Below are 72089 nucleotides of genomic sequence, written 5' to 3' on the forward strand. Positions count from 1 at the left end.
TTCCACTATTATTTTGTTTTTGAAATTGACGGTTTTAATCGCTGTCATGGTAATTTGAAGAAATAGTGAATTTTGAATTTTTCACTATTATTTTGAAAAAATAACAGTTTTAATTGCCGTCGTTGAAATTTGAAGAAATAGTGAATTTTGAAATTTTCACTATTTTTTTTTTAAAATGGCGTTTTTAATTACCGTCGTTGAAATTTGAAGAAATAGTGAATTTTGAATTTTTCACTATTTTTTGTAAATTGAAGTGAAAATGGCGATTTTGATCGCTGTTTGTTTGAAATTTTTGAAGGAAAATAGTGAATTTTGATTTCACTATTTGTTTTTGTATTTGCAAAATGACGGTCCTTAATATCGTCATTGAAAACTTGAAGTTTATTAAGGGGAAATTGGGCTAAAGTCCAAAATTTCGCTGGAAGAGCAGGGAACACCTGATTGAGGCGCGAGCTACCTGGCGAACCGAGGGAGCTTCCTTATTTTTATGTAAAAGACGCGAGTTTGGTCCGCATACCATTCCCCCATTTCGTCTTCAACCTTCGACATAAACACACCAAAAAACCGCCATTAAAGGTCTCTAGCTTGCTTCCATTCGTGCTATCATCAACAATGTCATCTCAAGGTATGTATTCCCTCTTAAATCCATTTGAATTTGTTGGTCTTTTAGCTAAATTGAATTAGGGCGAAAATTTTACCCTAGAAAATCGATTTGGGCGTTTTTGATTGAGCCCATTTCGAGTGAAATTGATGATTGCATTAGGCTAGAAACCTGTTTAGGAGTATAGGGGTGCTTTTAGTTTGCATTTTGGTCCCCGTTCCCGCTCCTTATGTTCGAAAGACGTGAGTGAGGTGGAGAAACCGTCTCATCTCACAATGCCAAGTTTATTTGCTTGGGTAATGGGTCCCACTAGGTTGCATTGTAGTCGGAAAAGACCGTATTTGCCATTGTGGACCTTTGTTGGGTATTGTGGGCAAAGTTGGAATTTTTGCCTTTCGTGACGGTCTTATGTCTGACAAAATGAGCGCCTGTTTGGGCTTGAATTGAGTCAGTTTGCCTCGAAATGGACCTTATTGGTAGTTTAGATCACCTTGAGGCGTGATAAAATCACGTTTGCCTCTTTGCGGTCGTTTTTGAATTTTTGACTGGTTTGTGCTCAAATTGGCGTATAAATTGCCTTTTTGAGCCGTAGGAAAATTCCCCATTGTATTGGGAATGTACTTTGGTTTGTTGGCGGACCTTGTGTGGGTCTTGGGATGCCGTTTTTCGTTGTGGTTGTTTTGACTCATCTTTTGCTTGAAAAGAAGGGCGAGTCATTTTTTTGTGCGTCTTTTGTGAATTGTTTTTTTTGTTTGGTTGGGTTTGGGCGGGGTTGCCCTTGCTTTGCTTTGCAGGTTGTTTGTTTGGATTTGTCCAATTTACACTGTCATAATGCAGAAATTCCGACTGATTACGTTTGGTTGCATTTGGTCGCAGGGGAGCGTTCGGGGCCTACGGGATCTGTTGTTGAGGCATTGGAGGAGGAGGATGATCCAGGAGGAGGAGAGGCGACTGTTTCTTCTTACAGGCTTGGTTGTGTTTCTTCCTGGCGGCCTTTGCCCTGCCAATGATCGGGTATCGATCGTTGGTCGTTGTCTGCAGAGGTTCGGATCTCCGATGTGTGGGGTTCAATACGGGCGTGTTATCCCATGTTGCCACTTTTGATCGTTGTCAAGTTATGGTGATTGGGGGTCAACATCGGGGTAGTGTCCGTTGTCATGGTCCTCTTTCACTCTTGAATTCTGCTGATTGGAGGTCAACGTCGGGGTAACGTGCTGAGTTACGATCCTCGGTTGTCGTATCGTCCGAAGTCTGCCAGGCATCATTTTTCTTTTTGTTATGGAGGAGGAACGTGGTGTTACCGTTATGGTAACCACCTCTACTTCCGCTGGTTCTCCTATGTTCCCCGTGTTGCTCCCTTTCTTTTCCGAGCGAAAGGATGGGGAGTGCTTAGTTCGGTAAGTGGCGGATAGCCCCCAGTTCGTTGTCTTAGGCCAGTGTCTGTATGATAGACGGTTGTTTTAAGCCAGTATATGTATGATAGATGTCTGTATAGGATCTTGTTTGTACGGTCAGTTGTTCGTATCAAACGTGTGTCGATGTATTTTGCGTGAGGCGGTTTGTATATATGTGTTTTTGGATTGTAGCTTATTTTGGGATTTTTGGCTTTTTTATGTTGTGTTTCGGAGGAGCGCTGTCGGCTGTCAATTTCCTTTTGCTTTGCACCAGTTCATGCATCGTTAGTGTAGAAAACAGGCAACAGGTAGCACATATGCATAAACGTAAACACGTAAAAGCATTTGATTGAAAAATAAAATCAACCAAGATAACTTGAAGTTAAAATTGAATTTTTGAAAATTGAAATAAATTTTGAAAATTTTTGCGACAAGTCGTCACGTTTGGACTCCCCGAAAGGAATTAATTTGAACATTGAGCAATTAACTCGTGTCTTGAATTAAATTGCGTTGAAATTGATTTGTGACTCGAAAAATTTCAAACTCAATCCGTCAGGGAAGAATTTTAGAAAAGATTTTTACGAGTATATTTGATTCGATTTTTGTGAGGTCAAGACTCGAATTTGTGAGTGCTTGAATTTTGAGGAAAATTGATGTCGTGTTATCAATTTTTGATTTTTATTTTGATGGAAAATTGTGAAAAAGCGAAAAAAATTCGGAATTTCGAGTGACATGGAAATGATCCGTCGCGGATCCGGGCGACTAGCCCTTCCCCCCTTAAAAAAAAGGAAAGAAAAATCCGTATGTTTAAAGCTGCGTCATGGAAACCGTGTCGGATTTCGTAAAACGCGAAAACAAGGAAATGTGAGTGTGAGGAAACACAAAATGTCCTGGATCATCCCGAAGAGGCGCGAGCGTTCTGGCGGGAGGTTTGAGGTGTCAGGAGAAAACACAAGTTGAAAGAGACAAGTCAAAGCGGGAATCCTGGGGGAGGGCCTAAAGAGGCGCGAGCAGCCTGGCGATGGGAGCCACCTCTCCCCTTTTTCTGAAAAACGCGCTGATCATTTTGTATAAATAGTGATGTTTGCGCTTCATTGTTTCATCATCCGAAACACAAAAACATCTCTACAAAACCTCTTCTTCTTCTTCCACAAAAATATTTCATAGATGCTTTTGAGAATACGTTGCGACAATGGTGCCGGGATTTGTCGCCTCCCGAAAAGTATCAACTCATTTGCATGGGAGTTGGTCAATTGTTGGTGCTCCGTCAAGTCAAGGTTCAATCCTCATTCCTCGAAGCATGCTCTCGGTTTTGGGATTCGAAACACCATGTTTTCGTCTTCCCGAAAGGTGAAATTTGTCCTCTTGCCGAAGAAGTTGGAGCCATTGGTGGGTGGCGGGTTTGTGTTCCGGTGCTTCCTCCGACTCGGTTGTGCTACAAGGAGAAATTCCGTTCCATGTTGGGTTTGTCGACAAGTCAAGTCAACTTCCTTCTTGCTCCACATGGTGTGGACATGTTGGCTCTTATCAACATCTTTTCAAACCGATTAGACGGTAATGTTTCGGAGGTGGCTAGGAGAAGGGATCTTGCCTTTTGCCTTATCCATGTGTACCTCTTTGTTGATGCTTTAAAGAAGGAGGGGCCTAAATGCTATGGTAGCATGACCCTTTTTCATGTGGTTGAGCAAATGGAGCATGGTAGAGATCCATCATGATTGGTGCTTGGCGAGATCATCCAAGCTTTGGACAAGGAAGGCTCTTATGGAGAAGTTCCTTCATTTGGGTCCCCAAGGATCCTCCAAGTGTGGCTATTGAAGAGGCTAAGCTATGTAGAGCCTCCGGTTGATTCTTCTTCTTATTCCTTCCGTCACCTTACCATGAGGAAGAAGTTGTACTCGGATAGTCTTGCTTCCACCGAGGCTTATTGGGCCGCAAGATTGGCGGAGGAGGGTGGTCCTCACATCCGTTGAGTGGTGCCATGGTGGCACTTGAGGTCCTTCACGAGGTTGCCCGCTTCGGGTGCTAGTCCTCGTTCTTTGATGGTGGTGGGTTTGAAGGTTGCTTCCTTCATTTATCCCGAAAGGCTCATGAGGCAAATGGGGTATCAACAAAAGGTGCCCGCTCAAGATACCCTTGTCCAAGAGAATGTTTCCGGAACTCTGAGCTTGTAGAGGTCATCGAAACATGGTGGGCCACTCGGCCGCTTTGGAAGGTGTCGGACCCCGTTGCCACGACATGGGTGACTCCTGCTTATGTCAAGTGGTCACGCGCTCCGTCCTTGGAAGAGAAGTCCAAATTTCGTAAGGACGAGGTTGTCGACTTGAAGTATCGAGAGGTTGGCAAGGGCAACCGTGCCTTCTTTGAGGAGTATGTTGATGGAGCTAGTCTCGATGTGATGAGACAACCAAAGAGGAGAAGCTCGGGTCCCAAGAACATGGTGGGTCGTGCATGGCCTCGTTTTGGGCCGAACATGGGGTCTTGCACTAGACCAGAGGCCGTTGCCGTCTTAGATCCGTTGAGGATCCGTTCCGAGGAGGAAATCCATGCTAGGCGGGCCAACAAGAAGAACAAGGGGAAGATGTACCCCGAGGGAAAAGGCAAGGGTAGAATGGAACAGTGAAGACCTCCGTTACCCATTTTATTATTATGTTGTATTAGTGTTGTGAATTTTTATTATGTTGTACTAGCTAGTTATTGTGTGTTTTGTGCTAGTTTTATTATGTGAGGTGTTTTAGTTGACACCTTAGCTTTGACAAGTTGTAGACTCGTCGAGCTTTATTTGTTGTTGAAATTGTAATCCCTCCCATTATTAATTAAATAAGAGGATTGCTTGTGTCAAAAATTGTGAACGCTTGTTTCTTCCATCCATTTTGTAAAGGCAATTCGATTTGAATCGTCTTAAACGTTTGCACTTGGGAAAGTGGGATTTTTGTAGGAAGGGAGAAAGGCTACTTTTTGTATTTTTGTGGGAAAGGGAATGGTTTTCCCTTTTCTCCTTTTTTGATGGGGATGTTTTTTTTGTATGTGGGTGATGTTTTTTTATTATGGGGATGGTTGCATCCTTCTTGTGTAAGAAAGGACTGCCTACGTATCCACCTGGAGAGGTGAAATCAAATCAAGATCGTAGTTCGAAATGTTTTGTAAATTTGATTGGGTTTTGTGGTTGTATCCCTCATGCATAAGAGGGACTGCCTACGTATCCACCTGAAGAGGTGAAATTAAACCATGCTCGTAGTTCTGGGGTTTTTGTTTTGTTTTAGTGCAAATGGATGTTGCCTTTGACAGATTAAAGGACATTCGAAATGGGCAAGGTGCCGCAACTTAGACTCGATAAAACATGCAATTTCAAATCAAAACGTGATGAGGAACTTGACTTGAAAAGGGTTGATGTGGTTTCTAGTTGTAGAACTAGGCTTGGATCGTTGGTTGCTATGGTTCAAGAGTAGTATTTCTTGAGTTGGTCTAGGTTGGTTGGGTTTGTAAAATTCTCCCCATCTATGTCACTCAGTCTCACTGCGCCCCCCGAAAGTATTTTCTTGACCAGGTATGGCCCAGCCCAGTTGGGTTTGAATTTTCCCCTCGGATCGACGGGTAAAGGTGCTCGAACTGACTTGAGGACCAAATCACCCTCCTGGATGTTCCTGGGTTTAACTATCTTTTTGAATGCCCGTTGTATACGTCGTTGGTATAGCTGGACGTTGTGCAAGGCGTTGAGTCGCCATTCGTCTAGAAGAGTGCGTTGCTCGTACCTTCGATGGGTCCATTCCGCCTCAGGAACTTGACTCTCTAGTAGGATGCATAGAGATGGGACCTCTAACTCTACCGGTTGAACCGCCTCCATACCGTATGCTAGTTAGAAGGTTTCGGTATCGCCAGAGTGCGAATGGGAGTTTGCTCGGCCAATCGCGATAGTTGTCTTGCATTTTCTTGATAATGGTGACAAGAGTTTTGTTAGCTGCCTCCACCGCTCCGTTTGTTTGGGGACGGTAGGGGGATGATCGATGTCGTTTGATCTTGTATTTGTCCAGCAAGGCATGAGTTTCAGCCCGGAAGTGAGAGCCTTGATCGCTGATGATTTCATTGGGTACCCCATATCTGCAGATGATGTTGTTCTGGATAAACTTGGCCACTTGCTTGGCGGTCAAAACTGCATATGACTGCGCTTCCACCCATTTGGTGAAGTAGTCGATGGCGACGAGGACGAAGCAATGCCCCTTGGTGCCCACCGGGTTAACTTTCCCGATGATGTCGATGCCCCAGGTTGAGAAAGGCCAGGGTGACGTCATGGTGTATAAAAGGGATGGTGGTATATGTTGTATGTTGGCGAATATTTGGCAATTGTGGCAATGTTTGACGTAGTTACGGCAATCGGCTTCCATGGTGGTCCAGTAGTAACCTAGCCGAATGATTTTTCGGGTAAGCACCATTGCGCTCATGTAAGGGCCACATTCTCCGTCGTGGAGCTCTCCCATGACTTTTTTGGCTTTGTGATGGTCAATGCAAAGGAGGAGAATCCCTTGGGGTGTTCTTTTGTATAATTGGTCTTGGTTTATCACGAATTGTGATGCAAGTAAAGATGGCTCTTTGTCCTCTTTGGTGAGAGTTTGGAGGGAATTCGTTTTTGGTTTTGTAATTGAGGATGGCTTGGTACCAAGGTTCATCATGGCTTTCCTCGTCGTTGTTGATGGCACAAATGTGAGCTGGCTTGCTCCTTCTCTCGACACATAGGGGCATCGACATCATATCATCAGGTATGTTGACGAGCGCGGCAAGTTTTGCCAGGGGATCAGCAAATTTATTTTCCTCTCGTGGCAAGTGGAAGTAGTCGACTTGGTCGAAGAACTCTGCCTCTTGATTGATTCTTGCTCGGTAGGGAGCTAAGCCATCACTTCGTATTTTCCATGATCCGGACACCTGATTGATGATGAGCGAGGAATCGTCGTGGACCCTCAGTCTCTTGATGCCAAGTGTGATGGCTGCTTGTAGGCCGATGAGGCATGCTTCATATTCAGCGGCATTGTTGGTGACGGCGAAGTCTAGTTTGACTGAGATCGGAACATGTTCTCCCTCTGGTGATATTAGAAGGATTCCTACCCCGAAGCCTTTCAGATTAGATGCACCATCGAAGTATAGGTCCCATGCGTCGGAATCGGCACATAGGATGTCTTCGTCAAGAAGTGACCATGTGTCGGTCGTTGGATCCTCGTTGACGGGATTTTCTACCAGGAAATCGGCGACTGCTCTTCCCTTAATAACCTTGAGGGGTACAAACTTAAGATCGAACTCGGACAGCATAAGTGTCCACCTAGACAGCCTTCCGTTTAGTACGGGTTTTTCGAAGATATATTTGACCGGGTCCATCTTTGAGTAGATGTGGACCGTGTATCTGAGCATGTAATGCTGTAGCTTCTTTGTTGACCATACTAGGGCAAGGCATGTCTTTTCCAGCTGGGTGTACCTTTTCTCGTACTCAATGAACTTTTTGCTGATGTAGTAGATGGCCCGTTCTTCGCCGTCGACTGTTTGTGCTAGCATTGCTCCATGGCTATGTCTGTAACAGTTAGGTATAGGGATAAAGGAATCCCCGTTTGAGGTGGCATGAGGACAGGAGGTTTGGATTGGATTTCCTTTATCCTGTCGAAGGCCTTTTGACAGTCGTCATCCCAATCGGTGTGATCGGAGGCGCGAAGTTTCTTGAATATTGGTTCACAAATCATGGTGAGCTTGGCAATGAAGCGGCTGATGTATTGGACCTGATCGAGAAATCCCTGAATCTCCTTCTCGTTCCTAGGCCGAGGCATTTGCTGAAGGGCTTTAATTTTGGTTGGATCAATCTCAATGCCTCTTTTCCTAACGACATGTCCCAAGAGTTTTCCGAAGGTGACCCCGAATGCACACTTCTGAGGATTTAGTCTCATATTATATTTCCGCAGACGAGCGAAGAATTTTCGAAGGGCGTTGATGTGACCGTCCCGTTCTCTTGACTTGACAACCATGTCGTCAACATACACCTCTACCTCCTTGTGCATCATATCATGTAGGAGAGTGGTAGCGATTCTTTGATAGGTAGCCCCGGCGTTGATGAGACCGAAAGGCATGACTGTGTAGCAATATGTACCCCACTGCGTAGTGAATGCAGTTTTGTGCATGTCTTCCTCAGCCATTTTTATCTGATTGTACCCGACATACCCGTCCATGAATGATAGGAGAGCATGTTCGGCAGTGTTGTCTACCAGAATGTCAACATGTGGCAAAGGGAAGTCGTCCTTTGGACTCGCCTTGTTCAGATCCCTGAAGTCGACGCAAACCCGAATTCTCCCATCTTTCTTCGGTACAGGAACAATGTTGGCCATCCAGTCAGAGTATTTAGACACTTTGATGAAACCAGCCTTGAACTGTTTATCCACTTCTTCCTTGATTTTTAGGGCCCATTCAGCACGCATTCGACGCAGCTTCTGCTTCACAGCTTTAGCTCCGGGCTTAATGGTTATCCGGTGCTCTGCAATTTCCCTGTCAATCCCAGGCATGTCTCTGTAGGACCAGGCGAATACGTCCTTGTATTCGTGGAGGAGGTCAATGAACTGTTGTCTTTCCGAGGGGTCCAGGGTTGTCCCTATCCTAAGTTCTTGAGGTGTGTTATCGGTTTCTATGTTAATAGGTTCGGTCTCCTCAATAATGGGGGTTCTGGTTTCCCGTTTGTCAAGTTCTTTGGCTAGGTGAGGTGGGTATTCACTCAAGTCAAATTCCTCATAGTCATTCAGAATTGCATTGCAGTTAAAGTGAGACGAGTCATAAGCAAACTTAGCGTTCATTAAGTTGACACGAGCGAAAAGCTCGGAGAGGACAGACATCTCATGGTCAGCCAGAGGCGACACAGCAGAGGAGGTGGCCCCTGGAATAGGCTCCAGGTTGTCACCTTTCATGGGAGTGGGGGTGACCCTAGTAGACTCAGCCTCTGAATCAGCCACGACCTTGTGATAAAATAGTGGTAAGGGGACCTTGACTGGGACACTAGGAGTGTTAGGAGCTATGACAGACTCTGACTCCGACTCAGACTCAGATTCTTCTCTATTTCCCTCTTTGAACATAGGGCCTTCTCCAGTTGTGATCTTGAGAATGCGGCCTCGGCGATCGGTCCACTTGACGATTTTCCTCCAGCCTTGTGTAGCTTTTTCCAGGTCAGTGTCGGAGATCAAGGCAGTTGGGTCAAATCGGTTGTCCTTCCGGGCAATGTTGATAATGTCCTCATAGTCGAGGTGCTTGATGTTATCCTATCCAAAGAGGAGGGTGACAGCTTGTCCATCGAGGCATGACGACGGCTTAGACTCGGTTGATGCAGCTTCGTTGTTGTCGGGGATGAAGTAGCAGTCCTGGAAGACTTCCACACCCGGGTACCTAGTCTTGGCCACAGAGTCATAGATCGGCTCTGGAAAGCCATGGTAGAGCTCGGACTCTCCCTCGGGGACTAAGTATCCATTGAGGGTCAGATGATATGGACGGAGGATAACCCCGTGCTTCTTGCGCTTCCGAACTAGGAGGTTCATCTCCTGGATATCTTCATCGGTAGGTTAATATTCCAGTCCGAAGGGAATGTTGGGGACCTTAGCCTGTTTCAAGGGAGGTAAGGTGCTCTTCAGTGGATTGAGGGGCAAGCCCGGGAAGTAACCCTAGCACATCATGATGCGGTTGACCGTGGGGTTGGCAAACGGGTCACAATCAAAGGGTGTTGATTCATTAGTTATGGCATTCACAGCTTGGAACACCCACATTTCATTGTCATCTTCCTCAATGGTCTGGGAGGCTATTCCCTTCCTCATGACAGCTTTGATCGGGGAAGCAGAAATTATGATTGTTTTCCCGTTGAAGGGGACCCTGATCTTCTGGTGGAGAGTTGAGGTAACTACCTTGACGGCGTGAATCCAGGGACGTCCCAGGAGCATATTGAAGGAGGCGTCGATGTCGACCACCTGAAAACTGGTTTGCCTTTCCAGTGGTCCGGTTGCGACGGTTAGAGTGATGAGCCCCGCGGCCTTGCGACGAGTGCCATCGTAAGCGCGTACTCCTTGATTTGTTGGGACCAAATCAGCTTCCTTAATACCCAGCTTGTGAGCAGTCTTGAGGGGAATGACATTTACCGCGGATCCGTCATCTACAAGGACCATGGGTACATTCTTCTTGAGACATTGTACGGTAATGTACAGGGAAAGGTTATGATTGGCTCCGAAGGGAGGGATATCTTCGTCAGAGAAGACGACCGGGTTGTTCAAATTAGGGGCGTCCCTCGTCATATGTGCAACTATTTCTTCAGGGGAAGAGGTGGAGGACACAGTTAATTTTCCCAAGGCTTGTAGCAAAGCCTGTCGATGCTCAAAGGATGTCGCGATCAGTTGCCAAATTGAGATTTCGGCTTTTGCCTTCTGAAGCTGCTTGAGGATCGAATTCTCAGGAGCTCTTGGTTGAGTGTCCGCTTCCGGGACTACTTGGTCATTTGTTATCGGAGCGACCGTTGAACTGTTCGGGTTCTGATAGGGGCGTCCGGACCGGGGAAGGTGACCGATCTCTTTCGCCATTTTCTCTTTCCCTGGGACAATATAGACATCTTCAACATCGTCTCTCCAGATGCCATTGATTTCAGGATCTCGAAGGCACCTTGGATGGGCATTCCTTGGTGGGCAGTTTTTGTGAGGGATATTTCTGTGAGGGAAATGAGGGTGATTATTGTGAGGGTGATTATTGTGAGGTGCATGCTAGAATGGTCGCAGGAGCAATCCGTCCTGGTGAGGGTAGTTTTGGGCGCTCGGGGGACTCTCCCTCGGGCGTGGTGGTGGAGGATTGAAGATAAGCCGGCGGTAGGCATCGTCAAGTCGGGTAATCCTCTCGGAGAGGCTGGCCATGGCTTCTTCAACCTGCTGGAACACAGTGAGCATAGTTGCGGCACTGAACACAAATACCCCGTCCGAGGGATCTTTCTCCAAGGTGTTCACCTCGTCATCAATTGGCATGATGAGGTGAGAGCAGTCCAGAGTTGGTTCATCTTTGGAGATAACATGGATTCCGGGAGGGTTTGTTTTGTTGTTTGGCTTAGTCGGTGGGGGTAAAGGCAAATCCTATTTCTCAATCATGTCTTGGATGATGTGCTTGAGTTTGAAGCAGGTTTCTGTATCATGCCCTTTCCCTTGATGGTACTGACAGTAGGCATTGGGGTTCCAGAAGCGGGATTTCTTAGCATCGGTCGGATCCGGGGTGGGTTCGATTGGTTGTAACTTTCCCTGGTCCATGAGTCTTTTCAGGGCACTTGCAGAAGTTGACCCTATATTAGTGAACACTCTCTGGGGGCGCTCAGCTCTCTTGGCGGTTGGTTCAAGGAGGTTGACCTCATCAATCTTTTTCGTTTGACCATAAGGGCAAGACCCGGTTGATGTGGATCCCTGGTAGCCTCTGCCAGTGGTCTTGGCCAAGACACCCTTCTGGAGGTCATCTTCAATGCGTGTCCCCAGAATTTGCAGATCTTGGAAGGTCTTAATATTTTGATACTTCAGTAAGTTGGCATACACTAGGCGGAGATTGTTGACGAACTTTTCCACCAAAGTTGATTCACTCGGCTTGCTGACCAGCTGAGTACTTACCCTCCTCCAACGGGTTAAGAACTCGGTGAATCCCTCCTTGTCGTTCTGGGTTAGGACCTCAAGGGTACGGGTATTGGCTTGGATTTCAACATTGTTAACGTATTGCTTAGCAAATTCAACTGCGACCTCATCCCAGGTAGTAAGGTTCTTCGGGTCAAGGGAGTAGTATTATTGGCGAGGGATCGGTTCCAAGGATGATGGGAAAATCCGGGTGAAGAGCTCCTTTTTGACCCCTTTTATGGCCATGTAGTCTTTGAAGGCTCGAATATGATTGAGCGGGTCCTCTACTCCCTTGAATTTGGGCACATCAGTCAGGGTAAAGTTGTCAGGTAGTTGATCCCCAACAGGTTCAAACCTTCGGTTGTTCTCAAGATGGATATTGTTACCCCGGGCTAGGAGCTGTTCTTCCAAGAGCTTTAGCCTCTTCTCTGTTTCAGTCAGAGGTGGAGTATTATGTTCTCCAGCTTCCTTGTTTTCTGGGGCGTCGATACGGGTCTCGACGCGATCCAAAGTGACCTTAAGAGCGGTGAGCAGGCTGGCTAGCCGATCAGTCATGACATCTCTGTTGATATCATTGTTGTTGTTGGACGAAGTCGAAGACGGGGCCATGGTTCTGAGGCAGAAAAATGGCTCACATTACAACTCAATACAACACGGTTCAAAGACAGAACGCAGACAACACAAAGGACTAGACAAAGATTAGACTCAACCAGACGAGGGTGACCGTGTGTGGTACCTCGGTGCTGACTCGATTTATGACTTGACGGTGTTGACCGCACTTTTGACACGTGTCCAACGTAGCGGCGTGACGCCATTGGACGAGTCTCGTGGTGAGACGACTCATAAGTAAAGACCCATAAGTACGTTTGCTTCGACTCAGTAGACACGAGGCGGAATTGGAATGGTGGACTGAAGTTTTCGAAAATAGAAATTTTCAAAAAGATTAATTTATCGCTTTGTGGACGGCTTCCGAAGATAGAGATCCCCGCAAGTCGGTCAGTTGAAAGGGTTGTCTTAAGTTTATTTGAAAAAGACGGTTTTGAGTTTGAATCGGCTCAGAAGACAAGGTATTGCCTCCCAAGACGGTTTTTGAAATTTAAAATTGTATGTTTTTGAAAATCGAGTTTGAAATGTTTGAAGAGGTCTCGGGAACGGTGCATGGTCCTCGGGATCTCGAAAGTGTCTCGAGAAAAGGGTGTGTGCTTTTCTCGGGTTTTGAAAGAGCCATTGTCGGCGCGAAACGGGTTAAAGTCTGTGTCTAGACGCGGCGATTATAACGGCGTAAAAAAGGTGACTTGAAATGGTTGTAAAAAAAATCGGGTTTGAAAATCGTCATTACGACAGCCTACAAAGGCGTGTTGAAATGGTTATAAAAACCGGGTTTGAAAATCGTCATTACGACGGCCTTGAAAGGCGTGTTGAAATGGTTATAAAAACCGGGTTTGAAAATCATCATTACGACGGCCTAGAAAGGCGTGTTGAAATGGTTATAAAAAACCGGGTTTGAAAATCGTCATTACGACGGCCTAGAAAGGCGTGCAACGGTCGGCAAAAAACCGAGGTTTGAAATGGCCATTATAACGGCGCAAAAAGGTGATTTTGGAAGTTCGAAAATGACACGGAAGGACTTATGATCAAGTAGCACATAAGCACTCACAGTTCATTATATTATGCATTATGCTGACACGGGTTTTGGCTTAGAAGGGTGGGTTACACACCAAGCAATCAAACCCCAATTTGCGAGAGGGATAGCAATCCAAACAAAATGTGTAAGGAGGGTGCCCTAGCCTCGTGCTCGAAAGTGATGAAAGCCCTTTGACGAAACAGAAATGTGTAACGTCAATGGTATGTTTGACTCAATCGGGATTCGAAACGCGGGGATGAGAAAACTCACGCCGACGAGACGAGCAAATTAGTCAAAAAGGTTAGGTTGTGGGCCCGGACAAGGAACCCGACCGTGACCGTAATATCAATTAATGCATTCCAACCAAGACCTCGTTCGAGTCTCACCATCTAGGGATCACAAAGACGTAAGTGTCCTAGTTTTCCCCAGCGGAGTCGCCAATCTGTGGACATGGCCCACCTGCAAGCCCACCCGATCTGTGGACATACAACGGTCTTTTGAAAGCCACGCTCGGCGGCGTAAAAATGCTTTCGACCGGATCGTTTTAGATCGGTCGGTTTCGTCTCGGTAAGGGTCTCGAAACGATTAGAGAAGTTCGAAGTCGCCACCAAGCATTTCTGGGATGCTTGGAACCCGTTCGAATCCACTTTATACCTCGGTCAAACGAAGCACAAAGCGGTGTTTGACATAGGTACTAAAGATAAGGAATCGTCCCTCTTTAGCATCATATCTCTAGAATGACTCTCGTACGCCCAAGATAAGGTCGTCCACTATCCAAAGTTTCTGAGTAAGAGGTGAAGGTATGTATTGGGAAGCCCTTTAATCAGACACCCAATCCCGCCCGCGGTAGCGGCCTCTACTGATCGATCTTGGTTGGTTGAATGCAAAAGTTGATAAAACGGTTTAAATGCATGAATGCGCATCTAATAATTTAAACCTAACATGTGAGAGCTTTCTAAGTCGGTTGATTTAATCCAAATATCAAGTATAAGATGTCGAGTTGGATTAATGGTTGATTCGCATGCAAGACGGAAGTTAAACATCCATTTACCGTATTAGGTTTATGGTTCATAACGTGATCCATTTGTCTTCGTAAAGCATTTTGCAAGTATGATTTTCGAATGAGCAAATGGCCATCTGATCCGTCCTATATCCGGGCTAACCGGAGTTGGGATTGTCCTAGACTAATGCTGGAAAGGGAACAGGCCCTGTGCCAGGCGGCCATATGAGGCGCGAGCATGCCGGCGGTGTAAGGGGGCCTCCCCTGGTTTTGGAAATAAGAGAAAAGGGGCATGTTTAGGCGCGGGTCAACCAACGGTTATATGCCGTGTTCTGACCATTTGGAAAACGTTTATAAAACGTATTTTAAAATGGGTATTTGACCCGATTTGGTTTGAAAGGGTCGTTTAGACCGCATTTGTTGATTTGAGGAACGAGACTCGAATAATCATCATTATTTTGATGGTATTCGGTATCGGGTTCGACTTGGCAAGCTTGACATGAATAGTTTTGAAAATAATTATGAACTAATTGTTTAAGTTCATTTGAATATAACTAATCGTTACTCATCATCGTACCCGGGTTAAAATCCGGCATGGTATGTAAAACCAAGGATGACTTTGTGTTGGTGACTAATATGCTTGTTTTGAAAATGTAAAGAAATGATAAAAGGCTTTAAAATACCTCCCAAAATGTAAAGAAATGAAATAAAAGGCTTTACATACCTTTTAAATGTCATTAAAAAAATATTATCACCGAAACACGGATTTAACCGTCATGGTATGAGGAACCAAGGGTGAAAAATGTTTTATGGTTAAAAACAAATAAAATAAAATAAAAAAGGTTGGAAAATATTTGAAATGGTAAAAACCGATTACAAATATGAGAATGGATTAAAGGGGAAAGACGAGAACAAACACGGTTGAGTTCTGACCTGGGCACCCCATTGATGCGCGAGCCTATGTGCACAATAAGGGGCTTCTGCCTCAGGCCAAAACTCAGTTTTGGCTCGTTTATCCCATGTTTTGGATCATGTTATGCATGTTTTAACATGTTATAGTCATAAAACAAATGAAGACATGATAAAAGAAGGATTTTTACACCCTCATACTTACATGTTTGGTTATGGCGAGAAACCGACGTAAGTGTAACAACTCGTTTGGTTGGAAAAGACTCGGTTTAAAACCGTTTTGGTAAGTAAAAAGAGTGTTTTATTAAGATTAGCGACGTTGTAGTGGTCGAAGTGGTCGGTCAAGTGATTTAATGCACGATGACGGTACCAAACAATGTGTAAGGCTTGTATTTACGATTGGTAGGTCGTAAATACACGTCGGAATGTGACTTAAGAAGTCGAGTCGAGAATTTTAAGGGAGAAAAGAGGGGGCGGACACTCGCGTAAGTTCTAAAATGGGGGCATTTGAGGGGTACTTATAGGAAAATGAGTGGTTGTGTGAGTTTTGAGCGACGTGGCCACCTGGGCTGCTCAAAGAGGCGCGAGCCACGTCGCGGGTCTTCGAGTTGTCTTGTCGCTTTCACACAAGTGCAATCATGATTTTTTCTATCCTAGGATTTGTAGTCACATGTTTGGTACTTGACCATTCATGAATCCGGGAAATCTTAGCATAGAAGGCTTTAAATGTTTTGTTTTTGGTGGTTGACTCGGTTTGACTCGTTGTTGGAGTCGGGATTTGAATTTTTGAGTCGGTTTTTGATCCGGTGTCGGTTTTGACTCTAGTTAGTGTCATTGCGACCCCGTCGTCGTGCATTAAACACTCCATATACTTTTGAAAATTTTTGAAATGTTTTACTTTCGAAATCGTTTTAAGTTTTCCGACGTAAAGTTGTACACAAACTGTCGATCAAACGCCGCAATTCCAAAACATGTTATAGTCCGATAATCATCGGGTGTTTGTTGGAGTCTCAGCAGATACTGGGTATCTACAATATGAAATATGGAAATATCGCTACTACAGATACAGGCTATAACAACGGGTAAAAGCCGTTGTAAAAACAAAAGGCGGACGTTGTTAAAGCGGCCGTTGTAAAAGGTATTTACAACGGTTAGGTTATGTACTTAAACCGTTGTCGAAAGTATTCACCACGGTTAAAAGCCGTTGTTATTGCGTGTAAGCTGTTGTGGAAACTGTTTCAAAAATTTGGTGGGAATAATATAACAGCGGTTGTCATATGTATAACCGTTGTTGTAACTTTCCCTCCAAAATTGTGAAGACTTTTAACAACGACGGGTATATGCTAAATACCCGTTGTTGAAATTTGTAGTAACAACGGTTCTTCGTTTAAAACCTGTTGTTGTAACTTTTCCTCCAAAATTGTGAAGACTTTTAACAACGGTTCTTCGTTTAAAACCTGTTGTTGAATATTATGCGCGGGTATTTGTGAAAGATATTTACAACGGTTCCTATTTTAAAACCTGTAGTTGAATATTATGGCGGGTATTTGTGAAGGGTATTCACAACGGTTTTTTTTTAGTAACCGTTTCTATTACGAACTCCTAATTTTTTTAAAAATTAAATTTGTTTCATGCCATTCAAAAACCTGCATATATCAAAGAAGACACCATATATCAAAGACAAAGATAAATCACATTTGGGTTCATCGAACTCAATAGATTCAATTCAACACAACAACAAATGATATATATATATATATATATATATATATATATATATATATATATATATATATATATATATATATATATATATATATATATATATATATATATATATATACTTACAAGGAGTTAAATTTACATGAACTAATCATTCCCTAACTTCAACAAAAAATTTACTAATAAGCTGATCTAAGCTCTGGGTATCATGCATTTAGCCTTGAGCATTGCTATGTTCTAAGACGTATTTGCCCAACATGTCCCTTACCTCGTCTATATCTAAACTTTTGTACTGTTGAAGCTCTTGTGACGGGTTGATTACATACTGCGGAAAAAACAAAGACAAGACATTATTGTAACAACATCAAATACTGCATAGCAACATCATGGTATAGCAGCAAGCAAGACAACATCAGCTCTAATTTAAAAAAAAAGTAATAAACACATTATTAAATTACTAACCTTTTCTGGAATAAGGATATATCTTCGCGTAATAATCTCCAACATGAACCGACAAACGTAGTATCCACATTGTATGCTATCCGGCTGGCGAGGGACCTATTATTACATAAAAACAAACAGACGAGAGAAGGCTCACATCAGAATCTTGAACTTTAGGTATTGTATTAGTATTAAACACAGATTTTTGCACTTAAGGTATTGTATTTGAGCACGTACCCCTGTTATCGTAATAAAAGTAGGGCCATCATCAGAATCTTTCGTGGGTTGATCCTGCTCGTTAGCTCTTTTCTTCTCAAAGGCCCTTTTTTTTTTTTTAAAAAAAAAAGGCATAAACTCATTTTTTTAAGGGCAAAAATGAGGTTTTTGCTATAAATAAAAATTGAAAATGTTATTATAAATAAATCAGTATTATAAACTTACTTAATAATCAAGCGCTTAAAAGTCTCGCTTGGTGGATTATGTATAGAGTCCAACCAAAATACTTTCTTCTTCGTCGGCATGATGGCTGCTAGCACCCAATGAGTCCTACATCAAGAGACACATCATCATTATTAACAAGTACATATATTAGTTATGAAAATGCAATTGTAGGGGGAAACGTAATATTAATTTGTTTATTACCCTTTTTCATTATAAGGGGCAAAAACCATCTTCTTGTTTGTCACCAATTGCTGAGCAATATAATCTACCCGATCTTCGAACGAAAATATCGGGATAAACATAGATAAAGTATAGGGGCACAGGAATCCGTATTGATCAGATGGAATCTTCTTCTCGGGGATCACTCTCAATTTCAATATCCTACATTATTACGGTATTTAAAACACTATCTAGTAGTCAGAATATTAGAATATGAAATTATTTATTAAGAAACTTACTTCATCCAAACAAATAGGTGTTGGACATCAATCTCGTCTAGGCCAGCCCAAATGGCTAGCATATCCCATGACATAAGTGCTTCGCGCTCAACCCCTAGAATATGCTCCTCGAGCGGAATAATTATCAATTGCTCGTTGCCTATGCGATCGCAAGCCTCCTCATGCAGTTTCCTCATCGTCACCGTTCTTACTTTTTGCATGTAATCCTTCCCAGAATATTTTATGGAGTTTAAACTCCTAACATCTTTCGATTTGGGAAATAATGATTCTTTGATTTTTGCTACTACTACCACGGCCTACACATGTAGATAATTAAAATAATAAAAAATCCAAAGGTAACATATCCTAGCTAGCTAGTTGGAATAATAAAAATAAAAGCGTACTTAACTAAATACCTCATCAACCTGCTCTTTCAATGATGAGGTAGTAGTAGCAGGTATGACTGGGGACTTAGACTTATCCGTCTTTTTTGTCCCCTACACAAAATTTCCATGCTTTTTAGAAATATAGACAAAATATAAATAAAGGGAGGTTTTTAAAAAAATGGAGAAGTTAATTAAATACCTCATCAAGTTGTTGTCTGGACGAGGTAGTTAGCATGTCCGGGGACTTAGGCTTATCCGCCTTAGCTGGCTTTTTTGTTCCCTACAAAAAATTTCCATGCTTTTTAGAAATACAGAAACAAAAAAAAAATTAAAGGGAGGTTTTCATAAAAATGGAGAAGTTAATTAAATACCTCATCAAGTTGTTGTCTCGACGAGGTAGTTGGCATGTCTGTGGACTTAGACTTATCCGCCAAAGCCGGCGTTTTTGTTCCTTACAAAAAAAAATAACATATAAATTTAACGTATAAAAACATTCAACAATTAAAAATTTAACATATATATAAAGGTATTTCTTCTAACCCCAACTGCTTTCGGCTGAGGCGGAGACGACCGAGCCAAGAAGATGTGAGATTCAGGCCATTGGATGAAACTTCCAACTGCATCTCCCAGAATGGTAGTGTCGTCACGAACTGGGACAGGCAGTTGAAAGTTTTCATGGCCTGGAAAGACTACAGTTATCTCCACTTTTATATGATTCGGCAAAAGTTTTTCGCCATGAACAACCACTACAGTTTCCGCTGCTGATTTGGTGTGTATTTCTACGAGACCCCGGCCAACACGCACATATGGATTATCGAATTTAAGGTCGGCAAGAATAACTGGCCTTTTGTTTACGGCCTGAAGAATACACATACATTATTATATCCCAAAATTTAATAGAATTCATATAAATTTAACTAATTAAACACTTCATGCATGCCTTAATGAAAACAGTGAACTGACTTGAAGGGGATGTGTGCTGTTTTCCATCAGCCGTCTTCTCAAGTTGCATCTCCTTTTCAGACCCATTATTTACCTAATAAAATTAACCAATGGCACGATGTCAGAAGTTATAGCATTAGAGCTGGCAGGGAACACACCCCCTGATCTTACCCAAAAAAAAAAGAACAGAAAAATAAGGAAGTATTAGGTACCTAATCGGCTTTAGTTGTTACAATTTCAGAAGCATTAGGTACCTGATCTTTCTGAATCTCGTTGACCGATACTTCCTTCTCATGTATTGCCAGGGTAGTAGTGTTTTCGGCCTCTTGACCAATATGTTGTACCTTATTACCCCCTTTATAAATGGCATCCTCCATCATCTTCACTTCTTCTTCGGAAAGCTTGCCTCCAGCATTCAACTTTAGTAGTACGGATGCCATTAACTGAAGCTGCGTGCCAAGAATGTAATGTTTCAGCAATTTTTATCCCAACAATAACATCTGAATTGAACTTAAATGAAAATAATAGATTAAATGGTACCATGTCAGCCTTCTCAGGCTTAGTCTTCCTTTTCTTCTTTATCGGGGCAGTTGTCCCATAATATTTCGTTACTCCAACCTGTAACGGGACGCCCCTCAATCGACCTGGATGTTCGGGTCGGCCGATCGCTCTATCAAGAACGTCATCACGACCATTGGGAGTGAATTTCCCTTCTTCTACCTCCTTCAATACGTTGTCCTATAATATATTAAATAAACTTCAAATTATATTTGTGACTAAAACTATTACAAGGACTTGCTGGGGTCTAGTAAGAGAACTAAGGATGTCCACATCCCTACTGTTTAGACAGGGAGGGTGGTCTCTGGGGAACAAAGTATTGATCTGACCAGGGAGATTTCTGGTCAGGAGGTCCTTGCTGCTTCAAAAGCTATCCCTGCTAACAAGGCGCCTGGGCCTGATGGGTATACTTCCCAATTTTATAAAGATGCCATGGAAATTGTGGGTACTGATGTGGTAGATGCAGTATTGGAGTTCTCTAAATCTGGAAAAATGTTGAAGCAGATTAATGCAACCACTCTTACCCTTATACCTAAGAAAGTCAGGCCTGAGTCTGTTGCTGATTTTAGACCCATTGCCTGCTGCAATGTGGTCTATAAGGTTATCTCCAAGGTGATTTGTAATAGATTAGCTCTTGTCCTACCCACTATTATTTCTGAAACACAAAGTGCTTTCATCAAGGGGAGGGATATTGTGGATAATATCTTAATTTGCCATGATCTTGTGAGGCTCTATAAGAGGAAAACTTGTTCTCCTCGGTGTATCATGAAGGTAGATTTGAAGAAAGCTTATGATTCTGTGGAGTGGAGGTTTATTGAGCAAATGCTCCATGCTTTGAAGTTCCCTGATATGATGATAAAATGGATTATGGAATGTGTGACTACACCTTGGTTCACTATTTCTCTCAATGGGTCTAATTTTGGGTATTTCCAGGGGAAGAGGGGGCTAAGACAAGGAGATCCTTTGTCCCCTCTTCTCTTTACCATTGGAATGGAATATCTTAGTAGGGTGCTTAATGAGGTTACCAGCAAATTGGAGTTCAACTATCATCCTCTTTGTAGGGCTTTGAGACTGACCCATTTGTGTTTTGCTGATGATTTATTGATGTTCTGTAGAGGGGACAGAGGCTCTATCTCGATTATTCTTAGAGTCTTTGCCACGTTCTCTGCAGCATCTGGGCTTGTTATGAATACTGACAAGTCTGAGATATATTTTAATGGTATGGCTCAAGGGGAGGTGGATTACATTCTGCAGTTGTCTGGGTTTAGAGTTGGAGTGTTCCCATTTCGTTACTTGGGTATTCCTATCTCTTACAAGAGAATGGCAGTAGGTGACTGCACTAGGTTGGTGGAGAGAGTGGTCGGCAGAATCAGAGGTTGGGGGCAAAAAAGCTTAGTTATGCTGGTAGGCTTGTGCTCATTAGAGCTGTTCTGACTCAGCTGCATACTTTCTGGACTAGAGTTTTTATCATCCCTCTCACTGTTATCAATAGGATTGAAGGGGTCTGCAGAAATTACCTATGGTCAGGCTCTGGCCAGTACTTGAGAACCCCTGCTATCTCTTGGGAGAAGATATGTAATGAGAAGAGATATGGGGGTCTGGACATTGTAAATGCAAGACTTTGGAATCAGGCTATGATAGGTAAGTATACATGGTGGTTAGCAGCCAAAGCTGATCATATGTGGATCAAATGGGTTGATCATGTTTATATGAAAGGCAAGACTTGGCAAGAGTACACCCTTTCTGCAAACTCTAGCTGGACTTAGTGCAAGATCTGTCAGATACGAGATGTCATGAAACCTGGATACATCAATGGAAAATGGATTGACAACAATGGTACTTACTCTGTTTCTAGTGGGTATCAATGGCTTTGTGGTCAACAAAACAAGGTTCAATGGTGTCCACTGATATGGAATCAAACTAGCATTCCTAAACATTCGTTCATTGGTTGGCTGGTTGTGCAAGAAAGGCTCCTGACCAGGGATAGGCTGTTAAGGATTGGTTTTATCACTGATGGTGCTTGCCTATTCTGTCAGTCCCATTTAGAGACTCATCAGCACTTGATGTATGAATGTAAGTTCAGTCAACTTTGTTGGGACCTCATTCGTGGTTGGCTTGAGATTGATTTTCCTACACCTAGCCTCGTTGCTTGGTGTCTTAAATGGAGATGTAAATCTCTCATGAAGAAGCAGATTGTGTTCACGGCTATTGTGGCGGCCTGGTATCATCTCTGGCATACTAGAAATGTGTGCAGGTTAGAAGCGTTGCTGATATCACCCTCAGTCTTTCTTAAGCAAGTTAAGCAGGATGTTGGCAGAAGATGTAAAGATAGAGCTTGGCCATTGAAGGCTCACAAGTTACCATGGGAACCTACTTATGACTAGTTAATTTTGAATTAGTTGGAAGTCTTTGACTTGTAAAATCTAGTTTGGTGTGGCAATTTGTAACGAACTATCCTATTTAAGATTTATAATATATTCACATTCCACCAAAAAAAATAAAGTTAGTAATGAACTCGTCTTAATAAAATAATGCTTACTATGTTGGCCAACACTTCCTCATCATATTTGTCACGCGACCGGGATCCTTTAGGCGTGTGCCCTTCTTTATAAGTTACATGTCGATCCAAGTTGGTCACTCCCTTTGCCACCTACACATTAACATGGTAACAGTTATACATGTAAATGTGTATCAAGTCCAAGCGTGATTAAAAAAAACAAGTCTCACAGGGGAATGCATGCTACTTACGAGGTTCTCTTCTATCTTTCTGTAACCGCCTCGAGAATCATATCATTTCCCCTTCTTGCATGAAATGTTAGCACGATTTCTTCTGCTAACGGCCTTCAAATAATTATATAAAAGCGCAAGTAGATGAGATAATAAAAAGATTATATAAAGAACTCATTAATTAAAAAAATGATAGGTAAATCGTTAACAAAGCGAGGATATTTAACTGAAACTTCTCGGTAGTTCTCATCTCTTTGAAAAGATCTCATTGTTCCTGACTGATGGTGGGACACTTATTGTCTCCCGGTGGGTTCTTACGCATCTCCCCCGTTGCCTTGTCCACATACAACCAATCCCTAGCAACGTCACACTTCCACTGCCTTAGGGCATCCCCTGCCTTATGCATTAAATACTTATCATGGCATTCATCGGCAATATCAAAGGCTTCCTTTACACGAGCCAAGTATAACTTCCTCAATTTTGGATTCAAATTTCTAATGTCATCTAAATGGATAGGCACAAACTGTCTTGTGCAACATCCAATCCAACTGGATAAAAAACCCGCATTTGGACCAGTAGGGAAACCCTTCGAGCTCCATGTTATTTCAAGCGGCTCTTTAGCGGCTATAGCTGCAAGGGCTTGCGGGCACTTCGTAGCACCCCTCTCACCAGGCTTATTATCCCCAGGCTTATTATTCTTTTGACTTCTTTTCCGTTTTTCACCCATGATAATCCTAAAACCCAAATATGAATGAAATAGGAAATTAACAACTTAACAACGTCATGTAGAGTATTATCTAAAACCCTAAACCCTAATAAGAATGAAAATTTAAAACAACAGATTGAGCTTCTAAAATCCTAAACCCTAATAAGAGGAGTGAAGTAGATGATGCGGGATGATAAAGATAACAAAAAAGACGAAAAACAAACAGATGCATGAAAAAGAAAAAAGATGATCGTCATAAAACCCTAATGATGAAACACAAAATTAAAGTGAACATACCTGATGATGATGATAAAGAGAACGAGCAGGATGATAAGAGAAGGCAACGGAATCTGGGCGTCGGAAACTAGGCGACGGCCGACAACGAGAATGTAGAAAGTGAGGAAGAGAGAATAATAAACTCAGGATACCAACGGTTGAACTGGTGTTGTGTGTGTTTGTGTAGTATGTTGTATGTGTTTGTAAATTAGTTTTTTATTAAGACAAACTATTGACAACGGGTCCTCAAAACAAAACCGTTGTTATATGTTAATAACAACGGGTCAATAAAAGTCAACCGTTGTCAAAACTTTATTACAACAGTTAAAATATACCCGTTGTAATATATTTTCACCAAATTTGCGACAAAATGAAATATGTCTAAAAAATCAATGACAACGGGTAGGGGTACTACACCCATTTTTGAAAGTAATAACAACGGGTGATGTAACTATAACCGTTGTTGATAGTAATAACAACGGGTGATGTAAATATAATCGTTGTTGAAAGTAATAATGGGTAATTTAAATATAACCATTGTAATTGTTGAACCTTTTTTTTAAAAAAAATTACTGTAATTCCATTACAGTCCAAACCTGTAACAATACATACTGTAACAGCAGAAGCACCATATACTACAACATTATTCAGCAATTTCAACACCAGCATCCACATCTAATAATAAGATCAAGAAAATAAGACAACGCCAGCATGCATGCATGCTGCATATCTAAGCTACAGGATTTACCATGCCATGCAAATTTGGGAATCTTTATTTAACAATGACCATTATTGGTTCTATTGGCTTTTTAAAGCTACCAAAAGCTAAAGACATACAACACATCTCAAACTTGCTATAAATTCAGGCATCCCATTAGCTCCCCACAACTCACAAATAAATTAAACCATCAAATTACTGGTCTGAAAATTACTCAAAATGTTGGTCGTCCATATCACTGTGTCCTGATGAACCATCTCAGGATCGGGGACGTTTCTTGGATGTCATAGTTTCTTCGTTAACCCAAATACCTTCACCATGCTCATCACCCATATAGATGCTTTCAGTGTCCTCATGATCAGTGTCAACATCGTCGAAATAAGATACAGTGGTAGAGTGATCCATTCCCTCAAAAACGACATCCTGATCATCATCACCATTATCGGATGGACTACTCCTTCTACTCCTTATAGACAGTACAACAGACCACTTCTTATCCATAGGATCGGTGACATAGAACACTTGTTTAGCTTGGGATGCCATTATGAAAGGATCATCCTTATTATTGCCAACCTTGCCCAGATTGACCAACGTAAATCCCATCTTATCCTTTCGGACACAATGGAGGTTGTTATCAACCAAGTTACATCGAAACAAAGGCGTTGTGAAATCAATGTAATCTAGTACCAATATTTCTTCAATAACACCATAATAAAGTCATTTTCCCCAAATAGGCTTTTTATCTTTTGAAGTAGCAAAGTGCATTGCCTCAAATTCAGAACTCACACCACTATTTTGCATTGTGCTCAACTCATCTTGCTCGCGGGTGTAAAAGTATATCCATTAATGGCAAAACTTTTGTAAAAGGTGACTCTGGCATTTGGACCTAAACCAAGATGTAGTAACCTAGGACAGATGTCATCACCAGTTTGATTCGTACACTCTAAGACAATATTCCTAAACCACTCTGCAAACGTCTTCGTATGCTCGTTTGCAATCCACTTCTCGGTCTTGTTTGGGTGATCGTATTTGAGCTCATCTTTGTGTTGTTGAATATAAGGTTGCACCTCATCTTCGTTGTTTAGCACATACGTATGTGCTAAATGCAACATTTCACGTGTCACAATTTTTTCAACCCGGCCCCTAATACCTTTTCCGGTCATCCAGTCACTATGACGATTCTTAGGAACGCCAATCAACTCCTCAGGGGAGAGATGAGCGTAACAATATGAAAGAGCTTCGTCTAAAATAGCGCGTTCGACAATACAACCTTCCGGACGATACCGATTAGATGTATAGTCCTTGTAGACTTTCATCAATCTTTCGAAAGGATACTGGTATCTCAAGTACACGGGCCCAAGGTACAAAATCTCCCTAACCAAGTGAATGGTCAGATGAATCATGATAGTGAAGAAAGAGGGTGGAAAATACATTTCCAACTGACAAAGAGAGGTTACAACGAGGTCCTGCAATGAATCCGCGTCATCGGGATCGATGACTTTCTCGCATATGGACTTGAAGAAGAGACAGAATCTAGTTATAGCATATCTTACCTTTTCAGGTAAAATGGAACGAATAGCTACAGGTAATAATTGTTGCATCAAAGTGTGACAATCATGTGACTTTAACCCGGTGAGTTTTAGGTCTTGCATCGACACTAGGCTTTTGATGTTCGACGAATAACCATGTGGCACTTTAATTCCATTCAAGCATGCACATAACTCTTTTTTCTCATTCCGTGAAAGGGTATAAGCTGCTGGCGGTAAAAATGTACGATTACCTCTCTTCTGTGGTGCCAACTCTAACCTAATACCCATCATTTTCATATCTTCCCTAGATGCGGCGTTATCCTTTGTTTTACCAGGAACATTCAGAAGGGTATTGATAATATTATCGCAGACATTTTTCTCAATGTGCATGAAATCGAGCCAATGCCTGACCTCCAGGTCAGGCCAATTTGGAAGTTTATCAAAAAATATGGACTTTTCTTATACCCACGAGTAGACAATTTAGAGCCGCTCTTCTTCCCATAATCTATCTCAATATGCTTTACTTTCTGATAAACTTCATGCCCACTCAAAATTCTAGGAGGTTGACGAAGTTCTTGTCTTCCAATGAATGCTTTCTGCATCTTGCAATAACAATGGTCATGATACAAGAACCTCCTATTTCCCATATACACATACTTACGAGAAGACTTCAAGTATTCAGACTCGATATTCTCCCCACACAATGGACAAGCCTCTTTCCCATGAACTGTGTGCCCAGAAAGGTCACCATAAGCCGGATAGTCAGATATTGTACACAATAACATCGCTCTCAAATTGAAAGTTTCGTTCTTATATGCATCAAATACTTCTATCCCACTATCCCACCACATTCGCAAATCATCTAGAAGAGGTTCCAAATAGACATATATATCATTTCCAGGTTGTTTAGGGCCGGAAATTAACAACGACAACATCAAATACTTTCTTTTCATGCACACATATGGAGGTAAGTTATAAATAGCCAACACTACTGGCCAAGTACTATGTTGGCTACTCATGTTTCCGTGTGGGTTTATTCCATCAGTGGACAGCGCTAGACGTAAGTTTCTAGGTTCATTGCCGAACTCGGGATACTTAGCGTCGAACGATTTCCATTGCATACCATCTGCCGGGTGTCTTAGCTTTCCATCATTTATTCTTCCTGTTTCATGCCAAGTTAACATTTTTGAATCATCGGGATTCGCATAAATCCTTATGACTCTTGGTATCAATGGAAAATACCACAACACCTTAGCCTGGATCCCTTCCTTATCCTTATAACGCCACTCCAAATATTTAGGGCAATTGGTTAAGTTTTGATATAATTTCCGATACAATATGCAATCATTTGGACATGCATGTATTTTCTCATATTTCATACCCACTCCTCTTATTAGTTTTTTCGCCTCATATGTCTTAACAGGTAGAACATTACCATCTGGAAGAAACTCCTTTATCAAGGCTAAAAAACTAGTGAAACACGTGTCACTCACCCCATTTTCCCCCTGATATTATACAACTTCACCACAGCCGACATTTTTGTGAACTTACAACCAGGATACAGAGGTGCTTCAGACTCACACAACTTCTCATACATGTTGTTAAGGTCATCCCATTTAATAGTGTCATCACCTACATCTTCAAAAGCATTCGACTCATCATCATTCTCTTCATTATCTATAGACCCAACATTCAACTTCTCTGCTTCCAACTCAAAAAACTCGGCAAACTCAGCATCATCAGTTAGCCTTTCGTGTACCTCAATATCATCTTCTTCAGAGCTATTCTCGTCCTCTAATGGTTCCCCATGAAAAATCCAACGTGTATAGAATCGACTAAATCTCCACTTTTCTAGGTGTATTTTAACGTCCGGAAAAGCCATATAGCTAATATTACCACATCTTTCACAAGGACATGCAATACTAGAAGAACCTTTCAAATTGTTCGAAACGACTTCATAAAATTCAGCTAAACCATCCTTATAGTTGCGGTCACTCATATTTGCATCAATCATCCAAGTTCGAGTCATTTTTCTACATTCGTAATATATAAGCAACTAATTCAGAAAATCCAAGGTTAGTTTACAATAAAACAGATACGCTTGTTTTTTTTTTTTTTGATGTGATCAGGAGTATCCCTTATCGACAGCTGTGGCATACAATCTTCTTGGGGATACGAAAGCAACTTAATAGATAGACCTTTATTATAAAAATTTAATGTCAAATAAAAGAGTTGCTTTGAATCTCGCTCAACGGTAAAAGAATTACAAAACTACCTAGGGGAAAAACGATCAATATTTTAGTTCACAAATTCTCATTATAGACGGATATTATCCGTCTATACGTATAGACGGATACCACTTTCCCTCACAAAATATCCATTTGCCATAAAATGGGAAGCATATGGGGGTGCCCCACCTTATCCCCCTACCCATTTTATTAGAGGTTTTTACTCGTCTGTTCGCCCCACCCATCTATACCAAGACCTATTGATTTTAGTTATAGACCGTCCCCCAATTCACGTCGGTCGTTTTTGCTTAGAAACCGCATTCCAAGTTTCCAACCCTTTTTCCTCCCTTCCATTCACACATCAACACGTCGCCTTTCCAAAAAGCACCGACCCCCCAAACAAATTTATCAAATCCCAGGAAATTTTCCGCCATAACTACTCTTTCTCTTCTTGTTCGACTCTCTCTCTATAAATCCTTAACAAAAACCCATAACTATAGATAGAGAGATAAAAGTTGATGAACCTAGAAAAGGAACAGGATTGGGAGATGAGACCAGGTGGGATGTTAGTTCAAATGAGAGAAAATGGTGATGGTTTTGATGATTTTAATGGCGGTGCTTTTTATAAGATCAAGGTCTCTTATGGCCCCAAGTTCCTTGATTTTACTATCCCTTGTAAATCCACCTTTGGTATTTCACTTTATCTTAACTTGCTCAGTCAGTTGTGGGGTTTCTTTTGTTAAATGTATTTCATCACATATTACTCCTTCCGTCCCCATCAATAGTTATCTCTGTTTAAATTTGTGAGGCGAACAATGATAACTATTGACTGAGACGGAGGAATTTAGTTTGTCAACTTGTTTGCTATGAAGTGGTGCATATTGGAAGGGTTATTTTATTGTTGTTATGACTTCTGAATTATGTGTGTGAACTTATGAGCTGTGGAGGGATGATGTATTCTTAGTTGTGTGTGAGTTCACATCATGTTTTTGGTAGTTTATTGAGAGGAATTGTTGTTAAGTATTGTAAAGAATTAAACTTTATGAAGATTGGATATGTATGTCATCTACTCCCTCCTATTTCCTTATATCTTCCCCTTTCTTTTGGGCACAAAAATTAAGAAAGGGGAAGAAAGAAGGAATAAAGTAGAATAAAGTATTGTAAGTTGTGAAATTTATAGGTGAGAGAAAATAATAAAGAATGAATGATGAATAAAGAATAGATAAAATAATGAGAGTTGTTGATTTTTTAGGAGACAGAAATTAATAAAAAATGAATGAAACTTACCAAAAAAGGAAAGAGGGAAGATAATCAAACTTGGGTGAAAAAAGAAAGAGGGAAGATATAAGGAAATAGGAGGGAGTATAAGACTATAATCTTGAATATTTGAGGTTTCAAACGGATGAGAGTTAGGAGTGTATTTCTTTCCCTTTTCCGGTTTTCCGGGCTCATGGGTGATGCAAAGGCCAGCGATATAAATGTCTTAGGAGCCATGTTTTTATTCAACCCTTCTATGGCTGAACTAAGTTGGAGAATTAGTAGTTTTTGTTTCTCTGGCTTGTTATCGGAGTTGGTTAAGGAAAGATCCCTGCTTCACATAACTGATAAGGTAGCTGCAGCGTTACCTCCTGGATGCTACATAATACCTAAAGCGAAGTACATGCTTGTTTTTTTTTTGTCATTCTTCTAGCCTTCCTGGTCAAATTTGAAGGATACCTATGTCGTTTACTGAGAACTACAACTACCTCCTTTCCTTACAAAAGGAAATTATATATGTCCGTTTATCTATATATAGTTAACGCAGGGGTAAGGCTGCATACACTACATTTAACCTCTACCAGTCTACCATGCCATTTGCTGGATCTCTAGAGGAATTTGGGGTAATGCCGGGAGGCGTTATTTTTTTTTGGGTCTTCAATATATTAAATGTGTACTCTTTCTTGTATACCATAAAGGTCTTTCATGTTGGGTTTGACTTCCCGTACTTAGTCATGCTTGATGGGATCTTAAATTTCTTCGATTTGGAATTTTATGCTTCGCAAGATTTTAAAAAATTGACCGCTCTAAAGTTGAGAATTTGTGTTGCTGAATGTGGTAACTGTTAACTTGCTCATTGGTTGGTTGGTTGGTTGGTTGTGAAGGGGATTTGAAGAAGCTTCTTGCACAAGAAACCGGATTGGAACCTGAGGACCAAAGGTTGTTCTTTCGAGGGAGGGAGAAAGATGATACAGAGACTTTGACTATGGCAGGTCTCAAGGACAACTCAAAGTTGTTGCTTATGGAGCGTCCCGCTAGCAAAGAGAGAAAAATGGAAGAGGCAAGAAAAAATGATGAAATATTAAAAGCCTATGAAGCAATTGCTAAAGTTCGGACTGAAGTGGATAAGCTCTCTCAAAAGGTATCTAACCAAACTTCCAAATTCTTAGCTGGAGAATCTTTGTTCTATATGAAGTATGAAGTATGAAAGACTGTTTTTGTTCCTATTCACTTTGGTGCGCAGGTATCGTCTTTGCAAACATCTGTTAATAGCGGGATAAAGGTAGATGAAAAGGAATTTATCATCTTAACGGAGTTGCTGATGGTTCAGTTGCTTAAACTGGATACTATTGAGGCAGAAGGAGAACCGAAAGCCCAGCGAAAGACTGAGGTATGCTTGACTTGTCTATATTACTTCTTAACAAACTTCATTCCATTTACAATTCGATAGGCACTGAAAACCCATACTTCACGCAAATGCTTGATTTGTCTGGTGAAATATTTACGGCTATAGTTGATAATGATGAAGTTTTGGGCTAGTCTGAATTCACCTGCTCATATGGGCCTTTTTGGCTCTTTATTGGAAGGTTCTTCTCTTAATTCTCCCTGGTTATGTGAGGTCGTGGCTATGGACATAAAAGCCAATAGTTATCGAACAGCGCAAGTATTCCTTTCTGGGATGAAGTGCTTTTGCTGTCAGTTGATTGATCAGCTCGTTTGAGTCGTTTGACCTTTCCACAAAAAAATTCGACATGTTATACTTCGTAGCTGTTTCATTTTGCAACCTTATAGGCCCCAGCCTTTATTTAGTTCAAAGAGAATGCGGGCCCTGCAGCTGTTAAAAGCTACTTTGTTTCTGGTTGATTTTGTTGTAGAATGACCTACGGTGAGTCGGTGACAGGCACTTACACATGGGCCAGAATCCGAGAGTTGGCTTTTATACAAGAACACTTAAATTTCCTATTGGCATTGTAGCGCTTTCTTTCCGAAGTTTTCAAGTTTCTACGAGGAAGCAATTATTTATTGGCATTAACGTCTGCTCTCTTTCTGTGTATGACAGAGCTTATCCTTCACCTAGATCATGGGCTAAGATATACTTAGTCAAGCACTTAGACTCATAATATGATAATTGCATTATGTTGAACACAGTTTTAGGGTAAGAACGGAGTCACCAGAGAGTGGCTTTGAGGTTGGTATTTGGTATAAAGGAAAGGGAAATCAGATAGTAAACACGAAAATTTCACTTAGTTCAGTCCAAATTATTGAGGAAAATGCGATAATCTTTAAAAGGAAAAAGAGGGAAAGGAGAAAGAGAAGACTGAAATCCTTCTATGTTGTCGAAAATTTTGGGGAAAATGCATTTACAGTAGTTTGGACAATGTGTTACATATGGAGCCACTTGTAGATCCATACAATTTGCCACATTTAGGGCTTGTTTGGATTGAGGGATTTGGAAGGAGGGGAAAGGGAGGGAGAGTAGGGGATTTAAAATCCCTTGTTTGGATAGCAAATAATGGTGTAAGGAAAGATTTGGAGGGATGAAAAATCCCTTGTTTGGATAGCAAATAATGGGGGAGGGATTTGGACCGATCCATTTTCCCTCCTCCAAGGCAAATCAAAATTTCTCCACAATAGGAAAGATTTGGAGGGATGAAAAATCCTCTGTTTGTTTAGCAAAATGGAGGTGGAGGATTTGGAGAGGAGGGAAAATGGATCCCTCCATTCCCTCCTCTAAGCCAAATTATTTCCTTTCCAACAAAGGAAAGATTTGGAGGGAAAATTACCTCCTCCATTCTCCCTCCCCTTCCCTTCCCTCCCTTTCCCATCTCTCCTTCCCCCACCCCTCCCTTTCCCTCCTTTTTTGGTATCCAAACAAGGCTTTAATGGATTAGATATTCTCACTAGCTTCTGCTTGGATTCAACCAATGTTCCTGTCCTTTATCCAGTTTACGTAAGAATGTACGATTTAGCAGCCTTGTGTAGTTATTCATTACAGCTCTTTGCGAGCTAGTGTAAGATGTCAAATCTTTGCCAATTAACCTTTTTTTCATGCGGATGTAAAGGAGGTGATCCTGTTCCCCACTTTTGTTTGTAGTTTTTCGCACTTATAGAGTTGTAGCGCTGTAATAAGTGAAGCTTTATTTTACGTTTTTATACATTATATTTACACACAGCAGAACATGGGTATTGCCTGACTAACATGAGTTTCGATTCTCAGAATCTCATTCGCTTCTGTGTTCTGTCCCTTTACCTTGAAAATATTGTGGCTAGGCTTAAATTTTTTTGGGTAAGATGTATATTCTTCCAAACTGGGGAAGCCAAGAATGAAATACACTGTCACTACGCTTCTGTGTTCTGTCTCAATGGGGAGTTTTCCCTCCAAATCCCTCCTTTGTTGGAAGGATTTTATTTATTTTGATTAGGCTTGGAGGAGGGAAAATGTATTCCTCCAAATCCTCCCGCAGTCCCGCTCCATTTCCCTTCCTACCCCCATTTGTTACCCAAACAACTAAACAAGGGATTTTGTATCCCTCCCCTCCCCTCCCCTCCCCTCCTTTCCCTCCAAAACCCCTCATCCAAACCAGCCATAAGGCTACCTTCGATTTGGATGCACATTGAGGAGGGATGGGGAGGGGAAAGCGGAGAAAAACCAACGTCATTGTCCTTCTAACTCTTTCTTTTGGTTAGAAATATTTTAGATTTTGTTCATAGGACGAAATATGAATCTCCCCATTATTTTCCTTCCAAATGCCCCCTCCTATGTAACTTGCTAACCAAATTGGCTCTCCCCCTTCTGTTTCCCTCTCTTACCCTCTAAATTCTTCCAGCCACAAAAAGGTAAGAGAAATAACCCTAATATATTGATAAGGCTGTCACTAGCTTGATAAATAAAAAACGATACAATTGACATGCTAACAAAACCTAATTTCTAAGACTGGACATGACAGAGGCATTTCATTGTCTTGGAAAATATTACATTCTTTGTCCAAATTCCAAATTGGTTTTATATGAATGGCTTGTTGAACAGATCATGCCCTAGGAACAAGGTCATATCCTTCTTGCAGCGAACCCTTCCAAACCCTGGGATAATTTCGAAATAATGTGTCTTCCCAGGTAGATCTCCGAGTCCATTTGCTCGAAATGGTCTGCTGACCATGTAACTACAGTATCAACCTTAGGTAGGCTCGGTTCTATTACATTCTTCAGAAGTTGCTCCATCTCATCCGATGGATCTTTGGGATTATATTAAAGAGCTTACAACTGTATCTATACAAAAAAGTGACGGACTTTACTCAAGATAGCATTACGAGAATACTGAATACTACTCTGTAAGAGCTGTTTACTTTACTCAAGATAGATCTATCTATAACAGCCTTGTTGGATTCTGGGCAGGTAATACCTCATCCAATGTAGAAGTGATCATAAACTATTATTTAGCATATGAAATTTGATATAATGCAATTTCACTTAAACATACAACTGACAATGTATCATACTACTTTCCAGTGCCTCTCCTCACACATATTGATTGGTGCTAACAAGGAATGTGTGCTCTCTTTGAACAGGTGCGCCGTGTCCAGGGCTATGTGGACTTGCTGGATTCCCTTAAGACGAGAAACGCCAACCCCTTTGGCGATCAAGGCAATACTGTCGCCGTGACTACCAACTGGGAGACATTTGACTCTGGAGTAGGGAGTTTGACCCCACCTTCAACCTCATCATCCTCTAAAAGCACTGAAGATTGGGAGCGGTTTGAATAGTTCAATATTTTCGGTTTTAAGTGATTATTTTTTACGGGGATGTTCATACCTTCAAATGTGTTCAGCGATAAAATTAGTTGATTAAATCATAGAATTGTTGGTATTGAAGTATACGAATTCATTTATACAAGGTCCGAGTCGGTATATATATATATATATATATATCAAAGTTCTCCTAAGTCCTTTATATCTTTTGAGTCCACAAGTCCCTCCCATATCCCTTAGATCATGCTTGGTGGATGGTTGAGATTGAAAGCAAAAAACACACTTAACAATAATGAATTCACTTCTCTCTCTAGTTTTAATAATACATTTACTAATTCACTATCATACACAATTAACACCATATTTTGTCTTATACTTCAAAGTTTATGAAAATTTTGTTAACATTTTTCCTGTTTCGGTTTTTTTCGTTTTTTTTTTTCGAGACAAGTTTTCGACTGTTTCGTTTTTTTTTTTCGAGACAAGTTTTCGACATTTTAGGATTTTACGAGTGTAATTGTAATTAACAAAGAAAAAGTGTAATTTTAAGAAATATTTTCGAGAATTTAGCGTTTTACAAGTTTAACTTCAATCTTTTCCGAGTGATTTTAACGAATAATATTTTGAATTTTTGTCATTTTATCACAAGTTATTGTAATTTAGCATTTTACGAGTGTTATTTTAATGACAAAAAGTGTTATTTTAGTCAAGGTAAGTGTAATTTCGGTCAATGAGATTGTTATTTTTAGTCGAGGAGAATGTAATTTTAGTCAGGAAAAGTGTAATTTTAGTCGAGGAAAAGTATAATTTCAAGGTCCAAGTCCATAGTCCATTGAGAGTGTAACATTAGTCCAATGAGAATATGAGAATATGACCAAGTCCATTAAGAGTGTAACATTACTCCAATAGAGGTAAATGTAATTACAACGAGAAAAAGTGTAATTCTAACAACAAAAAGTGTAATTCTAACAACAAAAAGTGTAATTTTAACAGAAAAAAGTGTAATTTTCATGAAGAAAAGTGTAATTCTAACAGAAAAAAATGTAATTCTAACAACAAAAAGTGTAATCTTAACAGAAAAAAGTGTAATTTTAATGAAGAAAAGTGTAATTCTAACAGAAAAAAGTGTAATTTTAATGAAAAAAAGTGTAATTCTAACAACAAAAAGTGTAATTTTAGCAGAAAAAGTGTAATTTTAGCCGAAAAAAATGTTATTCTAGCAGAAAAAAGTATAATTTTAATAGAAAAAAGTGTAATTCTAACAGAAAAAAGTGTAATTTTAATGAAGAAAAGTGTAATTTTAACAGAAAAAAGTGTAATTCTAACAACAAAAAGTATAATTTTAGGAGAAAAAGTGTAATTTTAGCCGAAAAATGTATAATTTTAAGCTAAAAAAGTGCAGTTCTAACAACAAAAAGTGTAATTTTAGCCAAAAAAAGTGTTATTCTAGCGAGAAAAAGTATAATTTTAACGAGAAAAAAGTGTAATTTTAATGAAGAAAAGTGTAATTTTAAAGAAAAAAGTGTAATTCTAACAGAAAAAAGTGTAATTCTAACAACAAAAAGTGTAATTTTAGCCGAAAAAGTGTTATACTAGTAGAAAAAAGTATAATTTTAACAGAAAAAAGTGTAATTCTAATGAATAAAAGTCTAATTTTAATGGAGAAAAATGTAACTTTAATAATGGAGACAAATGTAATTTTAACAGAAAAAAGTGTAATTTTAAGAAAGAAAAGTGTAACTTTAGATCAATAGGTTTAACTTAAATCTAAAATTTTAAAAATAATGAAAAAAAAAACACAACACCCGGACACCACCAATATTTATAGATCTAACATTAAAATAAAAGTACCTTTTAAAAAAACGAAATTTGTAAAGAAAATCTGAAAAAAAATAATACTACACATAAAAACGAGATCTTAAAAAAATCGATAACATAATGAATTTAAACAAGACGGGATTAAAAAAAAACAAGACGATATTTGAAACTAAAAACAAAACACAGCAAAAAAAAGGAAAAACTAAATAAATAAAAACAAAACAAAACACCATCATCAACATTTAACATCCCCATCAAAACCCGAGCCACCACAACCGTCACACGCAACCACCACGCGAACCACAACCACCCACCAGCTCCTCCACTACCCGCGCCCCCTAAACACAATCACGACAACCACACACAAAATAGATCTAGAAAAAAAACACGTTTTTCGAAAATAGAGCCGAAAAAAAAAGTGTTTTAAAAATTAGATTCGGAATTATCCGACATAAACACCAACATACGCAGATTTTTAAACTTCATCTTCATTTGTTCAAGATCTACAAACTAAATTCACAAAAAAAAAAAAGCAGCACCACAGCCGCCCGTGACGGCCCTACAACACGTATTATCAAAAAAAAAATTGAAAAGTGAAGATCTTGTGGTGACGGCAGCAAGCCGACCACCAAACACCGCCAACAACAACAACAAACACATGAACAATCCGAAAAATGAGAGAGATGAAGGTGGCTTTGGTAGATATAGCTTTTTTATTTTTAGATCTAGCTTTTTGTGATTGTTTATGGGTGGCGGTGGTGGTTCATGCGAGAAAGAAGAGAGAGATGAGGGTGGTGGTGGTGGTGGTTGTAGGGTTGTGGTGGGAACACTGCGGTGGTTGGTAGGGAGGCCGGAGAAGGTAGAGGAAAGAGAAGGGTGGTGGCAGGCGTCAGTGGCGTGGGGTGGTGGCAGGCGGGTATGGGGGTGTCGGCTGGTGGGAGTGAAGAGCAGAGAGGAGGGGACGATGAAGATGGTGGGTGGTGATTTTTTTTTTTTGGTTTTGATTTATTTGGGTTTTAGAGAGATGAGAGGATGATAATTGTGTGAGATGTGAGAGATGTGGGTGGAAAAATAAATTTTATATAGTGGATTAATTTTTAATTAATATGGATTAGTAAAGTAGAGAGGGAGAGTGTTTAATTAGACATTAATCTCCTTTTTTTTGCTTACAATCTCAGCCCTCCATCTACCTCATCCAAAGGCTCTAAGGAAGACTTATGGACTCAAATGTAAGAGGTGGACTCACTTGATCTTTACACTATATATATATATATATATATATATATATATATATATATATATATATATATATATATATATAGGGTCGGGATCCAGTGAGAACCACCCATATATTGAGAACCATGAGAACCTATTATGATTGCTGGATTATACAAAATTCCAAAGATTTAGTTTGGTTGGGAACATATAAAACTTTAGACGCGCATTATAAACCACACACTTCTCTCTCTTCTCCCTCTCTGATTCCTCATTTGATCACCGCACATCACCAGTTTCTCCTTCGTGGACCACCGCGCATCACCAGTTTCTCCTTCGCCAACCACCGCACATCACCAGCTTCTCCTTCGCCGACCGTTGCGTTTCTCCTTATTCACTGTCATCGACCACCGTCACACTCCTTCACCGCCATTGACAAAGGTAAGTTTTACATTTTAAATTCACACGATGATTTTATGTAAAAATTTCTATGATTGATACGATTTTAACCTAAATTGACACAACGATGAATTAGTTTGACCGTAATATCAGTAAATTAGGGTTCAATTATATTCAATTTTGTAAGCTAGAAGATATTATTTCAGTTTTATTGTAGTGGCACAATGATTTTATTCCAAATTTATTTGATTGATTCGTTCTTAACCTAAATTGATGGAATTTTGAATTAGGTTGAGTAATCTACACTAAATTAGGGTTCATAAACAACTATATCTCGATATTAGGCCTTTTTTTTTATCATTGTTTGTAATTATTAGTCCGCATCTTTTCTAAATATGATTTTGACCATAATTTTCAGCAAGATTGTTTGATTTTTTACAAATATTATTAAGCTCTTAAGTCGCAGATTTGATTTGAAGAAATGCACAGCCTCACTTTCCCCTTTTTAATGTTCACATTGATGCTTATTTTTTTAGTGTATGTAGTGGTTATTTTCATGTACATACTGAATGTTTCTATGAACTTAGGCTTATTTCTACATCCATAATACTCATATCATGACACTTGTCAAGAAGTTGCCTCACTTCTTACGAATTTTTGAAGCAAGGCTTACAAAATCTTTAGGATTTCTCATGAATGAAATGGGTTATGAGCCTGCATTCTTGGCATGCCGTCCTGCCCTGTTCACGTGTAGCCCTATTGCCTAGACAAAGAATCTTGTTCGTTGTGAGGGAGAAAGACTTGATTACAACTGCTTGCACTCTTTACAGTGCCGCTGTTTTAACTGAATCTAAGTTCTTCCACAAGTTTTTTCAGCCATTTAAGGATGATGTACCTGATCTCTATAAAAATTATCTTAGCAGCAGAGATTGTCAGACACTAGGGACAACAAAAACTATTAGGCTAACGGAAATGAATTAGGTACTACTTCAAGGATGGGTTGGAGGTAATACTAAATTCTGAAATCCTAATACTTCCATAAGTTTGTTTGCTTCGTAAATCCTAATTCCTCAATTCTGCTGCGTTCTTTGTACTTTTAAGTTTTAATTTCTCCTTTTGTTATCCACTTTTGTTAGCTGCTAGCTGGTGTATATTTGCGCTAGAATGGAATTAGCTGGTGAATGCATTCAAGCACACTAAATGATCCATGTTGCTTACAGAGCTCAAATCATATCAGACGGATGCATAACTTTGCCCCTCTCAGCCTTGATGACCTCCCCTACTTACTTAGAAGAGTGAAAATTCATGGGAATTACTTATATGTTGTTATTTAGTGCATTCCATTGATGTATAGTTGTCATTTCTCTTCTTGCCCACTCAACGCTCTACGCTTGTGGAAGCGGCCATATGGTGTTGGTATATTATTAGTAGGTGGATTGGATGATTCTGGTGCTCACCTCTACTAGAATTGTCCAAGTGGAAATTACCTTGAATATCAAGCATTTGTTGTCAGATACCGATCACAAGCTACGAAAACATACTTGGAACGCGAATTCGAGACCTTTGATGGGGCTTCAAAGGATGCACTCTTTGCAATAAAGGATACATTATAGGGAGATAAGCACAAGAGCTCGGTATGCACAGTCTCCTTATTCTACAGTTCGGATCAATAAGTTATCCAGGAGTTGATCAACTCATTTGAAATAGTTGAAGAAGGCCCAACTGCTGAGTAAGAAACAGAAGCTGCTCCCGAACAAGATGCTTCTACTTCCGACCAAGCTCCATATGATATTCTGATCAGACTACATCAGCACCAATGGAAGAATTATTTTAAGAAAACAAGTTAATTAGTGAGATGTCGATGTTGTTGATTATCTTGTTTAGGCTGGATATCATTTCGATATGCACTATTAGGTTTCATTGTGAATTGTGGATGGCTGTGGTTGGGATATGGTTTAACTTATTGGGGTTATCCCTCTGTTTTTCGAAAAACATATCAGTTTATACAGTTATTGTCGTTTTTACATTACCAATACTTACATTTTACTTGTTTCGAAAGCCAATTAGCTTAAATGGCAAAGCATTATGCAATGCATAAGATGTGGGTTCAACTCCCACATTGGCTGGGAAATACCATCGTGAAAGACCGGAATGTATGGTCATAGTTCTACTCATAAGCTAGTATTTGAACTTCTGATTACTACAAAGTTATTACATTGCCTCCTTAACATTCTTGCTGCACGAGCGAGTCTAATTATAGCATGCTCGTCTTTGCCCAAGTATGATTATGACATGTTTAATATCTTAGTTATACTGTATTGTTGCATCTCGGCCAGTTGAAATCATGAGATTTGTTATTTAATAAGCTATACGGGATTCGAACCCATACCCTTGTGGAAAATTTGCACATGGTATAGTATTACAGAATTTAGTAGAGAATTAAAAGAGTCAAATACCAACATAAAGTATATATCCCAAAAGCTAATCTCAACATCTAAAAGCTAAAAATGATAGAGAGATCAATTTTTGAAATTTTAGATTCCTAGGCTATATTTGGCGCACTGATCAAAGCCACAATCATAATTGATATTCAGAGAAAAAGTGTCAGAAATGTATGTCTAACATCTATTAGTATACAAATTATCAGCCCGCAGACCCCTCACTTGCATTATTCCCGAGGCTGGTCTCATTTTCATCACACCCGAGGCCCTTCACCAACATCACAACTCAAGCTCCTTGATAGCATTATAGTTCTCAGATTATCAGAAGTAGAAATTTTGGTAGAAGTTTTTAATGCACATAGATGGTTTAATCACACACATTTAAAAATAAGTAGATACATACAAACAAAGTAAAAGGAAAAATACTTTTAACTAGACATAACTAATATAACTAAAGACCCTCCCATTTTAATGCAACCACAAGATTTTACTGAGTTCATGCATGTACAAGGTTTTTTAGTGCACATATATTGCATTTTCATGCATGTACAAGGTTGTTTAATGCATATATATTGTTTTTTCATACATGTACAAGGTTGTTTAATGCACATATGTTGCTTTTTCATGCATGTAGAAGGTTGTTTAATGCACATATATTGCTTTTTCATGCATGTATAAGGCTGTTTATGTAACACCCCCTCATACCAAGGTACCTTACCAGGACTACCCAAGCATGAAAGGCTGTTACCATCTCGGTTGCCCGAGGTTAGTATATATCAAAAGCGTCCGTCCTAAACACATTTATTAGAAGTACTGTAAAGTATAATGTTTACAACAATCCAAATCCAAACCAAAACCAATAAAGTGAATACAACTGAGGACAACTATAAAATCATAGCTAAGACTCGTGACTGTGATACTACAACTGGTGATGACGACTTCCCCATGACCGCCCAAGCTCACCAAATGCAATACCTGTCAAGTCTGCTCACCATCCCCGAATGGATCACCGCAGGTTTTACAAAACAACAACAACGGGGTCAGTACCATTCAATCAATGTAAGACAAACAAACAATGTAACCGACTGATTATTCCCCATAGTAACCGACTACACACCGAAGTGTGTAGCCCTGCCAGATTACCCATCGCAACAGGTAATCCACTCCGCCAGTGGGTGACCGCAGCCCATCCCCACCAAGTCCAGCTCATTAACGAGCGACTAACAATCCCTGTCTGTAACACCCCGCGCCTTTCTTATATTTTAAATGAACTTTTAAGTAATTTTTATTAAATAATTATTATTTAAAACTTATTTTTGTAAAATATTGTCTTAGCCGTGTAACGGTGATAATAGTGTAGATTTTAATAATATTATTCTCCGACTCGAGTTATAGTAGACTTGGGACGAAAATTCTAGTAGATACCGACTCATTTTGAGTTATTGGGCTTAACTTGACTCATGGGCCTTTTTCCCCCTCTTTTCTCTACACAAAACCTCAACTAAACCCTCACAACTTCATCTCCCTCACTTCTAATTTCTGAAATTTCCCAACAACCACATCACCATTGTTGAACCTTCCCTTACTAACCCTAAAATCACCATATCTCACTCAATTCTTCACCAATCTCGTTCCTTTTCGCGCCATTCTCTTCCTTTTCTCATTCCCCTTATTTCTAAGTAAGAAAGTTGCCATCTTTTCCTCTATTTCGAAATTCTCATCTTACAAGGATGTGGATTCTTGACTTAATACCTTTATTTTTGTGTTTAGGGGAGAACTTGGACAACCCGGAGGAGGATAGCTACATCATTGACGAGTCTTTAGAAGATTGAAGTGCAAAAAGGTAACGGTGATGGGTTACTCGACTTTTATGTTAAAATTGTGTGAATTGTGTAGTATTAGACTCACATGAATGTTAAATTTGATGTCTTTCATGCCCCTTGGTGATTTGGTGTTGAGTAGAATACTTGTATGATAATTTTCACATGTTTGAGGAGTAATTTCATGCCTTGTTGCAATATGGTGAAATATGAGATTGTCTTAAGGGAATTCTCTCATAATTACATGATTAAACCTCATTTTAATGATTACTAAACAACCCCATGTGTTAATGACATCTTGAAAGTGGTAATTTTCTGAGTATTCATCATGTTAAAGAAGTATGAAATGATTAAATGAAAGATAGTTGAAATTGGAAGACTTTAGATGGATGTTTGATGAATTTTCGTGTGCAGTGATCCTCTGCCGCTGGGCCGGCAGCCGGCCTACCCAACCGCAGCGCGTCTTTGCATTTCGAGTTATAAAAATGAGGAATTAAGCCTTTGTAATCCCCTGCCGGTGGGTGGCAGCCGGCCTACCCAACCGGCGGCACAGTACATGAAATTTTGGTGTCTTTTATAAAAGGGTGTATCCCCTTGCCGGTGGGGTGAGCCGGTCAACCGCGCAGAGAATACACAATGTGAAATGTTGAAGTTAATTGACTATAGTAGGTATTCCCTGCGGTTTGCCCAGGTCACCACCCTACAGAGGATACATTGAATGTTTTTGACCTTGTTTCCTTTAGCTTGTATCCCCCGGTGGGTGGGGTGAAAGCCACACCACCCGAGAGAATACACCCTCATCTAATTTGACATTGTTCACCATAGCATGAATCCTCTGCCGGTGGGCCGGCAGCCGGTGCCCACACCGGCAGAGAGTACCTGATGTTTCTCACATCTTTATACTTATGCATGCTTCACATGAATTGTTTACGTTATGTTTGTGAAATCTTTTCCACTCGTATTTGTGACCCGAGTGTGACGTTTTACATTGTGAGACTACTCGACATTCCTTATTTATTTGCCCTCGGACATTGGGTCACGGTTAGGTGCCATTGTTTCCGAGTTGGGCTATTTTTCCTTCCGCCTCTTCGGACCGGGGGTCACGGTTAGGTGACAAGGTTTCGCTTGAGGTTACTCGACTTTCGGGCACGGTTAGGTGTACCATATCTCGAGTCTTGGATACGATTTGGTATCGTTTGTCGAATCGGGTGTCGTCCATCCCGAGAGTCTGGCCAGGTTTAGACTAGGACCGTATTATGATCGTCGTCCTACCAAGAGGTTGGAGTCTAGAGGGTTGTCTTGTTTGAGTCTATACTTTGTAATTTGTCTTACATTTGAGTCGAGTCAATTGGTGACCGTTTGACCTAATTATTCTTCTCTCATTTATGCATAACTACTCTTATTGCATTTTGTATACTAATCATGATTCCCTTATTACCGTAAGTATTTATTCTTATACTTGTTTATTTAATTACATTCCCAATTACTTGTATTTTGACATATTGTGGCTGGGAGAACCCTGAGTTACTCCCCACTGACTGTGGCTTTCATATATATTTACTATGAATGACAGGTTGGTGATGAAGCTTAAGTGGGGAAGACCGTGTGAGCTAGCGAGTTCTTACCTCGGACCCTATTAGTTATTACATAATAGACTCACCTACTTTTCGAATTGATGTTAATTCGTGGGATATCTTTTCCCCAATAAATAGACTTGTGTTGTAAACTTAAACTTAATTATCTAAACTTATCTATCGTGTTGGTGATGCCTCGCGTTGGACTTCACTAGAAACTTTAAAAGTTTTAAAAATCTCGTGTTTCCGCCACGATTTACTAGTTATATTTAGTTGCCTCAACGAGGGGTGTCACAGTTGGTATCAGAGCATATATTGCTCCCGACGCACACACGTGTACCCCAACTTAAAATTCTTACTTGACCTTGAATAATGAATGAGAGATGGGTAGAATTAAGGACCTAAGTTGGTAGCCTTTTTGTGTATGTTTTGTGATAGGTTCTAACTTGTTTGCTCTTGTGCAAAAGATGGTACGACCAACCAATGTGGAGAATGCTATCATGCAAGCCCTCACTCAAGTGCTTGCTAATCAACAAAATGTTCAACCTGCTCCCCCTCTACATGAAGCCAACCGTCAAGGAAGCTATGCTTGGATTGCAAGTCAACTAGCAAGGAACAAGGCTAGGACCTATGGTGGTGAAGTGGATCCCGTTGCTCTCTCGGAGTGGTTTCGTGATATGGAGAAGAACTTCTCTCTCTTTGATGCCCGAGAGGAGGACAAGGTGAGATTAGCCTCTCACTTTCTTGTGAAGGAAGCCGATAGGTGGTGGACTTTGACCGGTCCTACCGCTACTCAAGACCCCAACTTTGATTGGAACCGCTTCAAGTCACTTGTGGAGACTCGCTTCTACCCTAAGGAGCTCAAACAACAAAGATTGAAGGAGTTCATGGACTTCAAGCAAGGGAAGCTATCAATTCAAGCTTACACCGACAAGTTTAATGAACTTGCTCATTATGCCTCCAAGTTCGTGAAAGATGAAGAGGATCGTGTCTACTTCTACAAGAACAAGTTGAATCCTAAAGTGGAAAGCATGGTGAGAAGAAACTCAACTACCTTTGTGGAAGTCTATGATGATGCCATTTGGGCCGAAAGCTCTTTGAAGGCCATTGAAGAAGAAGCCAAGCCCCACTCCTCTTCTCATTCTTACCGTTCTAACTTTCATGGCAAGAGACCATTTGTGCCTTCTACTCCAAACTATGCCAACAAGAGGAGGTTTGTGCCAAGGATACAAGACCATGGAGGACAAGGACCAAGAGTTCAAGAACCTAGAGGACAAGCTCCCACACCAACTAATGAACTTGAGAAGGACCGTAAGTGCTACCATTGTAGACAAGCTCTACACCCTGGAGTTGGATGCTATGGCAAGCCCTTGACTTGCTTTCATTGTAAGAAGCCCGGACATCGTGTTGCCGATTGCCCCGAGAAGAAGAATGCTCCTACTTCAAATGCTAGGCCAAGAGGAACTATCTTTGTCATGAGTCGAGCCGAAGCCGCCGCTCATCCCGATATCATTACGGGTATGTTCTCAATTTTTGATCAACCTTGCCTCATTTTATTTGATACCGGCGCATCTCTATCTTTTATATCTTCCAAGTTTTCGGAAAAACTAGCTCTTGAGCCCATTCCTAGTGAGGAAACTTCTATATCCTTACCTTCCGGAGAAATGTTCTCTTGTTCCCTTTCTTTCCCCGACATTCCTATCTCTATTTCGGGAACCTTATTTCCCGCTAACCTACTTCGTTTTCCCCTTGAGGAATTCGATGTGATTTTGGGTATGGATTGGTTGTCAAAGTATGATGCAAGATTCGAGTGTAGAGACCAAAAGATTTGCCTCAAGAGTCCGCTAGGCACTCGCGTATCCTATAAAGGAGTTCGTTCCCAAGAAGGTGTGAAATTGATTTCCGCTTTGAAGTTGATGAGCATGAAGAGGAAAGGTTACCAAATCTTTCTATGTGTGGTGACTTCTACCTCTCCTCCGTTACCAAAGATCGAAGAAGTGCCCGTGGTTTGTGAGTTCGCCGATGTCTTTCCCGAAGAGTTGCCCGGAATTCCTCCCGAGCGTGATGTTGAGTTCTCTATCGACCTTGTACCCGGAACCGGCCCGATTGCTAAAGCCCCGTACCGTATGGCGCCAATCGAGTTGAAGGAGTTGAGAAAGCAACTTGATGAGATGATTGAGAAAGGATTCATTTGACCTAGTGCCTCGCCTTGGGGTGCTCCCGTTCTCTTTGTGAAGAAGAAAGATGGATCCATGAGACTTTGCATTGACTACCGCGAGCTTAACCGCGTTACCATCAAGAACAAGTATCCTCTACCAAGAATTGAAGATTTGTTTGATCAACTCAAGGGTGCTTCTACCTTTTCCAAGATTGATTTGAGATCCGGTTATCATCAAATTCCCGTTCGTGAGTCCGATATCCCTAAGACCGCCTTTAGCACAAGGTATGGACACTTTGAGTTTAAGGTGATGCCCTTTGGTTTAACCAATGCCCCTTCTATCTTCATGGACCAAATGAACCGGACCTTTAGTGAGTTCTTAGACAAGTGTGTTGTGGTCTTCATTGACGATATCCTCATCTATTCCAAGACCGAAGAAGAGCATGCCGATCACCTTCGTATCATTTTGGAGATCCTTCGTCGTCAAAAGTGGTTTGCCAAATTCTCCAAGTGTGAATTTTGGTTGTCTAAGGTGTCCTTTCTAGGCCATGTTATATCTAAGGATGGTGTCATGGTAGATCCTTCGAAGATTGAAGCCGTGATTGAGTGGAAGAGTCCAACCGATGTTGGTGAGATCCGTAGTTTCTTGGGTTTGGCGGGTTACTACCGTCGCTTTGTGAAAGATTTTTCCAAGCTTGCTAGACCGATGACTCAACTTTTAAAGAAATAGACCAAGTTTGTGTGGACCGAAGCTTGTGAAAGTGCATTCCAAGAGTTGAAGAAGAGGTTGACTACCGCTCCCGTGTTGACCTTGCCCGAGGATGGAGTTGACTTTGATGTGTTTTGTGATGCTTCTAAGATGGGTTTAGGTTATGTTCTTATGCAAAATAGAAGAGTTGTTGCCTATGCTTCGCGACAATTGAGAGTTCATGAGGTGAACTATCCCACTCATGATTTGGAATTAGCCGCTATTGTTCATGCCTTGAAGATGTGGAGACACTACCTCATTGGAGTCCATTGCCGCATCTACACCGATCATAAGAGTTTGAGATATATCTTCACCCAAAAGGATTTGAATATGAGACAACGACGATGGTTGGAATTGGTGAATGATTATGACGTAGAGATGTTGTATCATGAAGGAAAGGCAAATGTGGTTGCCGACGCCCTTAGTAGGAAGTCTACTCATTCCTTGAGTGCCATTCGTGTGCTCCCCGATGACCTTTGTGCCGAGTTTCGTAAGTTAAGTTTGCAACTTGTGGAGAGTGGTTTTGATTATCTTGGTGCTATGGTTGCCGAGCCCGTTCTTCACCGTGAGATCCTTGATAGCCTTGTGGACGATGCTACCTTTAAAAGTTTTCAAGCCAAGCTTCTTGAAGGGAAAGCAAAGGATTGTGAGATTGATGCTAAAGGTTACCTTCGTTACCGAGGACGCATGTACGTGCCCGATACCATTGATTTGAGGAAGAGAGTTCTAGATGAAGCTCATCTATCCCCTTATTCGATTCACCCCGGAGGAGACAAGATGTATAAAGATTTGAAGCTTCAGTTTTGGTGGCCTAACATGAAGAATGACATTGTGTCATATGTTGGAAGGTGTCTTACTTGTCAACAAATGAAGATTGAGCATAAGAGACCCGGTGGTTTGTTACAGCCTTTGGATGTTCCTTTATGGAAGTGGGAGTCCATTTCCATGGATTTTGTGATGGCTTTGCCTAAGACCGTTGGTGGAAAGGATGCCGTATGGGTTGTTGTGGATAGGTTGACCAAGTGTGCTAGGTTCATCCCTATCAAAGAGACTTGGAGTTTAGACCGTCTTGCTAGTGCTTATGTGGAAGAGATCGTTCGTTACCATGGTGTTCCTAAGGAGATCGTGTCGGATCGTGACCCGCGTTTTTGTTCAAGATTTTGGAAAGCTTTGCAAGATGCTATGGGTAGTAAGTTATTGATGAGTACCGCTTTTCATGCCGCTACCGATGGACAATCCGAGAGGACGATTCAAACTCTAGAAGACTTGTTGCGTGCTTGTGCCCTTGATTTCCATTCTAGTTGGGAGAAGAGCTTACCTTTGGTGGAATTTTCTTACAACAATAGTTATCATGCTTCTATCAAGATGGCCCCTTATGAAGCCCTTTATGGAAGGAAATGCCGTAGTCCGATTTGTTGGGACCAAGCAAGTGATGTTCGTGATCTAGGACCCGACAAGTTAGCCGAGACGATTGATCAAGTGAAGCTCATCCGTGAAAGAATGAAAGCCGCCCAAGATCGACGTAAATCTTATGCCGATGTTCGCCGTCGACCCTTGGAGTTTGAAGTTAGAGATAAGGTGTTCTTGAAAGTGTCCCCGATGAAAGGAGTAAAGAGGTTCGGAGTTAAAGGGAAGTTGAGTCCAAAGTACATTGGACCTTATGAAGTGATAAAAAGGATTGGTGCCGTGGCTTATAGATTGGATTTGCCCCCGAGTTTGGGTAAAGTTCATGATGTTTTCCACGTGTCTCAACTTAGGAAATACATTAGCGACCCTAGTCATGTGTTGAAAAATGAAATTCCCGAGCTTGAGCCTAGTCTTTCTTTCGAGGAGAGACCGATTCGTATCTTGGATAAGAAGGAGAAGAAGCTAAGGAGCAAAGTGGTGCCCTTGGTGAAAGTGTTGTGGAAGTGTGGTGATGTAGAAGAAGAGACTTGGGAGCCGGAGGCTTCCATGCGTGTCAAGTACCCTAGTTTGTTTTCTTAAGGTAATACCTTCTCGTTTCAAGTTTCGAGGGCGAAACTTTTTAAAAGGAGGGATGATTGTAACACCCCGCGCCTTTCTTATATTTTAAATGAACTTTTAAGTAATTTTTATTAAATAATTATTATTTAAAACTTATTTTTGTAAAATATTGTCTTAGCGGAGTGTAACGGTGATAATAGTGTAGATTTTAATAATATTATTCTCCGACTCGAGTTATAGTAGACTTGGGACGAAAATTCTAGTAGATACCGACTCATTTTGAGTTATTGGGCTTAACTTGACTCATGGGCCTTTTTTCCCCCTCTTTTCTCTACACAAAACCTCAACTAAACCCTCACAACTTCATCTCCCTCACTTCTAATTTCTGAAATTTCCCAACAACCACATCACCATTGTTGAACCTTCCCTTACTAACCCTAAAATCACCATATCTCACTCAATTCTTCACCAATCTCGTTCCTTTTCGCGCCATTCTCTTCCTTTTCTCATTCCCCTTCTTTCTAAGTAAGAAAGTTGCCATCTTTTCCTCTATTTCGAAATTCTCATCTTACAAGGATGTGGATTCTTGACTTAATACCTTTATTTTTGTGTTTAGGGAGAACTTGGACAACCCGGAGGAGGATAGCTACATCATTGACGAGTCTTTAGAAGATTGAAGTGCAAAAAGGTAACGGTGATGGGTTACTCGACTTTTATGTTAAAATTGTGTGAATTGTGTAGTATTAGACTCACATGAATGTTAAATTTGATGTCTTTCATGCCCCTTGGTGATTTGGTGTTGAGTAGAATACTTGTATGATAATTTTCACATGTTTGAGGAGTAATTTCATGCCTTGTTGCAATATGGTGAAATATGAGATTGTCTTAAGGGAATTCTCTCATAATTACATGATTAAACCTCATTTTAATGATTACTAAACAACCCCATGTGTTAATGACATCTTGAAAGTGGTAATTTTCTGAGTATTCATCATGTTAAAGAAGTATGAAATGATTAAATGAAAGATAGTTGAAATTGGAAGACTTTAGATGGATGTTTGATGAATTTTCGTGTGCGGTGATCCTCGCATGGGGGCAGCCGGCCTACCCAACCGGCAGCGCGTCTTTGCATTTCCGACTTATAAAAATGAGGAATTAAGCCTTTGTAATCCCCTGCCGGTGGGCCGGCAGCCGACCTACCCAACCGGCAGCGCGTACATGAAATTTTGGTGTCTTTTATAAAAGGGTGTATCCTACGGTGGGCTAAGGAGCCGGTCAACCGCAGAGAATACACAATGTGAAATGTTGAAGTTAATTGACTATAGTAGGTATTCCCTGACGGTGGGCAGCGGCGGTCACCCTACAGAGGATACACATTGAATGTTTTTGACCTTGTTTCCTTTAGCTTGTATCCCCTAGGTGGGGCGCGGCTCGCCACCGGCGAGAGAATACACCCTCATCTAATTTGACATTGTTCACCATAGCATGAATCCTCCGCGGTGGGCGGCGTGCCGGTGCCCACACCGGCAGAGAGTACCTGATGTTTCTCACATCTTTATACTTATGCATGCTTCACATGAATTGTTTACGTTATGTTTGTGAAATCTTTTCCACTCGTATTTGTGACCCGAGTGTGACGTTTTACATTGTGAGACTACTCGACATTCCTTATTTATTTGCCCTCGGACATTGGGTCACGGTTAGGTGCCATTGTTTCCGAGTTGGGCTATTTTTCCTTCCGCCTCTTCGGACCGGGGGTCACGGTTAGGTGACAAGGTTTCGCTTGAGGTTACTCGACTTTCGGGCACGGTTAGGTGTACCATATCTCGAGTCTTGGATACGATTTGGTATCGTTTGTCGAATCGGGTGTCGTCCATCCCGAGAGTCTGGCCAGGTTTAGACTAGGACCGTATTATGATCGTCGTCCTACCAAGAGGTTGGAGTCTAGAGGGTTGTCTTGTTTGAGTCTATACTTTGTAATTTGTCTTACATTTGAGTCGAGTCAATTGGTGACCGTTTGACCTAATTATTCTTCTCTCATTTATGCATAACTACTCTTATTGCATTTTGTATACTAATCATGATTCCCTTATTACCGTAAGTATTTATTCTTATACTTGTTTATTTAATTACATTCCCAATTACTTGTATTTTGACATATTGTGGCTGGGAGAACCCTGAGTTACTCCCCACTGACTGTGGCTTTCATATATATTTACTATGAATGACAGGTTGGTGATGAAGCTTAAGTGGGGAAGACCGTGTGAGCTAGCGAGTTCTTACCTCGGACCCTATTAGTTATTACATAATAGACTCACCTACTTTTCGAATTGATGTTAATTCGTGGGATATCTTTTCCCCAATAAATAGACTTGTGTTGTAAACTTAAACTTAATTATCTAAACTTATCTATCGTGTTGGTGATGCCTCGCGTTGGACTTCACTAGAAACTTTAAAAGTTTTAAAAATCTCGTGTTTCCGCCACGATTTACTAGTTATATTTAGTTGCCTCAACGAGGGGTGTCACAGTTGGTATCAGAGCATATATTGCTCCCGACGCACACACGTGTACCCCAACTTAAAATTCTTACTTGACCTTGAATAATGAATGAGAGATGGGTAGAATTAAGGACCTAAGTTGGTAGCCTTTTTGTGTATGTTTTGTGATAGGTTCTAACTTGTTTGCTCTTGTGCAAAAGATGGTACGACCAACCAATGTGGAGAATGCTATCATGCAAGCCCTCACTCAAGTGCTTGCTAATCAACAAAATGTTCAACCTGCTCCCCCTCTACATGAAGCCAACCGTCAAGGAAGCTATGCTTGGATTGCAAGTCAACTAGCAAGGAACAAGGCTAGGACCTATGGTGGTGAAGTGGATCCCGTTGCTCTCTCGGAGTGGTTTCGTGATATGGAGAAGAACTTCTCTCTCTTTGATGCCCGAGAGGAGGACAAGGTGAGATTAGCCTCTCACTTTCTTGTGAAGGAAGCCGATAGGTGGTGGACTTTGACCGGTCCTACCGCTACTCAAGACCCCAACTTTGATTGGAACCGCTTCAAGTCACTTGTGGAGACTCGCTTCTACCCTAAGGAGCTCAAACAACAAAGATTGAAGGAGTTCATGGACTTCAAGCAAGGGAAGCTATCAATTCAAGCTTACACCGACAAGTTTAATGAACTTGCTCATTATGCCTCCAAGTTCGTGAAAGATGAAGAGGATCGTGTCTACTTCTACAAGAACAAGTTGAATCCTAAAGTGGAAAGCATGGTGAGAAGAAACTCAACTACCTTTGTGGAAGTCTATGATGATGCCATTTGGGCGGAAAGCTCTTTGAAGGCCATTGAAGAAGAAGCCAAGCCCCACTCCTCTTCTCATTCTTACCGTTCTAACTTTCATGGCAAGAGACCATTTGTGCCTTCTACTCCAAACTATGCCAACAAGAGGAGGTTTGTGCCAAGGATACAAGACCATGGAGGACAAGGACCAAGAGTTCAAGAACCTAGAGGACAAGCTCCCACACCAACTAATGAACTTGAGAAGGACCGTAAGTGCTACCATTGTAGACAAGCTCTACACCCCGGAGTTGGATGCTATGGCAAGCCCTTGACTTGCTTTCATTGTAAGAAGCCCGGACATCGTGTTGCCGATTGCCCCGAGAAGAAGAATGCTCCTACTTCAAATGCTAGGCCAAGAGGAACTATCTTTGTCATGAGTCGAGCCAAGCGCCGCTCATCCCGATATCATTACGGGTATGTTCTCAATTTTGATCAACCTTGCCTCATTTTATTTGATACCGGCGCATCTCTATCTTTTATATCTTCCAAGTTTTCGGAAAAACTAGCTCTTGAGCCCATTCCTAGTGAGGAAACTTCTATATCCTTACCTTCCGGAGAAATGTTCTCTTGTTCCCTTTCTTTCCCCGACATTCCTATCTCTATTTCGGGAACCTTATTTCCCGCTAACCTACTTCGTTTTCCCCTTGAGGAATTCGATGTGATTTTGGGTATGGATTGGTTGTCAAAGTATGATGCAAGATTCGAGTGTAGAGACCAAAAGATTTGCCTCAAGAGTCCGCTAGGCACTCGCGTATCCTATAAAGGAGTTCGTTCCCAAGAAGGTGTGAAATTGATTTCCGCTTTGAAGTTGATGAGCATGAAGAGGAAAGGTTACCAAATCTTTCTATGTGTGGTGACTTCTACCTCTCCTCCGTTACCAAAGATCGAAGAAGTGCCCGTGGTTTGTGAGTTCGCCGATGTCTTTCCCGAAGAGTTGCCCGGAATTCCTCCCGAGCGTGATGTTGAGTTCTCTATCGACCTTGTACGGAGCAAGCCCGATTGCTAAAGCCCCGTGCACCGTATGGCGCCAATCGAGTTGAAGGAGTTGAGAAAGCAACTTGATGAGATGATTGAGAAAGGATTCATTTGACCTAGTGCCTCGCCTTGGGGTGCTCCCGTTCTCTTTGTGAAGAAGAAAGATGGATCCATGAGACTTTGCATTGACTACCGCGAGCTTAACCGCGTTACCATCAAGAACAAGTATCCTCTACCAAGAATTGAAGATTTGTTTGATCAACTCAAGGGTGCTTCTACCTTTTCCAAGATTGATTTGAGATCCGGTTATCATCAAATTCCCGTTCGTGAGTCCGATATCCCTAAGACCGCCTTTAGCACAAGGTATGGACACTTTGAGTTTAAGGTGATGCCCTTTGGTTTAACCAATGCCCCTTCTATCTTCATGGACCAAATGAACCAGACCTTTAGTGAGTTCTTAGACAAGTGTGTTGTGGTCTTCATTGACGATATCCTCATCTATTCCAAGACCGAAGAAGAGCATGCCGATCACCTTCGTATCATTTTGGAGATCCTTCGTCGTCAAAAGTGGTTTGCCAAATTCTCCAAGTGTGAATTTTGGTTGTCTAAGGTGTCCTTTCTAGGCCATGTTATATCTAAGGATGGTGTCATGGTAGATCCTTCGAAGATTGAAGCCGTGATTGAGTGGAAGAGTCCAACCGATGTTGGTGAGATCCGTAGTTTCTTGGGTTTGGCGGGTTACTACCGTCGCTTTGTGAAAGATTTTTCCAAGCTTGCTAGACCGATGACTCAACTTTTAAAGAAATAGACCAAGTTTGTGTGGACCGAAGCTTGTGAAAGTGCATTCCAAGAGTTGAAGAAGAGGTTGACTACCGCTCCCGTGTTGACCTTGCCCGAGGATGGAGTTGACTTTGATGTGTTTTGTGATGCTTCTAAGATGGGTTTAGGTTATGTTCTTATGCAAAATAGAAGAGTTGTTGCCTATGCTTCGCGACAATTGAGAGTTCATGAGGTGAACTATCCCACTCATGATTTGGAATTAGCCGCTATTGTTCATGCCTTGAAGATGTGGAGACACTACCTCATTGGAGTCCATTGCCGCATCTACACCGATCATAAGAGTTTGAGATATATCTTCACCCAAAAGGATTTGAATATGAGACAACGACGATGGTTGGAATTGGTGAATGATTATGACGTAGAGATGTTGTATCATGAAGGAAAGGCAAATGTGGTTGCCGACGCCCTTAGTAGGAAGTCTACTCATTCCTTGAGTGCCATTCGTGTGCTCCCCGATGACCTTTGTGCCGAGTTTCGTAAGTTAAGTTTGCAACTTGTGGAGAGTGGTTTTGATTATCTTGGTGCTATGGTTGCCGAGCCCGTTCTTCACCGTGAGATCCTTGATAGCCTTGTGGACGATGCTACCTTTAAAAGTTTTCAAGCCAAGCTTCTTGAAGGGAAAGCAAAGGATTGTGAGATTGATGCTAAAGGTTACCTTCGTTACCGAGGACGCATGTACGTGCCCGATACCATTGATTTGAGGAAGAGAGTTCTAGATGAAGCTCATCTATCCCCTTATTCGATTCACCCCGGAGGAGACAAGATGTATAAAGATTTGAAGCTTCAGTTTTGGTGGCCTAACATGAAGAATGACATTGTGTCATATGTTGGAAGGTGTCTTACTTGTCAACAAATGAAGATTGAGCATAAGAGACCCGGTGGTTTTTTCTGACCTTTGGATGTTCCTTTATGGAAGTGGGAGTCCATTTCCATGGATTTTGTGATGGCTTTGCCTAAGACCGTTGGTGGAAAGGATGCCGTATGGGTTGTTGTGGATAGGTTGACCAAGTGTGCTAGGTTCATCCCTATCAAAGAGACTTGGAGTTTAGACCGTCTTGCTAGTGCTTATGTGGAAGAGATCGTTCGTTACCATGGTGTTCCTAAGGAGATCGTGTCGGATCGTGACCCGCGTTTTTGTTCAAGATTTTGGAAAGCTTTGCAAGATGCTATGGGTAGTAAGTTATTGATGAGTACCGCTTTTCATGCCGCTACCGATGGACAATCCGAGAGGACGATTCAAACTCTAGAAGACTTGTTGCGTGCTTGTGCCCTTGATTTCCATTCTAGTTGGGAGAAGAGCTTACCTTTGGTGGAATTTTCTTACAACAATAGTTATCATGCTTCTATCAAGATGGCCCCTTATGAAGCCCTTTATGGAAGGAAATGCCGTAGTCCGATTTGTTGGGACCAAGCAAGTGATGTTTGTGATCTAGGACCCGACAAGTTAGCCGAGACGATTGATCAAGTGAAGCTCATCCGTGAAAGAATGAAAGCCGCCCAAGATCGACAGAAATCTTATGCCGATGTTCGCCGTCGACCCTTGGAGTTTGAAGTTAGAGATAAGGTGTTCTTGAAAGTGTCCCCGATGAAAGGAGTAAAGAGGTTCGGAGTTAAAGGGAAGTTGAGTCCAAAGTACATTGGACCTTATGAAGTGATAAAAAGGATTGGTGCCGTGGCTTATAGATTGGATTTGCCCCCGAGTTTGGGTAAAGTTCATGATGTTTTCCACGTGTCTCAACTTAGGAAATACATTAGCGACCCTAGTCATGTGTTGAAAAATGAAATTCAGGAGCTTGAGCCTAGTCTTTCTTTCGAGGAGAGACCGATTCGTATCTTGGATAAGAAGGAGAAGAAGCTAAGGAGCAAAGTGGTGCCCTTGGTGAAAGTGTTGTGGAAGTGTGGTGATGTAGAAGAAGAGACTTGGGAGCCGGAGGCTTCCATGCGTGTCAAGTACCCTAGTTTGTTTTCTTAAGGTAATACCTTCTCGTTTCAAGTTTCGAGGGCGAAACTTTTTAAAAGGAGGGATGATTGTAACACCCCGCGCCTTTCTTATATTTTAAATGAACTTTTAAGTAATTTTTATTAAATAATTATTATTTAAAACTTATTTTTGTAAAATATTGTCTTAGCCGTGTAACGGTGATAATAGTGTAGATTTTAATAATATTATTCTCCGACTCGAGTTATAGTAGACTTGGGACGAAAATTCTAGTAGATACCGACTCATTTTGAGTTATTGGGCTTAACTTGACTCATGGGCCTTTTTTCCCCCTCTTTTCTCTACACAAAACCTCAACTAAACCCTCACAACTTCATCTCCCTCACTTCTAATTTCTGAAATTTCCCAACAACCACATCACCATTGTTGAACCTTCCCTTACTAACCCTAAAATCACCATATCTCACTCAATTCTTCACCAATCTCGTTCCTTTTCGCGCCATTCTCTTCCTTTTCTCATTCCCCTTCTTTCTAAGTAAGAAAGTTGCCATCTTTTCCTCTATTTCGAAATTCTCATCTTACAAGGATGTGGATTCTTGACTTAATACCTTTATTTTTGTGTTTAGGGGAGAACTTGGACAACCCGGAGGAGGATAGCTACATCATTGACGAGTCTTTAGAAGATTGAAGTGCAAAAAGGTAACGGTGATGGGTTACTCGACTTTTATGTTAAAATTGTGTGAATTGTGTAGTATTAGACTCACATGAATGTTAAATTTGATGTCTTTCATGCCCCTTGGTGATTTGGTGTTGAGTAGAATACTTGTATGATAATTTTCACATGTTTGAGGAGTAATTTCATGCCTTGTTGCAATATGGTGAAATATGAGATTGTCTTAAGGGAATTCTCTCATAATTACATGATTAAACCTCATTTTAATGATTACTAAACAACCCCATGTGTTAATGACATCTTGAAAGTGGTAATTTTACGAGTATTCATCATGTTAAAGAAGTATGAAATGATTAAATGAAAGATAGTTGAAATTGGAAGACTTTAGATGGATGTTTGATGAATTTTCGTGTGCGGTGATCCTCTCATTGGGCCGGGCCGGCAGCCGCCTACCCAACCGGCAGCGCGTCTTTGCATTTCTGAGTTATAAAAATGAGGAATTAAGCCTTTGTAATCCCCTGCCGGTGGGCCGGCAGCCGGCCTACCCAACCGGCAGCGCGTACATGAAATTTTGGTGTCTTTTATAAAAGGGTGTATCCCCTGCCGGTGGGCCGGCAGCCGGTCAACCGGCAGAGAATACACAATGTGAAATGTTGAAGTTAATTGACTATAGTAGGTATTCCTGCCGGTGGGCAAGAGTCTGGTCACCCTACAGAGGATACACATTGAATGTTTTTGACCTTGTTTCCTTTAGCTTGTATCCCCCAGGTGGGCGTGGCAGCCACCCGCCACCCTACAGAGAATACACCCTCATCTAATTTGACATTGTTCACCATAGCATGAATCCTCCGCCGGTGGGCGGCGGTGCCCACACCGGCAGAGAGAGTACCGATGTTTCTCACATCTTTATACTTATGCATGCTTCACATGAATTGTTTACGTTATGTTTGTGCAATCTTTTCCACTCGTATTTGTGACCCGAGTGTGACGTTTTACATTGTGAGACTACTCGACATTCCTTATTTATTTGCCCTCGGACATTGGGTCACGGTTAGGTGCCATTGTTTCCGAGTTGGACTATTTTTCCTTCCGCCTCTTCGGACCGGGGGTCACGGTTAGGTGACAAGGTTCCGCTTGAGGTTACTCGACTTTCGGGCACGGTTAGGTGTACCATATCTCGAGTCTTGGATACGATTTGGTATCGTTTGTCGAATCGGGTGTCGTCCATCCCGAGAGTCTGGCCAGGTTTAGACTAGGACCGTATTATGATCGTCGTCCTACCAAGAGGTTGGAGTCTAGAGGGTTGTCTTGTTTGAGTCTATACTTTGTAATTTGTCTTACATTTGAGTCGAGTCAATTGGTGACCGTTTGACCTAATTATTCTTCTCTCATTTATGCATAACTACTCTTATTGCATTTTGTATACTAATCATGATTCCCTTATTACCGTAAGTATTTATTCTTATACTTGTTTATTTAATTACATTCCCAATTACTTGTATTTTGACATATTGTGGCTGGGAGAACCCTGAGTTACTCCCCACTGACTGTGGCTTTCATATATATTTACTATGAATGACAGGTTGGTGATGAAGCTTAAGTGGGGAAGACCGTGTGAGCTAGCGAGTTCTTACCTCGGACCTTATTAGTTATTACATAATAGACTCACCTACTTTTCGAATTGATGTTAATTCGTGGGATATCTTTTCCCCAATAAATAGACTTGTGTTGTAAACTTAAACTTAATTATCTAAACTTATCTATCGTGTTGGTGATGCCTCGCGTTGGACTTCACTAGAAACTTTAAAAGTTTTAAAAATCTCGTATTTCCGCCACGATTTACTAGTTATATTTAGTTGCCTCAACGAGGGGTGTCACACTGTCCCTTAATGTGCACATCCCCTCCCGTGACGGGTTCCACGGAGGGCGAACTAGGGTGTGAAGCCACTCCCGCAAGTGACTCCACCACAATCACACAACACCACAGCATCACAGCTGTCTCAACACCACAACCGTCACAACACAACCACATCACCACCGTCATACCAACACCCATACTCCGATGATCAGCAGATAACAACAATCACAACACAAGCACAGTCTTAAATCAATTAACAGTAACTGAGTAGGGAAACCCTACCTTTTCGCAATCCGCTATGCTGCAATCAATCATACAATATGCATAACAATTACCACATCGTCACCTACAACAATGATAATCAACAATCACATAACGCAAACACTATATGCAAAACCCCATTTCCCCCAAATTCATAATCAAAGACAAACCCTAGAACAATCATCAACAAACATGGGGATAAAGACTTACCGACGGAGGAATAAAGGATCGAATGCGATTGCTACGATTATCCACACACACATAGGGGAGATTCGGAGTGATTAGAGCGTCGTACGATGATTAGGTTTTGTAAATTATGTTTTAGGAAACTGCTTAACGAAATATATATCGTTCTAATTACTTCCGAATCAAACCGCTGGAATATTACTCGCTAGACCAGATACTCGGTCGAGTAAAGTGTATACTCGGCCGAGTATCCTCTACTCGGTCGAGTGTTCTTCATACTCGGCCGAGTATTCCTCGGCAGAACCAAAACAGACTACACCATTGACACTACTCGGCCGAGTAGGCTCTATTCGGTCGAGTACTTAGCTTATAAAAATCCGTAGTATTACAATCTTCCCCCCTTAAAAAGAACTTCGTCCCCGAAGTTCAACCCATACATAAAAACAAACATACTAACTCGGTCAAGACACAACAATGCTACTAAGAACTCAAAACAAAACCCCAACCTATAAAACATGAAACCATGAACTCTTAACACCAACTCCACCAACTATTCCTACCTCCACACATTGCTCACGATATCGTGTCAACTACATTATAACTCTCTCGACACTAACTCCATACACTACCAACACCAACGCTGCTAGCTCTGTAACATATCATCCACTAGAAAATCCAATATCAAGATACTCATAACATCAAACGGAATGTTACATTCTACCACCCTTAAAAAGGAACTTCGTCCTCGAAGTTTACTCACACTCATAACATCATCATCCAACTGTCAGCACTATAGAACTCATAAACATCATCATCCAACTGTCAACACCATCGAAATATTCTCACACTCCTAAGCTTCACACTACTACAAGCACGGCCATGCCCTTTTAACAAAATCAATCACAACAAAGATCCATCCTTTATGCTACACCAACACTCTACTTCCAAATATACTACGACATGCACAACCCTCAAACGCTCTTTGCCGCATTCTACTCCTCTTAAAACATATGTTACGTCCTCGTAACTCACTAATACTAGATCCTCAGCTATATCCTCTCATTATCTTCATCACCACCACATATCAAAGATAACCTCCTATACCCTCACACCTATAACCATTCCTATTTCCAAGGCTCTCTTACTTAAACAGTTCTCATACCTCAACTCATTCTGCACTCCATCTAGCCAATACCACAAAATCCTGATCATAACAAACACTCTAACTCTTCCACATTACCGCAACACGACATACCTCTCTATATAAACTATATAAAACTCTTATCGCCAAAAGTATAACTCACGATCCACACTTGTTACGTACACTCACACTAGATCCTCAAGTTCCTTTCTTTCATTACCGCAAGACTCATACATAACTTAACACGACACTAATTACCCAACACCCTACACTCACTGTCTCAACAAAGGATTATGAACCACCTGCATATATCGATCATCACCACACATGTTCTACGAATCACTTGCCATTACCATGTCTACGAAAGCCTCATCTAGAACAAGATCAAAATTACTGTAACAACCTATCCCAACTATGTCCCATCAACAGAATTTCACTATACCATGACAACAACGAAAACATATACAACTCTCTTTCATATCATACTCTACCCTCATTCCCAAACTGAAACTGGTAAGACACATCAACAAACAAAACAACAGTCTACATGTCTAACCAAAACTCACAAGAAACAACAGCAACAAAACAACAATCTGTGCATAACTGGTCTGTACTTTCGAAACTCAAATCGTAACCACCTCGTATACTCCACCACAACCGGTGACAACATCGCAACACCGCCACCAACAGCCGCACCGCAGCGCGAAAATCCCCGCATCACAACACGAAGTACCGTGCCCGGATCACCACCCGAGGCACAACAACCACATCGATAAACATTACACCCACATATAATTTCCATAAACACTGACTTAGTATAACTCTCCGGACAAGAAAACTTACTCAAAACTGCTTTACTCGATCATAACACAACATTTTATACGGAATAAACATACAAGAATCTCATGAACATCATCCTTACCATTTCACGGAATAAACATGTATCATCAATACACATACAATTTTAACTATCCATGCCAGATCAATCAAATTATTACCTTTTGAACCTCATTCCATTAGTATACCGTACCCAACATAAATTACAAAACATTCATATAACAACTTTATAATTATCACACCATACCACTTCTTGTGAGATCAGAACCTCACACAAACATTTACACATATCATAGACCCGTAATCACATCCAACTAGTCAATCCTGATCACGTAAGTTACCACTTGACAATGAATATCTCTTATCCGGACTTAACTCAGGTGCCCTTCCTAACATATCTTCTCTTACACACAATTATCACCCCTCCGGCAAATGTAGCCATAACATCAGTACCCAACTTCCAGCGAACACCTCGTATATCCACATCTTATACTTCCTCACAACCAAACATACTAACCACCTCCACAAAATCAACCTCATTAGAACAACTAACTTCCCCAAAGTAACATCATCCTCAGCCACTAGTGACACTACTATGACACCAACATCCTTCATGTGACTACTCTCTTACTATCACTTCTTAATATAACAATCTGTTTCCTCTCTTTGGTTATCATCCCAAATAACAAACATCCAATCCATCAACACAATTTACCTCAACATTATTCCCAATTCTATCCTTTATCATATCGTTACCTAACTCTCCACCAAAATCTCAGATCGTGCAAACACTCTACAAGCTTCTTATTCCCTTAATATCTCGAAACCCACGGCTATCATGTCGTCCTGCTCTCCTATATAACCATTAACTCACACCCTCTAGTGAGGCTATCGTACATTTCCATAATTTCCTACCTTCATGCTCCTTAACTCCGGTCAACGTTCTCTCAACTTCCATCCATCCATTTTTCCCCCTTTTTACTCAATGATACCAATTAATAATTCATCTCCTTTCTCTTTCTACCTAACTTTTAGTAAACTGTTTATTTTCTCATAGCTCCACAACTCTAATTCCATTAATTCATATCAATATCTTATCATTCTTCTTATCATTTATCCTCTCTCATCTTGTTTCTCACTCACCCTTGCCACCATCAACTCCACACTCTACAGTTACTCTTCAATTAGTCGTATCTCCCTTTCGTATCTCTAGAAAACCAAAAATTAATCTCATACCGTTAATCGCCCAAAGAATTACACACTAGGCTCACCTCTTGATATTCCAAATTCCCAAACTTGGTCACTATCTACAAATCCACGTCGCGACATAACTCTATCTAAGTTCACTATATACCCCTCTTCTCCATCCCTCTAAAGCAACCTTTCATTACATATATCCTTAAGCAACACAATGCTAACCGTCTCCCTCTATAAGTCCTTACACATCCCGAAATGTCACTATTCGTATCCCTCATCTCAATCTTTCATTCTCACGTTTCTTTAAACTCACATTACTTTTGCCCATATATACTTACTTTGATATTACTCAACACACGACTATATCACTAACCATATCTCACAAAACATGCTATTTACCTCGACTAGCTCATCATTCTTCCCTTTCCTTTTTCCACTATTTCTCACAACCACATTAACACATGTCTTCCTTATCCAACACTTATCTCTCATAAGCCATAATTCTCCATGTCATAACTTCCGGTAACTTACGTATCAAGACCGTCTCACATATAAAAGAATGCGTTAAGATTCAAAACATACATGTGTATATACCCTACGACTCAAAACAATGTAAAAACATAGCCACCGGCTCAAAACAAAAGTAAGAACATAGCCACCGGCTCAAAATGGCCGCCCAATGAGGTACTCGGTCGAGTACATAACATACTAGGTCGAGTACAAGGTACTCGGTCGAGTAACTATATTACTCGGTCGAGTTTTCGACTCCAGAAGCAAACTCAATTGTCGCAGAAGGATTACTCGGTCGTGTATTGGGAATACTCGGCCGAGGAGACCTTACTCGGTCGAGTATGAGACTACTCGGCCGAGTTCACGACTCCAGACGCTAAACAGTATTATCACAGAGACATTACTCGGCCGAATATGGAATACTCGGTCGAGTATAAAAGATACTCGGCCGAGTAGGGACTACTCGGTCGAGTATCGGCGCAGTTCTCAGCACCGTCCAGGTTTCGTAAAACAGTCATATCTCACTCGTTACTTGGTCATTTTGGGCGTGTGACCTATCGTTAGAATCGTAAGAGGACAAGTTATCACCTCAACTTGGAATCATAGCAATATCATTTCTAGAACTCGACTTATGACAGTTTTAAGAAAACCCTTCCAAAAATCGGTTTGTATACAAATCAAAATTCCTTAACAAAACAACTTAAACATGCATAAAACAAATAATAACGACCCAATACTTCTAAAAACCAGTACAGAGGCGAACTTTTATCATACCCACATGAAAATTAAACACGACATTCATATGCATAGGCGCATGACCTTAATCACATGCTACTACCAACAACCAAACATCAACATTATCATGATTATGTACCCATGTACCACTACTCTTTTGAAAGCCACATAATAAACACTAAACATGCCAACATATTTCATACCAAATTCGTTTCAACAAGTTTCACCATGTCTTACACATGTTTCCACACATCTCACTTCCTTTCACATGATCCAACCATTCAAGTTCCACATACCACACACACGCATCGAAAAGACTCACAACAAATTCCCCCTGGTGACCGACTTGAGATTGTGAGGGCCATAGTGCGACTTCGGGACGTCTCCCAAGTCTTTGCGGTAGCTCCAAACAACTCTCCCTGGGTTCATTTTATTTAGACTCCCTAAGTTCATTGGGTTCATTAGTTTTAGGTGCCAGAATCTTCGGCTCTGATACCACTTTGTAACACCCCCTCATACCAAGACCCCTTACCAGGACTACCCAAGCATGAAAGGCTGTTACCATCTCGGTTGCCCGAGGTTAGTATATATAAAAAGCGTCCGTCCTAAACACATTTATTAGAAGTACTGTAAAGTATAATGTTTACAACAATCCAAATCCAAACCAAAACCAATAAAGTGAATACAACTGAGGACAACTACAAAATCATAGCTAAGACTCGTGACTGTGATACTACAACTGGTGATGACGACTTCCCCATGACCGCCCAAGCTCACCAAATGCAATACTGTCAAAGTGCTCACCATCCCCGAATGGATCACCGGGTTTTACAAAACAACAACAACGGGGTCGTACCATTCAATCAATGTAAGACAAACAAACAATGTAACCGATCGATTATTCCCCATAGTAACCGACTACACACCGAAGTGTGTAGCCCTGCCAGATTACCCATCGCAACGGGTAATCCACTCCGATGGGTGACCGACCCATCCCCACCAAGTCCAGGTCATTAACGAGCGACTAACAATCCCTGTCCCTTAATGTGCACATCCCCTCCCGTGACGGGTTCCACGGAGGGCGAACTAGGGTGTGAAGCCACTCCCGCAAGTGAGTCCACCACAATCACACAACACCACAGCATCACAGCTGTCTCAACACCACAACCGTCACAACACAACCACATCACCACCGTCATACCAACACCCATACTCCGATGATCAGCAGATAACAACAATCACAACACAAGCACAGTCTTAAATCAATTAACAGTAACTGAGTAGGGAAACCCTACCTTTTCGCAATCCGCTATGCTGCAATCAATCATACAATATGCATAACAATTACCACATCGTCACCTACAACAATGATAATCAACAATCACATAACGCAAACACTATATGCAAAACCCCATTTCCCCCAAATTCATAATCAAAGACAAACCCTAGAACAATCATCAACAAACATGGGGATAAAGACTTACCGACGGAGGAATAAAGGATCGAATGCGATTGCTACGATTATCCACACACACATAGGGGAGATTCGGAGTGATTAGAGCGTCGTACGATGATTAGGTTTTGTAAATTATGTTTTAGGAAACTGCTTAACGAAATATATATCGTTCTAATTACTTCCGAATCAAACCGCTGGAATATTACTCGCCAGACCAGATACTCGGTCGAGTAAAGTGTATACTCGGCCGAGTATCCTCTACTCGGTCGAGTGTTCTTCATACTCGGCCGAGTATTCCTCGGCAGAACCAAAACAGACTACACCATTGACACTACTCGGCCGATTAGGTTCTACTCGGTCGAGTACTTAGCTTATAAAAATCCGTAGTATTATAGTTTAATTTTAGGGTACGAGTATCGTTACGTTATGAACGGGAAAGAGTTTAAGGTTGGATTAGACGGGCCGCTTTCTCTTATTGTTGGAAATAGTGTCCTTAAGTAGGCCGGAAAAGGGTTTGAGCTAGGATTAGCCAACACCGCGTTCCAAACCCTTTTGCGAAAAAGTCATTCAAACGGTATCAAGAGCAAAAGACACCCTAGTGGGGCAGAGTGAATTCTTTTGAGGGGACGGGTTTAAATTTGGAGGATTAGTGTCCTAAAGTAGGACGGGAAAGGGGGTAGGATTATTCAACTCCGTGGTACCTTTTTTCGGAGAAGTCATTCGAACGGGGATTAAAGACAAAAAAAATGACAAACGACGCACATTTTTACATATTTCATGCATGTACAAGGTTGTTTAATGCACATATATCGCTTTTTCATGCATCTAGAAGGCTACTTCATGTACTGATAAGGCTATTGCACCCTAACCCTTACCATTAATATTGGGCCGAGGATCAAAAACAAAAAACACAAGCAATCATTCAACCGAAGCTCAAATACAAAAAAAAAAGAAAAAGAAGAAAGACGAAACGATGCATATTTTACATATTTCATGCATATACAAGGTTATTTAATGCACATATATGGTTTTTTCATGCATCTACAAGACTACTTTATGCACTGTTAAGGCTATTTAACCCTAAACCCTTACCATTCATACTTTTCTTATTCAATGCATTTGTTGATTTTGGTGAAAAATAATATTTGATTGACTCACATACTTTCACTTGTGGTAACACACAAGTTGATGAATACGGAATAAGAGATATTAGGAGACCCGACTACAATTTAATAGAAGAACATTGAATCAAAACTAAATGCTACAACAGTTTAGATACTAAATGCACATGAACCTAAAAAATTAAGAAGGTCTAAACATTCTTGAGCTAAACTAAGGTTTGCCCCCGTTAGATAAGATCTACATGTCGTTGCACGTATTACCGTGTTAAGATCTTTGATTATACATTATAAAAAAAATTACGTCACAAAAACTAAAGAGTGTAATTGCAAATGAATGGAGTAACAACTACTGAAAAAGATGCTAAATTATGTTGGTAGATGATTAGTTGACGATTACCATGTAGTAAATCAACTCGAAAGTTGTTGGGTGATCCAAAACTTTGAGAGATGCATTGGCATTGAAAGCAGACACTGCAGCCTGTGATCACATATTAGGGAATATAGACAATAACCTCATGTAAGTACTACCAGCAGAAGTTAGAACTTACTGTAATGTAGCGAATGAGAAAAGACGCAAAACAAATTGACGCAACTGATTTCACTTGAAATATTGTCGGTCCAAAGCTTAAATCTAATTTTCCTAAAACTAATTTGTAGACAAAAATCAGATCTAAATGCAACTTTTGTAACAGCTCGTTTAGCTGTTTTCTATTTCACCCGATGCATTTTTTAACTATGGTGCTCTGAATGCATATACAAATCTGAAAAATTACAATGGTAAATTGAGAAAGAAGCGAGAATTAAGACTAGTTTCGTAGCAACTCAACTCATATGCAGAAATTTCTTCCAAAATCTGAACAATTATAGCGTTCCTTTACTTATAATAACTAAGTGAAAATTTCATGAAGAATTCGGCAATATTCGAACCGTAAAGACAAGTGTATGATCAACTAAGCAAAATGAATGATTTTCAAAGGTTGAAGATGAAAAGTAATAACAAGATGACGAATTAGGGTTCGATTTCTTTGAATTAAATAAAATTTGGGGGAAATAATTACCTAAATTAGGAACAACTTGGGCAGGAGTGGTCGTCTAGCCGCCTATCCATGTCGTCGTCGGCAGGTACAACGGTGGTCGGTGGCTGGAAATGAAAGAAAAAAACATGGATAATTGTAGAGAGAGAAAAAAAGATGAGTGAGAATAGGTTTGGTAAAATGAGGTGATTAGAAATGGTTTTGGGGGAAGGGGTTAGTTGTGCGATATTTTTCGAACTTAGACGAGTTAATCGCGTCCTCCATTCTGCATTTGATCTAACGGCTGTGAGTAGTTCTCACAGTTCTCATTATCTTGATGGTTCTCATAGGATCCCGAATCTATATATATATATATATATATATATATATATATATATATATATATATATATATATATATATATATATATATATATATATATAGTCAAGATCCGGTGAGAACGAAAACTCGGTGAGAATGGTGAGAACGCATTAATTAATCAATTAATAACTATAATAAGTGCGGCGTATAAACCACGCATAACTGACACATTCCCTCACACATGAAATAACACACCTCCATTAACGCATGCCACACAAGCTCCCTGACACACCCCCATCACCATCACCAACTCCGTCACCGTCGTCCGCCGTCGCCACCGAAAGAGTCGCACTGCGCCAGCGCCACCAGAGCTTTATTCCGGCCACCCCGCAAAGTGTCTTTTCTTGCATGTTCTTCTCATCTCAGGCGTCATCTCCGATGTACTCTTCCCAGATTTGATCGGCCGTTATTAGTGGTTTCCAGTCGTGGTAGCACCACCATGATCTTATCCTAGCCCAACTTTAATTTCTCTCCCTCCTTAATCTCTGATCATCCATCACATATTGTCGCCGTCGTCGATTAATAGCAACGCCGACGAACATCCCCAATGCAATTTCTGGTATCTAGCTTCAATATTGATATTGTGGTGACACATCACACATCCCTTATTTACCACTAGATCTAAGTTGTGTACGGGGATTCGTGTATGTGTGGTGGTGTCCTACGGACGTGGTGGCTGCTTAGTGGTTGTTAATGTGCGTTGTTGTGAAACATCGTGGTTCGTGGTCACCGAATTGGTGGCGTTATTGTGGTCGTCGCAGTTGGTCAATCGAGAATACAAAATACTCGTAGTTTATTAATGAGTAACTTGTCCACTAACTCTGACAAAAAAAAAACTTGTCCACTCACTTCTGAGTGCGAAGTACAAGTAATTTTGTACACAAAATCTCATTGAAATGTGACGGATACCATTTCCTGTCACAAAATACCTATGAGAGGTGAGTGGAGAAGCACATGCGGGTGCCCCACCTTGTCCCCTCTCCCTTTTTATGAGAGATCTTCAGCTTGTGACGGGATTAGCCCGTCACAAGGAAGACCGCTTTTAATTTTGTATTCTCTAGCTCAATAAAAGCTTACAAGTAGTTTGTTGTCTTTAATTCACTTCCTGCACTATAAGTTTTTGACATTATCACTGTAATTTAATTATAATTGTTGTAGCTATGACCTCGTCTGGACTTCAATGTGTTACGTGTTGGGCAAAATGGCATTCGATGCGTAAATTATAATATCTAATACATTTACATTCTTAACAAGCGTATATAGAATTCAGGTAAAAAGTGTACCTACAATAGAAAAAAATGTATCTACACTCTAGAAAAGTGTATATAGAATTTCGGCAAAAATTGAAAAATGTACCTAGGATAAAAAAAAGTGTATCTACCTTCTTAAAAAGTGTGTATAGAATTTCGGTAAAAAAAGTGTATCTATGATAGTTAAAATTGTATCTGAGATTTGGTAAAAAAAATAAAATAAAAAATGTACTTAGGATTTAAGTGAAAAATCCACCTAAGATAAAAAAAAAGTGTATCTACATTTTAAAAAAGTGTATATATGATAGTTAAAAGTGTATATAGAATTTTGGTAAAAAGTGTATCTATGATAGTTAAAAGTGTATCTGAGATTTGGTAAAAAAAAAAAAAAGGTATACCTAGTATATATATATATATATATATATATATATATATATATATATATATATATATATGTGGTTGTATTTAGGCAGGTGTATGAATTCCAATGATCAGACGAGCGATTGGTGGAGTAAGATAGTAAGATAGTAACTGCGGTGTTCCAACAAGTTGTGTAATAACCTCCCCCCAGGTGTAGAAAGGGTAATTGGGTTACTCGGGTTGGTTATTGGTCGGGTTAAGGCGGTTTGGGTCATGTTGCATTCGAGTTTGATCAGGTCAGCTTTCTTATTTGGCTCGACTCGGGTTCAGATTGGGTCACTTACGGGTGGGGTTAATTGGGTCAATAAGTACTACATGTTGGTTTCGATTTGAGTCAGTTGACCAATGGGTCAAGATATATCGGGTCAATATGCTTTATCAGGTTGAGTCTAGTTCGATTTAGGATCATTCATGGATCGAGTCATTTGCATTGTCGCGTTGAGTTTATAAGCTAAACACCAATAATAGTGTACTTACTTTTTAAACAAATATACTCCGTATCGTTTTCATGAAACCGTGGGCGAATATTGACGATAAAAATCTATATTTTGAAAAAAAAAAAAACAATAAGTCTCTCAAGCTTGTGACGGGTCAAATAAAACCCACATGAGTAGATAAAGACAAGTCTTTTGTGACTCCCAATGCACTCTATGTTTGTCTTATCTAACCATGTGGATGATACTTGATCCGTCACAAGCTTGTGACGGATATATCCGTCACAAGAGAGACTTATTGCCCATCACAAATTCTCGTTTGTGACGGATATCGACCGTCACAAATGAGAATTTGTGATGGGACTTTTTTAAAGTCTTTTCCGAAAATATCTAATTTTTAAGTTAACAAAACGCTTTTCATTAAACTGCGCGCGAAAATCACCAAAAAAAACTAGCATTAAACCTGAATTTCAAAATTGACGCCAAAATCAAAATATTTGAAAATCTGAAAATTAGGGTTGGTGCCAAGACGAAATTTCAATTTTCAACATGGTTTTAATACGAATATTCAATTTTGACTTTGCGTCAATACTCGAAATTCAATTCTCTACCTTTCTAGTTGGAGCAAACTTTGAAATTCAAATTTCGGTCTATTAAAACTCAAAATATGTCTTATATGTATAACTAAAAGTGAAAACATTATGTTTAATTACTCAAAATTTAAATTTTATATTTTCAAACTACCATTTTAGTATGCTTGGAGTACAGTTATTTATCGAAGTAAACAAATAGTCGACAAAGTATTTCTTCTTCGTCACATATTAATAATTTATAATAATTACATAATCTCACTGTGAAGTCTCTAACTATGAACTACAAGGTTCACGTGGAAACCAAATGTGTTTGGTGTAGTGGTTACTCACCTCTTCCCTTAACCATGAGGTCAGGGGTTCGATCCCTGTCCATGAGAATGGAGCTGTTTAGGTATTTTTACCCAAGTCAATTAATTAGGGTCAATGTAGTCTTACTCGTTGGTTATGTGTATGTTCGTTCGTATGTCAACAAATAAATAGAAAAATAAAGTGCGTAATGTAAATTGACACGTAAGTTTTGGTGACGCGGAAAACCCAATGTGGGAACAACCGCGGGAGGGACGGTACCCTGCCAAGTATTGCACTATATGAATAGGAGGATGATTACAATCATGGCACAAAGCTAATCCTGCTGGCCCTAGGCGTCAGGCCTGTAAGATCCAAGACGAACGTATATTTGAGTATGATATGTCGAGGTGTGATCTTGAATGTGGATGTGAATGTGGTGTGTCCAATGAATGCCTTCTTGATTCGCTTCCTTGGCTATTTATAGGGTAAGAACCCTAGATATGTCCTACCTCGAATATGGAAAGGGAATATAATTTCCATAAGGACTCTTTCCAAACCCGGACTCCCTTGCCAATTCTCCCTGATCTCCCTAACTTCTCCCTATCTTCTCCCTGACACTTCTTTCCTTAATCTGGACGCCTTCCACGATGGGCTTCTAATCTTCCTTGAGCCCGTTTTCCCTTTCTCCATCCGCGGACTTCCTTCCTCCTTATCACTCATTCCATAGCTTTCATTTTATTAAGTGGGCCTCCTTTGTTGTGCTAATTTTAGCCCAAACAGTTTGCCCCAAATTTCTTGTGAAGTACGCTTATAGATATTGAGCAAGGAATTTACGTAATCGAATGCTAAAAAACCCTAAGTCGTCTTTTACACTCCTTCCCATGCAATCCATCATGTCAGCCGCCCTACTCCTCTTTTCTCGCACCCGACTCCCTCTCTCCTCTTTATAACTCCAACCTCCACCTTCCACTTTTCATTAATCATTTCAAAAATACTTCTTCTTTCTTAAACCCTCAACCTTCCTTCTTTTCATCCTTTGCCGGCTTCACTGTTCATCTTCTCTGTCTTCTTCACCAGGTAATCCACCCTCTTTTCTTTTTTAATTTTCGCTTTCTCCCTCCACCATGGGCAAAACTTGTCAATCCTCCACACCTTCTGATCGTAATCTCGACCCCACTTTTACTTCTCGGGGACTTTTTAAGCACCCCCATGACTGTGATTCTGCTTTAACTCCGGCCGACATTCCCACGATCAAGAATCTGCTTGGTCTTGGTGATGGGGTGGATATCGCCATCCCTGAACCGGGGCAAAAAGCTGACGCCCTCCGTCCAGGGTGGGTTAGTTTTTATCTGTACCCATTTAGATATGGCCTCCGTTTTCCTTTCCCTAAACTCATTCAAGACTTCATCTTCACCAATAATTTTGCCATGGCACAAATTTCACGCCATTTGGAGAGTTCTTCTCTATTCTCTTGCCGTCGGTCGAAATCTTGGTAAATCTGTCACTCGGGCGGCCTAGCCCATATGTACAACATCGGATCCCGGACGGGGTCAATTCTCATTCCGGGGCCATGGAGAGGCTCCCTTCAGACACGTGTCAAAATCCCGTGATGATAAATGGTTTGAGGACTTCTTCTACGTGAGGAAGGACTCCATCCAGTCTCCTGCTGATTACATTTTCGAGAAATGGGTTCTAACTTCGAGTAAGTAGTCTTCCTGTCACCTGATTTGTTTTATCTCGCTGCTTACTAGCTTACTTCATCGTCTTCGTGCAGGCCCCTGTGACCTTACCCGTATTGGCGCAAGATCCCCACTGCTGCAAGAAACTGTTCAAAGATCATCTCGAATACGAGAGAAAGTTTCCAGATCTGCTTCCTTGTTTTTCTCCTGCTTCCTCCTCCAATCCTCCTCAGTCAGCTCACAGTATGTCTTCTGTTAAGACTTCCACAACCACTTTTCATTTGCATGTTGTCTCTGCTGACGTTTTAAGCATTCTGTCGTCTGAGGCTATATGTGCTTGCAGGTTCAAAAGTTGATCAGTTGGAAATCATCATCCAAAGTGCCAAAAGAAAGAGACCTTCTGCTAGCCCTAACGTGGCCTCTGCCTCCAAGAGGAGTGCTCCTGCTGCCTCCTTCCGGACTCCTCCCACGTTTCCGGTTCTCTCGCATGTGAGCCCTTGGAGGTCAACCGTTATCTCGCCATCCGCCTACTCCTCATGCCGTCCTCGGGCTTCATCTAGCGGAGG

At 40.8% G+C, this 72089-nt stretch overlaps 2 protein-coding genes across 2 annotated transcripts; both read left to right on the forward strand.

The window, feature by feature from the left end:
* The first annotated feature begins 21874 nt into the window (after positions 1-21874).
* Positions 21875-22465, forward strand: LOC141632929 (uncharacterized). The gene has a single exon (XM_074445426.1). The coding sequence runs from the start codon at positions 21875-21877 to the stop codon at positions 22463-22465; it is 591 nt and encodes a 196-aa protein (XP_074301527.1).
* Positions 22466-28623: 6158 nt separating this feature from the next.
* Positions 28624-34458, forward strand: LOC141633480 (BAG family molecular chaperone regulator 4-like). Its single transcript, XM_074445940.1, has 4 exons — positions 28624-28955; positions 30407-30663; positions 30766-30912; positions 34088-34458. Exons 1-4 carry the CDS (start codon positions 28784-28786, stop codon positions 34280-34282), a joined length of 771 nt encoding a protein of 256 aa, XP_074302041.1. The 5' UTR covers positions 28624-28783; the 3' UTR covers positions 34283-34458.
* Positions 34459-72089: the final 37631 nt, after the last annotated feature.

The sequence above is a fragment of the Silene latifolia genome, chromosome Y (genome assembly GCF_048544455.1).
Source record: "Silene latifolia isolate original U9 population chromosome Y, ASM4854445v1, whole genome shotgun sequence".
Classification (NCBI taxonomy): domain Eukaryota; kingdom Viridiplantae; phylum Streptophyta; class Magnoliopsida; order Caryophyllales; family Caryophyllaceae; genus Silene; species Silene latifolia.

Coding starts and splice junctions, on each gene's coding strand:
- LOC141632929 (XM_074445426.1), top strand. CDS start 21,875: ATGAAACCTGGATACATCAATGGAAAATGGATTGACAACAATGGTACT.
- LOC141633480 (XM_074445940.1), top strand. CDS start 28,784: ATGAACCTAGAAAAGGAACAGGATTGGGAGATGAGACCAGGTGGGATG. Junction 28,956..30,406: donor CCCTTGTAAATCCACCTTTG/GTATTTCACTTT, acceptor TTGGTTGTGAAG/GGGATTTGAAGAAGCTTCTT. Junction 30,913..34,087: donor AAGCCCAGCGAAAGACTGAG/GTATGCTTGACT, acceptor CTCTTTGAACAG/GTGCGCCGTGTCCAGGGCTA.